The following is a 70,537-nucleotide window of genomic DNA, read 5'->3' as shown; positions in this document are numbered from 1 at the left end:
ACAGGGACATCCTGATCTCCCGAATTGTCTTCTCCACGGCAAGGCCTAGATCTGCTGGCGACCATCCCTCCTGCCCAGGTGCGCTCTGTGCTGAGCTGCAGGCCGTCGATGCTGCACAAGCTGCACTGCCAGCTGGAGTGCTGGGCCCTGAAGTGCCCGGGGTGGCTGCAAGAATCCAAACGCGTTGGTCAGGCTCCACAATGTGGCTGGGGGACACAGAGCTCGAGTGCTGCCTTGGATCAAACATCACGGGAAGCAGCCAGGAAAACCAGGCAGAGAATCTTTTGGCCTCCTAGGTGCCTCTTCCCGGTAGGCTTGACAACTTCTGGCCGACAATGAGAGAGCCTTATGGAAAACTACTTCAAAGGGTCACTTTTCTAAACCTTTTGCAAAAGCCAGGCTACAAGTCTTTTCCTACCTCGTGGGTCGTAGGCTGGGGGCTGCTGCTCCCTGGGGAGCTGCCGGAAGCTGCAGGGCTGGATGCCGAGTACGCCGCGCTCGGCCGGAGGCAGCTGCTCCCCGTAGAGCTCCTGCAAGTGGCTGCGGGGCCCCTCCCGGCCGAGCGGCAGCGGCCGCTCCCCGTGGAGCCCGAGGAAATGGCAGGGCGGGATGCCGAGCACTTCCCGATCGGCGGGCGGCGGCCGCTCCCCGTAGAGCTCCTGGAAGCGGCTCGGCCCCTCCCGCCGGGCCGGCCCCGGCCGCTCCCTGTGCAGCAGGTGGAAGCTGCAGGGCGGGCGCCGGGCGAGCAGCGGCCGCTCCCCGGGGGGCTGCTGCAGGCAGCCGGGCCGGGGGCTGCGCAGCTCCCGCCCGTCCGGCAGCGTCCGCTCCCTGTGCAGCAGCAGGAAGCCGCTGGGCGGGCGCCCGGCCGGCAGCGGCGGCCGCTCCCTGGGCAGCGGCCTGAAGCGAGCGCGCCCGTGCCGCCCGTCCGGCAGCGGCCGCGCCCCGGGCAGCTGCTGGGAGCCGCAGGGCGGGCGCCGGCGGCCCTCCCGCCCCGCCGCCGGCCGCTGCCTGTTGGCCGCGCTCCGGCGCTTGATGCGCAGCAGGAGGTTGGGGCGGTCGCGGCGAAAGTAGGGGTTGCTGTAGTGGAGCCAGGCCCCGGCATCGCCTGGCGCAGCCGAGCCGAGCCAGCCCGGCACCTTGTGGAAGCCGTAGCGGTAGAGCTGCCGCACGAAGCTGCGGAACTGCGTGGCCCGGAAGGTGTGCGGCAGCGGGGCCCGCCCATCGCCACCGCCCCTCTGGGCGTCGCCCGAGCTGAGCAGCTCTCGCTCCAAGAGGGAGCGGTCGATGAGCAGCCCCGTGGCCCGGCTGTCCCAGCGCACGGAGCGGACGCGGGGACTGTTGGCCAGGCGCCAGAGCTTGGCGGGGAAGGTGCTGGCGCGGAGCCCGGCGGGCAGCGGCAGCTCCGCCATGGCGTCGATCGCCGACTGTGGCCGCAACGCCCGCAGCGCAACGGCCGCGGCTGCGCCGGCGGCGCGCGGCCTGAGGGGGGCGCTGCGCTCGGGCCCGCGCGCGCCCAGCGCGGCCCCGGCGCGGGCCGGACTTGGCGGGGACGAGCGCGGCAGAGCCGGGGCTGCGGGCACAGCGCGGGCGGGGCGGCTCCGGGGCCGGCCGGGCTCGGCTCCGCAAACCCTCTCTTTCTCCGGCTGCAGTCATCCTGCTGCCTTTGCTTTGCAATGCAACCCCAAAGCACCAAGGCAAGGAAGATAAAATTGCCGCTTCCCAGGCCCTCTTGATGCCCGGGGTTATTCCTGCCCAGGTCCAAGACTTCTCATTTCCCTTCCTTCAACTCCATCAGATTCCCCTCAGGCCAATTCTTTAGGCTGGCGAAGTCCCTCTGGATGGCAGGAGCATTTGGGCTGTCAGCTGCTCCTGCCACTTTTGTGTTCTCTGCAGACTTGCTGAGGGTAAACTGCTCCTCCAGGCGGGCCATGAATGAAGACATTAAAGAGCATCTGCCCCAGCATCAGCCCCTGGGGGTCAGAGCACCCGGGACTTGCCTCCAGCTCTACTTTGTGCCACTGATGACAGCCCTCATCCATTTTCCAGCCTTCCTCGCTGGGCATTTTGGCAGTTTGTGTTTAAGGCTGCTGTAGGAGGCTGTCTCAAAGGCTTGGGTGAAGCTGGGGTAGACATCATCCATTGCTCCACCCATATCCATCAGCCTGGCTGTCCTGTCACGGGCATCGGGTAGGTTAACCATTACTCCCAATCAACTTCTCCATTTCTCTGGAATGGTTTCCAGGATTAGTTACTCCAGGGATGGAGGCAAGGCTGACTGACCTGTATTTTCCTGTCCTTCTTCCATCCTTGGAAGAAATCAGTCTATTAGAGCAATTCTGGCTGTTTCTAGCTAGGCAATTCCAGCACAAATAACCAGTAAGAAAAATCAAGCTCTGAATAGAGTCTATTAAATTCTTCTTCAAATGTCTTCTTCATAGAATATAATTATACCTATTTTTCCAAAGACACGTAACTTAGATTTTCTTTCAGAATTAGACTGAGATGATAGGAATTGAGAGCTTCCAGAATTTTGATATTTTTGTTGTCTCCAACTGTTTGGAAAACTGTTTGAACACGGTGAAGACATAGTGCTTTTGAAAATGCCATTCTGAATTTTGTATGCTTGTCTTCCATATAAAAGTCTGTACAAGAAAGTTAGGAAACCTGTAACAACATTTCCTTGCTTTCAAAATGAGGAAATGCCAGAGTTTGTTTGATCTTTGGTTTTTTATCTTGAGTTTCTGATTCCCATATTTTTATATGCATGTGTATCTTTTTTTACTATCATGGTGACATAGTCTGTTTTCCTGCAGATCCCAAAATCATCAGTGCTCAGAACAGCACTGATGGTGGACAACTAATCAATATTCTTTTTCACCTCTTTTATTTCATATTAAACTCAGACACCATTGATCTCTTGGGAATCCAGGACAATGCAGGGAAGATTCAGCTATCAAGCCCTGTGAATTCTCTCTTCTCTCCTTTTCCATTCCCCTTGTCCTTCATCTCTTGCCTGACCTCAGGGCCCTTTCCCCTCCTGTCAGCCCCTCTGTTTGCTGCACTGCAGTGAAGCTCTCAGCTGTGGGTTCCCCAGCGTGGCAGCTCCAGGCTGGGAGCAGCAGAAGCCAACTGTGGCTGAGAGCTCAGACACGCCCTGGGCCAGCTCGGCTTTCAGCTGCCAGGGCAGCACGGAGGGAAAGGGGGCAAGAGAGAGCTGAGGACGCTGCCAGAGCAGCCCTTGGGCAGTGCAGGGTGAGAGTGGCTTAAACTGCAGCTGAGCCCCACTGCGGGGGCACAGGAGGCTGCTCTGCCACGGCCGGGGCTGTGCCATCCATCCAGGCGGGAAGGCAGTGCCAGTGGGCTCTGATGGGGGAGAGCAGGCTCCACCCATACCAAAACTTGGTCAGTCCTGCTAAAACCTCCCTTTGTCCTTCTGTCTGAACATTGAGAGTGGTTTGCAAAACAGAATGGAGGTGACACGAGACAATCAATTGTAACCTGTAAACAAATTTCCACGGGTTTTTTGTTTGTGTGGGGGTTTTTGGTTTGCTGTGGTGTTTGAGTTGGGTTTGGAGGTTTTTGCATGTGTGTGAGGCTCATATGTGTCCTAAAGTTCTTGTGCATTCATGAGGCTGTGGAGTGGCCTCCACAGCGATCTCCTTGGCCATGCACAAGCCCAGAGAGCAGCACTGGCACCTCAGGCCAAGCACAAAGGAGCACAGGATGATCTGCAGGGTGCTCTGTAACTGGTATGGCACTTGGAGCTGTTGTCCAGTGTGTAAGAACGACCTCCCCTCTTCTTCAGATTTTCCTGAAAATGCCCAGTGTGGTTGTTTTGTATGATGCAGCTCTCTTAAGCCCCTATCACACTGTATCTGCAGGAGCATTCACACAGATGTTTTCTCTGTGGGAGCTCAGCACATCACTTCTGATGTCCAGAGCTACCGAGAGAACCCTTGGGGGGCTCAAGAGTCTTGGAATGTTGCCAAAAGCACTTGGTGGCTTTATTTTGATCCATCTAGAGATGTGCCACCGATGTATGAGGAGATGGAACCTGTGAGAATCACTCGGGTGTAAATGGTGAAGGGAAGATATCATTATAGGGTGAATCACAAATTTTGGGTTTTTAGTACAGGGAGTTGTAGACACAAGATGGAGGAATCAGGGTGTGCCACCAAGCTCTTCTTTCTTCTTCCTGTCTTCCATCTTCTGGAGTGGTGTTGACATTTGGAGATTGGTCTGTGGTGAGGGTGTACTTGGTGACGAGGGTGATAGGTATTGGGGATAAAAGGTAAATATGATATACGTAGTTTTTGTTATAAAAGATGTGACCGCCTTGGGGGTGGGCAGAGTGCCTTTGGCTGCCGTGCTGGTCAGATCCTTCGGGCAGAGAAGGGACTTTGTAGAGAAGAAATAATAAACAATTCTAAAGACCGAAAAAACCTAGCGTCCAGACTCATCTTTTGAAGCCCAGCGTGCAAGAACCATCCTGAGCGTGTGTGGGGGCAGAGACAGACAGCCAGACCCCATACTTAAAGTTCAGATAAGCAATTAATATATCAGTGACTCTTACAGACAGGGAAAAGATGATTGTCAGCATGCAAAGAATGGCTTGTGTGGCCACACAGCAGGCCCTGCAGTTTCAAAAGAGAATTTCATTACATTTGGTGAGTTTTAAAGAAGCAAACGGAAAACAAAGATCTTTAAATGTTTGCAAGTATCATAGATAATTATGCAAGTGCTAATGTGAGAATCTACAGAGTGTCCTGTTAATGATACATGTAGTTGTGCAGGTTTTTCATTTGTTCATGGGTATGTTTGTGAAAATAAACACACGTAAAGGAATTGTTCTAACACTTTGCAGGAATATTTCAATGGGATGTATATTCATGCTCTAAGATCTGTGTGCTGTGGCAAGAACACTGATGCCTATATAGCATGGTTTCCTTTTACAAAACACTTTTTCCCACTCATTTCCAACTTGATCCCTGCCCTGCTTGGGTCAGCAAAGCAGTGCCATTCTGTCTCCACCTGGGATTTATCTGTCCCTTTCTTCTTCCTGTTCCAAAATCACCCTTAATCCCTGCCTCCCACAGCTCTGCCAAATGATAAAGAAGTGCAGCACCAGTTCATGGTCTCCACACCTGGGCATTATTTGCTGCCCTTCTGCAGAACCCAGTGGAGATGTGTGGGCTGTGCAACCACTGGAGGATTTCTGTATTTTCACATCTCCATAATCATCATGCATTTAATGCTGCTTCTGCTCCTGAAGTCTCTCTATGTCCATTTACCTACTGCTATTGCTCAGGGTACCCGGTGCTTTTCAGCTGGAGCAGAATTGTTTTAGCAAACATCTGTGTGAATGCTCCTGCAGATACAGTGTGATAGGGGCTTAAGAGAGCTGCATCATACAAAACAACCACAGTGGGCATTTTCAGGAGAATCTGAAGAAGAGGGGATGTCGTTCTTACACACTGGACAACAGCTCCAAGTGCCATACCAGTTACAGAGCACCCTGCAGATCATCCTGTGCTCCTTTGTGCTCGGCCTGAGGTGCCAGTGCTGCTCTCTGGGCTTGTGCATGGCCAAGGAGATCGCCGTGGAGGCCACTCCACAGCCTCATGAATGCACAAGAACTTTAGGACACATATGAGCCTCACACACATGCAAAAACCTCCAAACCCAACTCAAACACCACAGCAAACCAAAAACCCCCACACAAACAAAAAACCCGTGGAAATTTGTTTACAGGTTACAATTGATTGTCTCGTGTCACCTCCATTCTGTTTTGCAAACCACTCTCAATGTTCAGACAGAAGGACAAAGGGAGGTTTTAGCAGGACTGACCAAGTTTTGGTATGGGTGGAGCCTGCTCTCCCCCATCAGAGCCCACTGGCACTGCCTTCCCGCCTGGATGGATGGCACAGCCCCGGCCGTGGCAGAGCAGCCTCCTGTGCCCCCGCAGTGGGGCTCAGCTGCAGTTTAAGCCACTCTCACCCTGCACTGCCCAAGGGCTGCTCTGGCAGCGTCCTCAGCTCTCTCTTGCCCCCTTTCCCTCCGTGCTGCCCTGGCAGCTGAAAGCCGAGCTGGCCCAGGGCGTGTCTGAGCTCTCAGTCACAGTTGGCTTCTGCTGCTCCCAGCCTGGAGCTGCCACGCTGGGGAACCCACAGCTGAGAGCTTCACTGCAGTGCAGCAAACAGAGGGGCTGACAGGAGGGGAAAGGGCCCTGAGGTCAGGCAAGAGATGAAGGACAAGGGGAATGGAAAAGGAGAGAAGAGAGAATTCACAGGGCTTGATAGCTGAATCTTCCCTGCATTGTCCTGGATTCCCAAGAGATCAATGGTGTCTGAGTTTAATATGAAATAAAAGAGGTGAAAAAGAATATTGATTAGTTGTCCACCATCAGTGCTGTTCTGAGCACTGATGATTTTGGGATCTGCAGGAAAACAGACTATGTCACCATGATAGTAAAAAAAGATACACATGCATATAAAAATATGGGAATCAGAAACTCAAGATAAAAAACCAAAGATCAAACAAACTCTGGCATTTCCTCATTTTGAAAGCAAGGAAATGTTGTTACAGGTTTCCTAACTTTCTTGTACAGACTTTTATATGGAAGACAAGCATACAAAATTCAGAATGGCATTTTCAAAAGCACTATGTCTTCACCGTGTTCAAACAGTTTTCCAAACAGTTGGAGACAACAAAAATATCAAAATTCTGGAAGCTCTCAATTCCTATCATCTCAGTCTAATTCTGAAAGAAAATCTAAGTTACGTGTCTTTGGAAAAATAGGTATAATTATATTCTATGAAGAAGACATTTGAAGAAGAATTTAATAGACTCTATTCAGAGCTTGATTTTTCTTACTGGTTATTTGTGCTGGAATTGCCTAGCTAGAAACAGCCAGAATTGCTCTAATAGACTGATTTCTTCCAAGGATGGAAGAAGGACAAGAAAATACAGGTCAGTCAGCCTTGCCTCCATCCCTGGAGTAACTAATCCTGGAAACCATTCCAGAGAAATGGAGAAGTTGATTGGGAGTAATGGTTAACCTACCCGATGCCCGTGACAGGACAGCCAGGCTGATGGATATGGGTGGAGCAATGGATGATGTCTACCCCAGCTTCACCCAAGCCTTTGAGACAGCCTCCTACAGCAGCCTTAAACACAAACTGCCAAAATGCCCAGCGAGGAAGGCTGGAAAATGGATGAGGGCTGTCATCAGTGGCACAAAGTAGAGCTGGAGGCAAGTCCCGGGTGCTCTGACCCCCAGGGGCTGATGCTGGGGCAGATGCTCTTTAATGTCTTCATTCATGGCCCGCCTGGAGGAGCAGTTTACCCTCAGCAAGTCTGCAGAGAACACAAAAGTGGCAGGAGCAGCTGACAGCCCAAATGCTCCTGCCATCCAGAGGGACTTCGCCAGCCTAAAGAATTGGCCTGAGGGGAATCTGATGGAGTTGAAGGAAGGGAAATGAGAAGTCTTGGACCTGGGCAGGAATAACCCCGGGCATCAAGAGGGCCTGGGAAGCGGCAATTTTATCTTCCTTGCCTTGGTGCTTTGGGGTTGCATTGCAAAGCAAAGGCAGCAGGATGACTGCAGCCGGAGAAAGAGAGGGTTTGCGGAGCCGAGCCCGGCCGGCCCCGGAGCCGCCCCGCCCGCGCTGTGCCCGCAGCCCCGGCTCTGCCGCGCTCGTCCCCGCCAAGTCCGGCCCGCGCCGGGGCCGCGCTGGGCGCGCGCGGGCCCGAGCGCAGCGCCCCCCTCAGGCCGCGCGCCGCCGGCGCAGCCGCGGCCGTTGCGCTGCGGGCGTTGCGGCCACAGTCGGCGATCGACGCCATGGCGGAGCTGCCGCTGCCCGCCGGGCTCCGCGCCAGCACCTTCCCCGCCAAGCTCTGGCGCCTGGCCAACAGTCCCCGCGTCCGCTCCGTGCGCTGGGACAGCCGGGCCACGGGGCTGCTCATCGACCGCTCCCTCTTGGAGCGAGAGCTGCTCAGCTCGGGCGACGCCCAGAGGGGCGGTGGCGATGGGCGGGCCCCGCTGCCGCACACCTTCCGGGCCACGCAGTTCCGCAGCTTCGTGCGGCAGCTCTACCGCTACGGCTTCCACAAGGTGCCGGGCTGGCTCGGCTCGGCTGCGCCAGGCGATGCCGGGGCCTGGCTCCACTACAGCAACCCCTACTTTCGCCGCGACCGCCCCAACCTCCTGCTGCGCATCAAGCGCCGGAGCGCGGCCAACAGGCAGCGGCCGGCGGCGGGGCGGGAGGGCCGCCGGCGCCCGCCCTGCGGCTCCCAGCAGCTGCCCGGGGCGCGGCCGCTGCCGGACGGGCGGCACGGGCGCGCTCGCTTCAGGCCGCTGCCCAGGGAGCGGCCGCCGCTGCCGGCCGGGCGCCCGCCCAGCGGCTTCCTGCTGCTGCACAGGGAGCGGACGCTGCCGGACGGGCGGGAGCTGCGCAGCCCCCGGCCCGGCTGCCTGCAGCAGCCCCCCGGGGAGCGGCCGCTGCTCGCCCGGCGCCCGCCCTGCAGCTTCCACCTGCTGCACAGGGAGCGGCCGGGGCCGGCCCGGCGGGAGGGGCCGAGCCGCTTCCAGGAGCTCTACGGGGAGCGGCCGCCGCCCGCCGATCGGGAAGTGCTCGGCATCCCGCCCTGCCATTTCCTCGGGCTCCACGGGGAGCGGCCGCTGCCGCTCGGCCGGGAGGGGCCCCGCAGCCACTTGCAGGAGCTCTACGGGGAGCAGCTGCCTCCGGCCGAGCGCGGCGTACTCGGCATCCAGCCCTGCAGCTTCCGGCAGCTCCCCAGGGAGCAGCAGCCCCCAGCCTACGACCCACGAGGTAGGAAAAGACTTGTAGCCTGGCTTTTGCAAAAGGTTTAGAAAAGTGACCCTTTGAAGTAGTTTTCCATAAGGCTCTCTCATTGTCGGCCAGAAGTTGTCAAGCCTACCGGGAAGAGGCACCTAGGAGGCCAAAAGATTCTCTGCCTGGTTTTCCTGGCTGCTTCCCGTGATGTTTGATCCAAGGCAGCACTCGAGCTCTGTGTCCCCCAGCCACATTGTGGAGCCTGACCAACGCGTTTGGATTCTTGCAGCCACCCCGGGCACTTCAGGGCCCAGCACTCCAGCTGGCAGTGCAGCTTGTGCAGCATCGACGGCCTGCAGCTCAGCACAGAGCGCACCTGGGCAGGAGGGATGGTCGCCAGCAGATCTAGGCCTTGCCGTGGAGAAGACAATTCGGGAGATCAGGATGTCCCTGTCTGAAAGATCTCCCTCTGCTCAGGTAATTGCATTGGATGGGGATAAAAGGGGCTGGACTGAGAGCTTTCGAACGTGGTTACATGGCGGAGAAGCAAAGGCTTCTTTAATTGAACTTATTTCATCATGATTTAGTTATTTAATTCTTCTTGCGAAAGAAAGATTTCTGAGAGAGGGAATGAAGAAGAAATGAAAAAGAGGTTTTTCTTGCTGGGAAAGAGGAGAAGAGTGTTTGGAGAATTGCCACTGAAGGCCAAGTGTCCCGTGCAGGGAGGGACATGCCAGAGGTTCCTCTGTTCCAGCAGCAGGTGTGGGCTGTGCCTCTTTTGGGTGGGAAGGCCAAGGCCAAGCAAGGGCAGGACTGCAGCTGTAGCTGTGTCTGTGTGAGCCCTGCCGTGCCTGTATGTGCTCCCAGAGCCGTGGCTGGGGCTGGGCTGGAGCTGCAGCTCTCTGTCCTTTTGCAGATTATTATACGTGTTGGCCAAAGAATGTCTCTCTTTCTGTTCATGTGCTGACCCATTGCCTGCAGTACATTTATGATTATGAAGCATGGCAAACTCAAGGTGGGGAGAGGGATTTTTTTGGATTTACCAATGCCTTCTTTTCAAGTGGCATCACTTTTGTCTTCTGTCAAGTCAGACTTAGCAGTTTTCAGAAGCATTTTATTCCGTAATAATAGGAAAACGTTGCAGGTTCGGAACCATCTTTAGAATCTTTAGGGGTCCTGTTGGCCGTGCTGACGCAGAAGAGATGAATGTTCTGGAACTGGTCATAGTGAGAATATCTTTGTGTCCAAAGGTAATTTGCAGGTGCTTCGTTGTGGACATTTACTTCCTCGTTGGAATAGAAACACTACTTGGTTGTCTGGCTTTTCCTGTCTTTTGGGTTGTTATTTTTTCCCGCTGTCCCAGTGTCCAGATTTTTGCCCCTGATCACAAATGTGATCCTGGGAATGCCCTGGGTGCATAAATGTTTACCTGGATCATACCGATGGGGCAGCAGCAGAGGGCTCCAAAAAGCACCACCTCGTGCTGGGTTGTGTGAGCGCTTGGCTGGGGGTGGTGAGACGCCCAGGCAGAAATGTGTGCTTTGTGTGGGGGTTTGCGGCACCCAGCCCTGGGCAGGGCTGGCAGCGAGCTCTGTCCTTGCTGGCAGCAGGGAGAGCCCCTGGCTTTCTGCTGGCTGATTTCTCCCAGCTCTGGCATGAGCCAGGGTCAGAGCGTGAGGGCACGTCCCCTCACTTGGTGTCTCCTGGTTTGCTGTGCTCATGTTTTGTCTCAAAAGTTATTTTGTAAGAGCTTCAGTTTAACCTTGGCCACCTGAATCCTGAGTTTAAAAGGCTCCTCATGTGAGCCGTATGGGCAGTGTTTCCTCCTCCGTGCTCCATGTCCTTTGGGAGTGGAGAAGGAGAGTTATCGTATCCCTGATGTGTTTCCAGGAAAATAGTGAGTGGTCTTTGGGTTCCTTTCTTTCTGTTTTTCTGCTCAGGACAATGTCAGTGTTGCCCCCGATTCCTCAGGAGGGGAGCCTGTGGACAGAGCTGCAGCAGAGGAAGCTGCATCTGGCACCGAGAGCTGCAGGAACGGTTCCCAGGAGCCCGAGGAGCCTGGTAAGGACAGAGCCCTCACTGGTTTAGAGAGGTGTGAGATGGCTGCTCTGAGCAGGCTTGGTGCTTCCTGCTGCCTTGAGTTCAAATCCTGCACTGGCACAAGCTGCCTTAGTCCTGCCCTCCACGCTTCTCCAGAGGCTCTGGCACTGAGTCCTGTGCCGTGGCAAGAGAGCAGGGAATAAAGCTGACCTTGGGGGAGTTGTGTCACCAAGTTGGGTGTCCCAGCCTTGTGCTGAAATCGGTGGATAAATTTGCTGCAGGCTGACAGGGGAGGCTAGGCTGAGCGACTCTTGAAGGAACAGGGGAAAAGAAGAGCAAAAAGTCAGGCTAGAAGTCCAGATCACTGACTCAATGTAGTACCAGTCTGCTGGTATTGGTGCTGACCCACCAGAAAAACAAGGAGCAGAACATCAGAGGCCAGCCAAGTGAAACATCACAGTCAGTCCAGTATCAGAATGGAAAGCTGGAATGAGCCCTGATTAGGGAGACCTAAGAGGAGAGAGGGAGCGCTTTGGATCCATTCCTTAGCCAAGCTGGTGCAGCCTGCAGGCCTCGTAGGGAGCTCTGTCCCTCGCAGCCCTTCCTGCCAGAGCCGATGGTCGAGTTGGAGCAGCTGCTGCTCGCTGCAGGGGGCAGTTGGTAGATGGCCCTGGTAATGGAGCTGGTTCATGACTCAGCTCCCAGCAGCCCTCAGCTTCAGGCATTTCAGTGAGGACTGAGGTCTGTCGGTCAGCACAGAGAAAGAACAAGGCTGGGCTTCTTTGTGGCTCTTGGGGCTGTGTGTGTTTCAAGCTCTCGTGGGTGCCCTTTGCACTGCGAGTGCTGAGACTTAATATATTGAGATCCTTCAGTGTTTTGAAACACGCTTTTGAACACTTGGAATGGTCCCTGTTCTTTTAAGGGCAGGCTTCAAATTGCCAAGTGAGAGTCTGCCTTTCAGGCCATCTTTGACAGTCCCTGGTAGAAGGGCAATTGCTGTCCAGGGGAAAGGTGCACAAGGGCCAATATTGACTGAGCGTTCCCTTGGCTTCCCAGATGCCATCTGACCAACATCTCCAGGAGGGCTGCCCTGCCTGGCAGGAGGAGACAGAGGAGAGCCCGTGACCATCGGGCAGGTAGAATTCCTCTGTTTGTAAATATGTTTATAGATTCCTATGGTTTTATTTATCAAAGGGTATAGTTCTATTTATAGATTAGAGTGTTCTTTTTATATAAGCATATATTGATAGATCTGTAGAGTTAAATGGGGATATATATTCAGTTAGAGAAGTGATAGATTTTATTATAAATTTACACTTACAGATTTTCAGAGTTTAATTTTTTTTTGTGTAGAGTCCAAAAAAAATATATAGATGAAGTTATATTTATAAATGCGTACAGTTGCATAGTAAGAGGAATATGAGTGTTTAGATGTATAGATTGATGGATAGATTGCTGTTTGCGTAGGCCTAGGCTGCATTTTTAGCTCTTTGCCCCCTCGGCTGCCTTTCTCACCTCTTGCTTTTCCCCCTGTGCCCCCTGTGTCCCCTCTCCCTGTGCTGGGTCCGAGCTGGCGGCCAGCCAGCCGGAGCAGCACTTCCAGCCCCGGCTGTCCCTGGAGCGGTGGGAGCTGCCGCTGGCCCCAGGCACTGTCCCCTGAGGAGCTGCTGAAGGACGGTGAGCCAGAGGGGGCTGAGGGGGCTGAGGGGGCGGTGGCGCTGAAGGGACGGGGAGCCTGAGCTGCTGCTGGGGCTGGGGGCTGTGGGGCAGCCGAGGCCAATGGTGGCACTGAGGTGACAGGGAAGTGGCACAGGTTGAGGGGCTGGCAGGTCTAAGGGGGATGGGATGGGATGGGTCAGAAAGGGACTGAGGGGATGAGAGGACAGTGAGGGCCTGAAGAAACTGAAGGGGGCTGGGGGTTCAGTGAGAGCATGGCGGGGCTGAAGGGATGGATGGAGCCAGCAGGGAGCACAGAGGGCTCCAGGACTGCAGCTCTGCCAGGCCTCGGAACCAATTGCAAAGCCTCCACTTTTGCCCCAGCTGCAAGGAAGACCTCGAGGACAGCCGGAGACTGATGGGAGCCAGCAGGGAGAATCTGAAGGGCAGCAGCAGGAGCAGGGAACGGGGACCTGCTGCTGCCAGCCTGGAGAGAGATCGGGTGAGGCCACAGGCCCGGGCAGGCAGGGTGGGGCTGAGGGCGGCGTGGGCTGTGGCAGGAGCAGGAGCGGGCCCTGCCCGTGCTGGGGCCGCTCAGCGCAGCTGCCCCGGCCGGCACAGGGGCTGTCCTTGGCCAAGGCAGCTGTGCCGGCAGGGCCCGGCAGCTGTGCCGCCTGTGCCGGGCTGCCGGGGCTGCGGGACGGTCCCGCCGCGGCTGCGCTCACCACAGCCTGGCCCGCTCGCCTGCTTTTTCTTTCCAGCCCTCCTGGGGAGGCTCTGAGATTTCCTCTCCCCTGATGGAAGTGCAGCTGCTGCCAAGGGAAACGTCCCCGTACTCACTCAGTGTTCCCTTTGCTTGCCAGATGTGCAATCTGCTGTCCCTGTCCAGGAGAGCTGCTCTGCACGGGAGGAGTAGACCGAGAGAGAGAGGCTTTGAAGATGGGGCAGCTGGGATCCTTCTCCTTCATCTGCTGTTTGAAGATATACAGACTTGCATGCAGTCATTGATATTTACATCGATATTTTCATATGTAGCTTGCTATTTGTATTGGTATATTTCTATACGTATGTTGTTATATTTATTAATGTACTCTGTATATATGTACGTATAGATATATACATACAGGTTTGCAGTTACATGTTTGTGTAATTATGTATCTAGTTTTTTATGTATGTTGTAATATCTGTGTTCAGTTATTTTTCCGTATGCGTTCAGCTTTGTAGGTGTTTATATTTTTTTTGATGTAGTTTTCAGTATATGTCTTTTTAAATTAGTGTATTGGTATTTCTATTAGTAGATACGCCTATTTTTATATTTTTTATGTATATTGACCTATTTCTATTAAATGTTACGCATGTCTCCAGATGTATAGCTGTATATTTTTATGGATGCAGTTGGATTGCTGTTTAGATTGCTACAGCAATATTTGTATATTTTTAGATAGTTGTATATTTTTAGATAATATCTATTTTTATATATATTGTATATAAACTTTAATATTTAATCTATTTACATCTGTATATTTTTATAGTTATATATGTATTTTTAATATGTGCATATATGTATGTATTTAATTATTTTTAAAGATGTATAGAGGGTATAGTTGCTTAACTCTATCTAGTGAATTCTTAGTTTAAGGCTATTTTGAGATAGAATGCTTCTTTTTGTATTTCTATAAGGGGTCTACGTTTGGTAGTAATATGTAATAAATTAAGTTGTTAAACGCCTAATTGATCTTTGTGTATAGTGAGTTGTGTATAGTAGAGGCTAGCAATAAATCAAGTTTGGTTAAGTGAACTTGGTATTTGTATATTTTTACATAGACTGGTTGTAATAATCTAATAAATTGCTGGTTTTACCTTAAATTGAGATCTGTTGAGTTCTGTATTGTCAGCATGGGTGTAGCAGTTTGTAATAAATGACATTTTTCAACTGAAATTGATTCTGGTGGATTTGTGGATCAGCAGTGCAGCTGTGGCAATCTGCAGGAAATGCCATTTGTCAGCTGCGATGGCTGTTGTGTGATTTGTGCTACCCAAAGCCATGAGGAGATGGAAATGCTGGAGGATTTTGGCCATGGAAATCTCCGGCCATGGCCAGCACATGCCCCACCTGCACTCAGGCTGGGCAAGGGAAGGGCAGATTTGGGCTGGCAGCAGAGCCACGCCTTGGCTCAGAACTCGCTGCAGAGGCCTGCTGAGAAAACTCCGGGACTCCACTGAGAGCAGAACTCCAAGCAGGAGCAACCCTGTCAGGAGCAATCATTCACAAGGAAAAAAAGAGAGAAAATGTGGCCGAGCAGATGTGGGGATACTCTGTGAGTCTGATGAAATGCTCTGAATCACCACTGCCTCGTCACGTCTTCCGCAAAAATATTTTGTTAAAAACTGAACACCTCCCATGAAATACAGATTGCACTTTCCCCTTCACTTCCCTTGCTGTGTGACTGGAGACACTCTCTCCTTATCACTGAGAATTTTTGCCCTTCCGCACCTCCCATTAAATCAAGATGATTTACTACCTCTTGGCACCATAAATGCAAACAGCCCTGCCCTCGTGGCAGTGTTTGCAAAGCCTTCCCTCCTCCTGTCCCCACGTCTCACGGAACCCTCCCCTGCTGTTGTCCAAACTGTGCCTGAGGTGAGTGAGGGCTCCAGGAGCTCAGGAGGGTGCCAGAGCACCGCCCGTGGGAAGGTTTTGCAAGGCTTCCTAAGCACCAGTAAACTCTGGGTTTGCCAATCTTCCCCTGGAATACTGTCCTGCTCAAGAATGATCTTGGAGGGCACTGTGCCTCCAGCTCGCTCAAGTAAAGTTTGTTTTCTTCAAGGCTTGAATAGAGGAAAATGAAAATTGTCATTTTTAGAGTGAAATTTGGGGGTTGGTGCAGCTGGGTTTGCTCCATTATTCCCTGTGGAAATTAGGGAAAAGCTTTACATTCCCAGTAGAAGCTGACTACCGGCCCACACTGACCTGAATGGGGCCCAGGTGGGCTTGCTGCACGCTGGTCCAAGGGAAAAGCTGGAACAAAGTCCCCTTTTACTGCAGATGGAGTCTGCACTGTTGTCTCCAGGGCTGTCTGTGGTAAGACACAGCAATCCAGCCAGAAATTGTGGATATGAGAGTTCCAACAGCAACCTGCTCCTGTAGGGTGAGGGACGAGGCCAGTCCAAAAGCCTGGAAGGTGCTCTGGGTTCTGGAGAAGGCCGGGCTGTCCTTGTGCAGGGATGGCTTTCAAAGGGGACCTCACACCTCGTGCTGCTGTCCAAGGGCAGCTGGTGGCCTTCCACAAAATGCTTCTTTGGTCCAGCTCTTGGAAAAGTTCTAGCCGGCAACAATTCCTGCTGCTCACACCAGCCCTTTCCAAGCAGGAGGAATTTGTGTAAGGAGCCTGACAGCTTACTGGCAGGAGATAAAAATACCCAGCTGAGTGTTATCAACTGTCTGTCAGAAGCCACTTCCTCAGCTCCTCATCTCCTCCAGTTGTCTCAGACATGGAGGAAGCAGCAGGAAATCTCTGATCCTGGAAGGGAAAGCAGAAGGAGGAGAGGCAGTGACCAGTCCCTGGGGTCTTGGGAGCAGGGAGAGCCATCTAAAATAGGATCTCTGCTGGGCTGTGGAGATAAGAGTGACCAACCAGCAATGCTGTGTGTGAAACTGGAGCCCTCTGTGAAGGTGAGCATGGAAATCTGACCTTGCAAAACAGAGAAAAAGGTGTCCTTGGGTATTTGCCAAAGCTTGGAGGGGCTCTGAGCCACCTGGTCTAGTGGAAGGTGTCCCTGCCCATGGCAGAGGGGTTGATCTAGAGGGTCTTTAAGGCCCCTTCCAACCCAAGCCCCTCTGTGAGTCTGAATTACAAACCCACAATGACAAAGAGAGCACAGCAAACCTGGCCCCCCACTGTTATTGGAGGGTGCTGCAGTCACTCATGTCACCTGGAGACTGGTTTGTATCTGGAGAAATTTGGATGGTCCCACAGAATTTCGGTGTGACTTTCTCAGTTCAGGGCCCCAAAAAGATGCCAGAACAGATGATTTGCAAGCACAGAATTGGTTAAGCTGCCCGTGAACCTGATGGGAGAAGTGTATTCATGTTATTGCTGCGTTTACCCTGTACAGGTGATGCTTGGTTTCCATTTTGAATATGCAATGTTCTTGCACAATGCTTGTATTTGCAGAAATACTGGCTTTAAATCCTAATTCCATCTTCACACAAGGATGTGTAATCCATCAGAAATGTTTAACATGGAGCCATGTTAGCTTTGGGCTCTATGGTATGGGTTGTTTAAAGTGTTTGATGAGTAATGGTAGATGTAACAAATACCCCTCTTGGTAATTTGGGTCTGTCCTTTATCAACCCTGTTGCATAGACATCACTCATTTACAGCAGAGACTAAATGAAATTCTTTAATAGTGATGAGAATTGTGCAATTCAGGCTGATCAAAGGGGAAGTTTTCTGTTATTGTGAAAAAACATCAAGATACCTTGTTTGCTGTACATCCTGGAGGGGCTTTGCAGTTAAGAGTGAAAAGGAAAAAGACATTTCTCTTAAGAAGTGTCTTGAAAGAGCTTTTTGTATTACCAGAAGCAGCTACACTGATACTGACCTCCACAATTATAAATGCACAACAACCACTTACGTGACTTCATCTGGCCATGATTTTTAGCTGCAATTCCAGAATCTCATCAAACATGTTGCTATGCTTTTAAACAAGGAAGGAGAGCACAAATACCAACATTTCTCACCAGCCTTCTGGGTTGGAAAGACCATTTAATTTATGCTCCCTTAGCTGTCAGCCTAAACTCCTAAACTCTGCTGTGCAAACCTTAGGTCTATGTTGGACCTTATAAACTTCTTGAGCACCAACTAAGTTGCAAACCTGCTACAAAACCCTTCAGGCACCACACTGATTTATGGTGGCAGGACTTCACTGTTCCAGCACAGAATTTACTTCACTTGCTCCTGCAATTCATTTCCAGTGTGGAAATGAAATCAATGCCTCGCTATCTGGATGTGATAGGATTTTCCTCCTGTCCTGATAGACAACAGGGAAAAAGATTTGTTTTTATTATACCATTACATCTAAATCCTTGGTTTGAGAGCAAAAGGAAAATGTTACTTTAGGAAGTAATTTCTGCAGGGACTCTTTGGCATGAGGACAAACTGTGGTGTGCTGGCAAGAGCAGCACTGTCCCTGTGGGCACAAGCCCCCTGAAGGATGAACAGGCTGTTGTCACAGGGGCCACACCTGCAGGATGAAAATCCACCGTGCCCTTAACTCAATGCAAACTAAGCACAAGTGACACAGCTCCTCATCCTCAGCAAGGACTTGCCTCTGCAGAGATCTTACTGACAGACTCAGCTCTTGTTTGCAAGTGCTGTGACACTGTCACACCAGTCAACCATCCCTCCCTCTCTTGTCCTTCTCTGTGTCCGGCTGCTGAGCTGCTGCTGAGAAAGAAGAGGCAGAGTCCTTCAGGCCAACGGGGACTTTCCAATGGGCAGAAACTTTCTCCTTTCTTTTGCTTTCAGTGACAGCAGAGGGGTTTGTCCTCAGTCTCTGTGTCAGCAGGGAAATTGTGCCTGCCCATCACACCTAGGACATGAACAACCTGGATTTTTAATGGTGTGAAACCCAGAGTGACCTGACCTTCTGCAGGAACATGGAGAGAAGAGTCAAAAGGGATTCCTGGAATGTTGCAATAAGCAGATACTGGTAATAAACATATATAGATACAAAGGCATACAAACTCATCCAAGCATATGGAACTTATGTAAACCTAGTTTAAAAAGATGCATTTTATTGCAATAAACAGTGGGGATTGCAGAGCACAGGAAAAAAGTTTCTGGTGGGAGGAACACTGGTTTTAAAGGTAGGACCAGCTCATGAGGTTTGATTTTTTTCCTCTTTCAGAGTACAAGGAAGTCATGGTGTTCCAGAGCAGAATCTGGGGCCAAAGGTTTGAGAAGAGGGTGTGATAAGATCACCAGAGTATTTTATCAGAGTATTTAGGAAGAAGCCCTGCAGAGCTTCTCTTTGGCTTTGACTGAAAGTAGAAGTCCTGTTTTTACCAATAATTTTGATCTCTTGGTGTTCTGGAGGAAGAAAAGGAGAACAACAAACCACCTGAAGTCTGAATTGAGGTGAGGTGTACCACAGAGGGCCAAGAGCTCACCAAGGCAAGAGACCCTCCTGTAACTTAAACTGGTCTTTCAATAACAGCAATAATTTCTCAGTATATGTTGATTTCAGCAGGCACCAGCAGAGTAAGTCAGATTCTCTCTTCTTGTTCTGGCCTTTCACATATCACTGAGGAAAGGTGAGGCTGTGACATTCTCTGTTCAATCTTTAATTCTTCAGAAGTTAAAACTGAATTCTAGTCAGGTTCATTAACACTGTAATTTACATACTCCTACAATCTTGTAGCCTTTTATATTTGCCTGGAGATTTGAGCTCGTTCCTTGACAAGAAGGAAAGACTACATATGGGACTAATCCTTTTTTTCTAAGGACTCTATCCTCTCCCTCTCTCCCTTTCTCTTTCCTTTTCCTCTTTTTTTTACCTTTCCCTTCCCCTTTCCCTTTCTCTCTTCACTCCTATGGTCTCTTTTTTTCACAGAGAGAGGTTTTTATAACCCATGCCCTTCAAAGGGATTCACCACCCCTTCATTAGCTCTGCCAGATGCTGTTTGAAGGTGTTCTCTCCGTTCTCTGAGAGGCATCTCTGCACCATCCTGCCCCTGCAGACGCTCTTGCTCGGTGGCAGAGGCTGTCACAGCACCGCCAACAACAACTGTGCAGCCAGAGCTGCAGAATTTGTCATTGCGGGCCTGAAAGTGCCAGCCCTGGATGGAAACATCAGTAGGAGCTCACGCTCTGCCTCCCCGTGCTGACAAATCCATGGAATCCCTCCTGCTGTGCTCTGTGGCAGCACTGCCAGAGGAGGCAGAGGATGTGACAAATCCTTAGGGACACCTCGGGCTGGCTCTGGGCAGCAGGACCTTCCCTTAGCCCATGGTCAGTTCTGCAGACAGGTATGGCCACGCTCCTCAAAACACTCCTTGCTTTTTGGGGGAAATCCCTTCAGCTTTAGTCATTTAAGGCTCTGGAAGGGGCCAAAATCTCAACACTCTTCTTCTGATAAAGCAGACGATGGGCAGTTCTTCAGCCCATGGAACTAAAACTAAATTCTTTTGGCCTAAGTAGCCCCCAAGCACATCTTTTGTGAGGGAATTACTTTCCCACGCATGGGGCACTTTCCCTCTTTTGCTGCTAAGAAAATCCCAGTGTTTGATGCAAACAGCCCCAGGATGTTTTCATGAATAGCTCAGGAAACAGCTCACAATCAACCTCTTGAGGAAAGCAAGGTGTGTTTTCTAATGTAACCAATTAGTTTGAGTTTTGAATGTTTTGCATTTGCAACTGAGGCCCCGTAAGCAATTCTAATTGTTGTCAGTAGGTGAGGTACTTCTGAACAAAGAAATAAGTTTTACCTGGCATTTCCTAATGGATAATGGTCATAAAAAAGAATGGATGTTTGGAGAGTGTGTTATTATAATGTGGTATGTTCAAGGTGTTACACACACACAGAGTGTACAACCTCTCTCCTTTATTCTTTTGTTTTATAAATAACTAATTCTGAGAATTTTAAAGTTTTATTTGGCTTAAAAGGTCAAAGAGTCAGTAGTAAACACCTGTCTGGCCTCCTGGACCTCGGTTCTGGCCATCCAGGGCCATAGGGTGCCACTTCAAAAGGTATTTTTCAGTCAAGAGTAGCAGACATAGGCTCCAAGGCACCAACCTGCCCTCTTTGGTATCATCACCAATAGAAATTAGTTCCTTCCAGTTCCCAAATGTCAAAACTTATGCATTTTTGCATGCAAACTATGATGACTTTTGCTGATGTTTGTAACATTTCACCATTAAGGTTTCTGAAGTTTTACCAAAGAGAGATGCAAATGTCACAGCAAGCATAGCAAGGGTGAAGGTTGAATCACCCTGAAAAAACCTTCTCTTGCTGAAGTATCCATAGAATCACAGCTTGATCCAGAGTGCACAGTACCACCTTACCCTGTCCATGAGCCATCCTGGAAATGCAGAGCATGCCAGCCCCAGGTCTGGTCCTAGTGCCCGAACACCAGAGGTTTATGTCCAAAAAGGAGACAAACAAGTCCTTTTTGGCTGTATTCTAATAAAGAGAGAGATCATGGGGCATTTTCCTGGGATCTCTCATATTTCTGGAGGATGCAGCCTCCTTTTTATCCTCAATTCCCGGCCCCATTTCCCTTCTCTCTTTCCCCATTGGCTGAGGTACTTGAGAGGTGCAGACTCCCCGACACACCTGACACCAAAGATTTCCCTCTAATGTATAACCCTCCCTTTTATTTTTTAATTCTTATGGTATTTAGGGGTTTTTCTTCCCCATTGTTTCTTTCATCTTTCAATGTCTAATTTCGTTTATTAGCAAACCTAAAGTTGATTTGTAAAAGCAAATCTCTTTTTCCATTCATCATTCAGTGGAATCCCTCCCATTGTTTATTTTATCTCCCAGTGCTAGTTTCATCTACCAGCAGAACCACAGCTTGTTTGTAAAGACAAATCTGCTATTCCTCTCACTAGCTATCCCCTAACTTGCCTTTCTGGGCAAACACAGAGGTTTCAGTTGCCACCTTTCAGAGACAGGAGCCTGCCAGACCAGGTTGAGCATTCAGCAATGTCTACTTGAGTTAACCTAAGTTTTCAGTCCAGAAGCACAAGCTTATGAAGTGTGATTCCTCATTTGATTTCCTATATTCAATTTCCTATTTCCTATTTCCTATTTTCAATTATTCAGATCTACTCAAGATCTGTTCTCAAGATCTGTTGAGGACATGGAATGGTTTGGAAAGCAAACTAAGAAACAAGGTGCAAAAAAAAATTTTACAGGGCCAGGCAGAAAATGCTAAGGGGGGAAAAGGGCAGTTGTGTTTTTATTGCACTGCTAGTAGCTAGAACTTGTAATTGCTGTGGGGTACTTAATAGTTTTTTCAGGTTGACAAATTGAGTCAAAAGTTTATTACCTCATTCCTGAAGCTGCAGACTTGAAATTCTTCAAGTTCTTACATCCCCAGGGAGTCCTGTATGCAAAATAATTGAAAACACATTCTGTATCAGAAAAGAAAAATCGACTTAAGCATCCTTGTAAGCATTGGAAATATTCATGAATTCTCAAACTACTAGGTTAATTCTTGAGACATTTTTTATCTTTTGCTCCTGTGCTTATTGTTGTCTCATTTAATATTCTGTTACTACTTGTAACCTACATTCATCCTATCTCACTGCAGTGCGATAGTAAAGCAAATAATTACCTAAGGGATGAAAAGAGTCTATTCCTCTCTATCTTGCATAAGGATGAAAGCAGAACATTTCAGGGACTACAACAACTTGTTTCTCTTAGTAGTACCCCCCCCACAAAAAAAAAAAAAAAACCAAAAAAAAAAAAAAAACCAAACAAAAAGCAACAAGGTTTAAACACTCCACAAATTCTAGTTCAAGTAAGAAGCTCACAAAGGGCACTAAGCCACGGGGACACGTGAACACCATCACCTCATCTCACAAAAATGAACCTGCTTTTCACCACCAGCCAGTTCAGGGACCCAAACTCCTTCCCCAGCCCCAGGTGAAAGCAGTGTCAAGGCACAGGAACCAGGAAATGTCCCAGGACGCAGAGATAGTGCTGCCAACAGCGCTGGCTCAAACACACTGAAGTTAGGTGTTGAGGATTTGTTGCAGATCGGAGAGTTTTTGCAGGACAATGGCCGTATTCAGCCGATGCACAATCCAGCCTGCTTGGGATAATGGACAATGGACACGTTCACAAACAATAATGGACATATTCAGAAAATGGGGTCGGTATATCCTTGAAAAAGATACAAGAAGAAAGAGTCATCTGGACTCAGCAAGTTTGTCAGTGAGCTTGGAAAGTAAGAAAAAAGAGAATTCATGGGTGGGACAGAAAACCACAGCCACACGCATGAAAAGTTAGATAATCCAGTCAGCATCCAATTTTAGACTCGTGAACAGCTAGGGTTAACCAATCATGGATTAGCTAGAGACGTGTGGACAGTAGAGAATTATTACAAATACAGTCTTTTTAGAGATAATAAATTTGTTTTTACATGATCATATTGGTTGTGGTGTGATGTCCCTGAACCTCCACATCCCGCATTTTCCCCCCCACATTTCCAGGGGAGATCGCGCGCAACCCTTAGAGGGACTCGAGGACGGCAATTTGGCTGCTGTGCAGAGGATCAGAGCCAGCCTTCGAGGAGTGGAGAAGCCGGTCAAAAGTATCCTCACTGCCCCGGTGAGAGGAAAAGGTTACTGGAGCTCCAGTCGTAGATGTCCCGAATCTCGCCCTGATCAAGGTGAGCGGCCGGGGAGGAGATGGGGTCTGAACATGAAAGGGAAGGAGTTCACAAACTCCTCCAACATATCCTCTCTAAGAGAGAATATAAGTAGGATGCTTCCAATTTGAAGGGACTATTACACTGGGCTTGGGACCATAATCTCATAGCAGGAGCACAGGCTGCTTTTGAGGTTTCGACATGGGAAGCTGTGGGGTGAGGGTTGTGGGACTGCATTGCATCCGGGGGGGCATGAGGCAAAAGAGGCATCCAAGTATGCAACTTTGTGGAAAACTATCATGGAGGTTTTACAGGCCTTAAAGGCAGAGAGGAAAGCTGCTGCTGTAGCTTGTGCTGCCCTTGCCTCTGAGTCAGAAAAGCCTCAGGCATTTCCAGCAACTTCAGTTCAGCCACTGTTTTCTACAGCCTTAGATATTCCCTCGCGCAGCCCACAAGCCCTCGGCTCAGCATCCAGCATTACACCAACTGCTCCTCCAGCTCCTCGTGAGAAAGAGGAAGCTGCTGCCTCTTCAGAGGTGTTGGTCTGCAGACCAAAGGATACTTGTACTCGCAGTGCAAAAACCTCTTCGGGTCTGCAGAACAAAAGACTGTTCTACTCAGAGTGAAAAAACTGCTGATAACTGTAACTTAGAGACTAAACATGCTGTAAAGGATAAGGAAGGAGATGTTGTTATGAAAATACTTCCGTTGAAGGGGATTTAAGATCTTTAGTGGACAATTTGCAAAAATTGGTAATTCAACAAAAGGATTCATTTGTCCCCAAAAGAGTCTATTCTTTTGAAAAAATGGATCTGCCAATGATTGTGGGTTCGGGCAGACAATCAGGAAAGCGGTTGCCACCCTCTCATTTTGTCTCCAAGCCAGCATCCAAGCTGGTTAAACGAAATCCTCCCTCTCATGCTGTAAAGAATGTGGAATTAGAATTGGAATGCGACTGTGAAAGAGAAGCAGCGCAGAAAGGCAAGTGGCAGGGGGTTATTACAGAAGCCATTGTAGAAGGGACTTTTCTCACAAATGACATACAGGCTTTTCCTGTAGTAACTAATGCTGCAGGTAGAGTCTTCCAATTCTTTTGACTGGAAGATTTTAGAGAGGGTAACAGCTGCAATCTCACATTTTGGTTTAAAATCCCAGCTTGCACAGTCACTTTTGCAGTATGTTTTTACCTCTAACACATTTATTCCAGCTGATGTGCATACCCTAATCAGGCTTATAATGCCACCCCACCAGCAGGTGATGTTCCACAAAAGCCGGGAGGAAAAGTGTGCCCAGGAAGCAGCACAACCTCGGGCACAGGGTGATCCTCTGTATGGTTTACCAGCACAACAGGTACTTGGCAAAGGGCCCTGGGCTACTGCCACTGCCCAGGCTAGGAGCATTGATGAAGTTTTACAGATGAGCCAACAACTAGCCTATAATGCCATTCTTGCACTTCCAGATGGGTTACACACTTAGTCTTTTACACAAATTCGCCAAGGAGGGAGTGAGGACTTGGATAAATTTGTGGACAGATGGCATGAGGCTATTTATGATCATCCCGATTTGGATTCAGACACAAAGGTACGATTGTTTTATATGCTGGCTTTTGACAATGCTAATGATAAAACTTGGCAGATTTTGGGTACATTAAAAAAAGGGAGCTGATGTTACAGAAATGCTGGAACTGATGGCTAGGACTACAGAAAGGCAAAAGGCGTCCTATGTAGCTGTTGCAGTACCGGGTGCAGTAAAGCCACTGATTTCAAAACTGCAAAAGAAAGCAGAGGGAAAGAATGTTAAGTGCTTTGGGTGTGGCAAAATCGGACATGTTCGGAGTCAGTGTCGCTTTGCAGTTATGAAAAAATTTTGTTCTCTCTGCAAAAAAGATAAACACAATACTAAGGATTGTTGGTTCCAGGGAAACTACCTTGGAAAAGCATTATCTCCTCGTGTGCAGAAACAAATACGGAGAGCTGCCTGGATAGCTCAGCCTCCCACCGTGGAGGAGGAGGGGGACTTCGCTCACTCAAATCGTCAACAGCCGAAAGTGCCAGAATGGACTTGGACACCGCAGTAGACGTCACCGTCACGGACTCTGCTGTGCACCTGATAGACGCCAATGTAAAAGGACCCTTGCGGGGTGGGCTTAGTGCTTTTCTGTTAGGGAGATCATCTGCCAGTAAAAAGGAATTGCATATAATCCCTGGGGTATTGATGCAGACTATCAAGGGGTTGTTAAATTATGGTTAGAACATATTCCCTCCTGTATCTATTCCCAAAGGTTCACAGATTGCCCAGCTTGTTCCTTTTAAGTCTTGTGTCCCCTGTACAGGAGAAAAGGGGCAGGGAACAGGAAGCTTTGGAAGCCGGAACAGGAAGCAGGTTGCTGTTGGAACTCTCATATCCAGAGTTTCTGGCTGGATTGCCGTGTCTTACCACAGACAGCCCTGGAGACAACAGTGCAGACTCCATCTGCAGTAAAAGGGGACTTTGTTCCAGCTTTTCCCTTGGACCAGCGTGCAGCAAGCCCACCTGGGCCCCATTCAGGTCAGTGTGGGCCGGTAGTCAGCTTCTACTGGGAATGTAAAGCTTTTCCCTAATTTCCACAGGGAATAATGGAGCAAACCCAGCTGCACCATCCCCCAAATTTCACTCTAAAAATGACAATTTTCATTTTCCTCTATTCAAGCCTTGAAGAAAACAAACTTTGAGTGAGCTGGAGGCACAGTGCCCTCCAAGATCATTCTTGAGCAGGACAGTATTCCAGGGGAAGATTGGCAAACCCAGAGTTTACTGGTGCTTAGGAAGCCTTGCAAAACCTTCCCACGGGCGGTGCTCTGGCACCCTCCTGAGCTCCTGGAGCCCTCACTCACCTCAGGCACAGTTTGGACAACAGCAGGGGAGGGTTCCGTGAGACGTGGGGACAGGAGGAGGGAAGGCTTTGCAAACACTGCCACGAGGGCAGGGCTGTTTTCATTTATGGTGCCAAGAGGTAGTAAATCATCTTGATTTAATGGGAGGTGCGGAAGGGCAAAAATTCTCAGTGATAAGGAGAGAGTGTCTCCAGTCACACAGCAAGGGAAGGGGAAAGTGCAATCTGTATTCCATGGGAGGTGTTCAGTTTTTAACAAAATATTTTTGCGGAAGACGTGACGAGGCAGTGGTGATTCAGAGCATTTCATCAGACTCACAGAGTATCCCCACATCTGCTCGGCCACATTTTCTCTCTTTTTTTCCTTGTGAATGATTGCTCCTGACAGGGTTGCTCCTGCTTGGAGTTCTGCTCTCAGTGGAGTCCCGGAGTTTTCTCAGCAGGCCTCTGCAGCGAGTTCTGAGCCAAGGCGTGGCTCTGCTGCCAGCCCAAATCTGCCCTTCCCTTGCCCAGCCTGAGTGCAGGTGGGGCATGTGCTGGCCATGGCCGGAGATTTCCATGGCCAAAATCCTCCAGCATTTCCATCTGCTCATGGCTTTGGGTAGCACAAATCACACAACAGCCGTCGCAGCTGACAAATGGCATTTCCTGCAGATTGCCACAGCCGCACTGCTGATCCTCAAATCCACCAGAATCAATTTTAGCTGAAAAATGTCATTTATTACAAACTGCTACACCCATGCTGACAATACAGAACTCAACAGATCTCAATTTAAGGTAAACCCAGCAATTTATTAGATTATTACAACCAGTCTATGTAAAAATATACAAATACCAAGTTCACTTAACCAAACTTGATTTATTGCTAGCCTCTACTATACACAACTCACTATACACAAAGATCAATTAGGCGTTTAACAACTTAATTTATTACATATTACTACAAACGTAGACCCCTTATAGAAATACAAAAAGAAGCATTCTATCTCAAAATAGCCTTAAACTAAGAATTCACTAGATAGAGTTAAGCAACTATACCCTCTATACATCTTTAAAAATAATTAAATACATACATATATGCACATATTAAAAATACATATATAACTATAAAAATATACAGATGTAAATAGATTAAATATTAAAGTTTATATACAATATATATAAAAATAGATATTATCTAAAAATATACAACTATCTAAAAATATACAAATATTGCTGTAGCAATCTAAACAGCAATCCAACTGCATCCATAAAAATATACAGCTATACATCTGGAGACATGCGTAACATTTAATAGAAATAGGTCAATATACATAAAAAATATAAAAATAGGCGTATCTACTAATAGAAATACCAATACACTAATTTAAAAAGACATATACTGAAAACTACATCAAAAAAAATATAAACACCTACAAAACTGAACGCATACGGAAAAATAACTGAACACAGATATTACAACGTACATAAAAAACTAGATACATAATTACACAAACACGTAACTGCAAACCTGTATGTATATATCTATACGTACATATATACATATACGTACATATATACAGAGTACATTAATAAATATAACAACATACGTATAGAAATATACCATACAAATAGCAAGCTACATATGAAAATATCGATGTAAATATCAATGACTGCATGCAAGTCTGTATATCTTCAAACAGCAGATGAAGGAGAAGGATCCCAGCTGCCTCATCTTCAAAGCCTCTCTCCCTCGGTCTACTCCTCCCGTGCAGAGCAGCTCTCCTGGACAGGGACAGCAGATGGGACATCTGGCAAGCAAAGGGAACACTGAGTGAGTACGGGGACGTTTCCCTTGGCAGCAGCTGCACTTCCCTCAGGGAAGAGGAAATCTCAGAGCCTCCCCAGGAGGGCTGGAAAGAAAAAGCAGGCGAGCGGGCCAGGCTGTGGTGAGCGCAGCCGCGGCGGGACCGTCCCGCAGCCCCGGCAGCCCGGCACAGGCGGCACAGCTGCCGGGCCCTGCTGGCACAGCTGCCTTGCCCAAGGACAGCCCCTGTGCCGGCCGGGGCAGCTGCGCTGAGCGGCCCCAGCACGGGCAGGGCCCGCTCCTGCTCCTGCCACAGCCCACGCCGCCCTCAGCCCCACCCTGCCTGCCCGGGCCTGTGGCCTCACCCGATCTCTCTCCAGGCTGGCAGCAGCAGGTCCCCGTTCCCTGCTCCTGCTGCTGCCCTTCAGATTCTCCCTGCTGGCTCCCATCAGTCTCCGGCTGTCTTCGAGGTCTTCCTTGCAGCTGGGGCAAAAGTGGAGGCTTTGCAATTGGTTCCGAGGCCTGGCAGAGCTGCAGTCCTGGAGCCCTCTGTGCTCCCTGCTGGCTCCATCAATCCCCTCAGCCCCGCCCTGCTCTCACTGAACCCCCAGCCCCCTTCAGTTTCTTCAGGCCCTCACTGTCCTCTCATCCCCTCAGTCCCTTTCTGACCCATCCCATCCCATCCCCCTTAGACCTGCCAGCCCCTCAACCTGTGCCACTTCCCTGTCACCTCATTGCCACCATTGGCCTCAGCTGCCCCACAGCCACCAGCCCCAGCAGCAGCTCAGGCTCCCCGTCCCTTCAGCGCCACCGCCCCCTCAGCCCCCTCAGCCCCCTCTGGCTCACCGTCCTTCAGCAGCTCCTCAGGGGACAGTGCCTGGGGCCAGCGGCAGCTCCCACCGCTCCAGGGACAGCCGGGGCTGGAAGTGCTGCTCCGGCTGGCTGGCCGCCAGCTCGGACCCAGCACAGGGAGAGGGGACACAGGGGGCACAGGGGGAAAAGCAAGAGGTGAGAAAGGCAGCCGAGGGGGCAAAGAGCTAAAAATGCAGCCTAGGCCTACACAAACAGCAATCTATCCATCAATCTATACATCTAAACACTCATATTCCTCTTACTATGCAACTGTACGCATTTATAAATATAACTTCATCTATATATTTTTTCTGGACTCTACACAAAAAAAAAATTAAACTCTGAAAATCTGTAAGTGTAAATTTATAATAAAATCTATCACTTCGCTAACTGAATACATATCCCCATTTAACTCTACAGATCTATCAATATATGCTTATATAAAAAGAACACTCTAATCTGTAAATAGAACTATACCCTTTGATAAATAAAACCATAGGAATCTATAAACATATTTACAAACAGAGGAATTCTACCTGCCCGATGGTCACGGGCTCTCCTCTGTCTCCTCCTGCCAGGCAGGGCAGCCCTCCTGGAGATGTTGGTCAGATGGCATCTGGGAAGCCAAGGGAACGCTCAGTCAATATTGGCCCTTGTGCACCTTTCCCCTGGACAGCAATTGCCCTTCTACCAGGGACTGTCAAAGATGGCCTGAAAGGCAGACTCTCACTTGGCAATTTGAAGCCTGCCCTTAAAAGAACAGGGACCATTCCAAGTGTTCAAAAGCGTGTTTCAAAACACTGAAGGATCTCAATAAAGTCTCAGCACTCGCAGTGCAAAGGGCACCCACGAGAGCTTGAAACACACACAGCCCCAGGAGCCACAAAGAAGCCCAGCCTTGTTCTTTCTCTGTGCTGACAGACAGACCTCAGTCCTCACTGAAATGCCTGAAGCTGAGGGCTGCTGGGAGCTGAGTCATGAACCAGCTCCATTACCAGGGCCATCTACCAACTGCCCCCTGCAGCGAGCAGCAGCTGCTCCAACTCGACCATCGGCTCTGGCAGGAAGGGCTGCGAGGGACAGAGCTCCCTACGAGGCCTGCAGGCTGCACCAGCTTGGCTAAGGAATGGATCCAAAGCGCTCCCTCTCTCCTCTTAGGTCTCCCTAATCAGGGCTCATTCCAGCTTTCCATTCTGATACTGGACTGACTGTGATGTTTCACTTGGCTGGCCTCTGATGTTCTGCTCCTTGTTTTTCTGGTGGGTCAGCACCAATACCAGCAGACTGGTACTACATTGAGTCAGTGATCTGGACTTCTAGCCTGACTTTTTGCTCTTCTTTTCCCCTGTTCCTTCAAGAGTCGCTCAGCCTAGCCTCCCCTGCCAGCCTGCAGCAAATTTATCCACCGATTTCAGCACAAGGCTGGGACACCCAACTTGGTGACACAACTCCCCCAAGGTCAGCTTTATTCCCTGCTCTCTTGCCACGGCACAGGACTCAGTGCCAGAGCCTCTGGAGAAGCGTGGAGGGCAGGACTAAGGCAGCTTGTGCCAGTGCAGGATTTGAACTCAAGGCAGCAGGAAGCACCAAGCCTGCTCAGAGCAGCCATCTCACACCTCTCTAAACCAGTGAGGGCTCTGTCCTTACCAGGCTCCTCGGGCTCCTGGGAACCGTTCCTGCAGCTCTCGGTGCCAGATGAAGCTTCCTCTGCTGCAGCTCTGTCCACAGGCTCCCCTCCTGAGGAATCGGGGGCAACACTGACATTGTCCTGAGCAGAAAAACAGAAAGAAAGGAACCCAAAGATCACTCACTATTTTCCTGGAAACACATCAGGGATACGATAACTCTCCTTCTCCACTCCCAAAGCACATGGAGCACAGAGGAGGAAACACTGCCCACCCGGTTCACATGAGGAGCCTTTTAAACTCAGGATTCAGGTGGCCAAGGTTAAACTGAAGCTCTTACAAAATGACCTCTGAGACAAAACATGCGCACAGCAAACCAGAAGACACCAAGTGAGGGGACGTGCCCTCACGCTCTGACCCTGGTTCATGCCAGAGCTGGGAGAAATCAGCCAGCAGAAAGCCAGGGGCTCTCCCTGCTGCCAGCAAGGACAGAGCTCGCTGCCAGCCCTGCCCAGGGCTGGGTGCTGCAAACCCCCACACAAAGCACACATTTCTGCCTGGGCGTCTCACCACCCCCAGCCAAGCGCTCACACAACCCAGCACGAGGTGGTGCTTTTTGGAGCCCTCTGCTGCTGCCCCATGGGTACGATCCAGGCAAACATTTATGCACCCAGGGCATTCCCAGGATCGCATTTGTGATCAGGGGCAAAAATCTGGACACTGGGACAGCGGGAAAAAATAACAACCCAAAAGACAGGAAAAGCCAGACAACCAAGTAGTGTTTCTATTCCAACGAGGAAGTAAATGTCCACAATGAAGCACCTGCAAATTACCTTTGGACACAAAGATATTCTCACTATGACCAGTTCCAGAACATTCATCTCTTCTGCGACCAACAGGACCCCTAAAGATTCTAAAGATGGTTCCGAGCCTGCAACGTTTTCCTATTATTACGGAATAAAATGCTTCTGAAAACTGCTAAGTCTGACTTGACAGAAGACAAAAGTGATGCCACTTGAAAAGAAGGCATTGGTAAATCCAAAAAAATCCCTCTCCCCACCTTGAGTTTGCCATGCTTCATAATCATAAATGTACTGCAGGCAATGGGTCAGCACATGAACAGAAAGAGAGACATTCTTTGGCCAACACGTATAATAATCTGCAAAAGGACAGAGAGCTGCAGCTCCAGCCCAGCCCCAGCCACGGCTCTGGGAGCCCATACACGCATGGCAGGGCTCACACAGACACAGCTACAGCTGCAGTCCTGCCCTTGCTTGGCCTTGGCCTTCCCACCCAAAAGAGGCACAGCCCACACCTGCTGCTGGAACAGAGGAACCTCTGGCATGTCCCTCCCTGCACGGGACACTTGGCCTTCAGTGGCAATTCTCCAAACACTCTTCTCCTCTTTCCCAGCAAGAAAAACCTCTTTTTCATTTCTTCTTCATTCCCTCTCTCAGAAATCTTTCTTTCGCAAGAAGAATTAAATAACTAAATCATGATGAAATAAGTTCAATTAAAGAAGCCTTTGCTTCTCCGCCATGTAACCACGTTCGAAAGCTCTCAGTCCAGCCCCTTTTTCCCCATCCAATGCAATTACCTGAGCAGAGGGAGATCTTTCAGACAGGGACATCCTGATCTCCCGAATTGTCTTCTCCACGGCAAGGCCTAGATCTGCTGGCGACCATCCCTCCTGCCCAGGTGCGCTCTGTGCTGAGCTGCAGGCCGTCGATGCTGCACAAGCTGCACTGCCAGCTGGAGTGCTGGGCCCTGAAGTGCCCGGGGTGGCTGCAAGAATCCAAACGCGTTGGTCAGGCTCCACAATGTGGCTGGGGGACACAGAGCTCGAGTGCTGCCTTGGATCAAACATCACGGGAAGCAGCCAGGAAAACCAGGCAGAGAATCTTTTGGCCTCCTAGGTGCCCCTTCCCGGTAGGCTTGACAACTTCTGGCTGACAATGAGAGAGCCTTATGGAAAACTACTTCAAAGGGTCACTTTTCTAAACCTTTTGCAAAAGCCAGGCTACAAGTCTTTTCCTACCTCGTGGGTCGTAGGCTGGGGGCTGCTGCTCCCTGGGGAGCTGCCGGAAGCTGCAGGGCTGGATGCCGAGTACGCCGTGCTCGGCCGGAGGCAGCTGCTCCCCGTAGAGCTCCTGCAAGTGGCTGCGGGGCCCCTCCCGGCCGAGCGGCAGCGGCCGCTCCCCGTGGAGCCCGAGGAAATGGCAGGGCGGGATGCCGAGCACCTCCCGCTCGGCGGGCGGCGGCCGCTCCCCGTAGAGCTCCTGGAAGCGGCTCGGCCCCTCCCGCCGGGCCGGCCCCGGCCGCTCCCTGTGCAGCAGGTGGAAGCTGCAGGGCGGGCGCCGGACGAGCAGCGGCCGCTCCCCGGGGGGCTGCTGCAGGCGGCCGGGCCGGGGGCTGCGCAGCTCCCGCCCGTCCGGCAGCGTCCGCTCCCTGTGCAGCAGCAGGAAGCCGCTGGGCGGGCGCCCGGCCGGCAGCGGCGGCCGCTCCCTGGGCAGCGGCCTGAAGCGAGCGCGCCCGTGCCGCCCGTCCGGCAGCGGCCGCGCCCCGGGCAGCTGCTGGGAGCCGCAGGGCGGGCGCCGGCGGCCCTCCCGCCCCGCCGCCGGCCGCTGCCTGTTGGCCGCGCTCCGGCGCTTGATGCGCAGCAGGAGGTTGGGGCGGTCGCGGCGAAAGCAGGGGTTGCTGTAGTGAAGCCAGGCCCCGGCATCGCCCGGCGCAGCCGAGCCGAGCCAGCCCGGCACCTTGTGGAAGCCGTAGCGGTAGAGCTGCCGCACGAAGCTGCGGAACTGCGTGGCCCGGAAGGTGTGCGGCAGCGGGGCCCGCCCATCGCCACCGCCCCTCTGGGCGTCGCCCGAGCTGAGCAGCTCCCGCTCCAAGAGGGAGCGGTCGATGAGCAGCCCCGTGGCCCGGCTGTCCCAGCGCACGGAGCGGACGCGGGGACTGTTGGCCAGGCGCCAGAGCTTGGCGGGGAAGGTGCTGGCACGGAGCCCGGCGGGCAGCGGCAGCTCCGCCATGGCGTCGATCGCCGACTGTGGCCGCAACGCCCGCAGCGCAACGGCCGCGGCTGCGCCGGCGGCGCGCGGCCTGAGGGGGGCGCTGCGCTCGGGCCCCCGCGCGCCCAGCGCGGCCCCGGCGCGGGCCGGACTTGGCGGGGACGAGCGCGGCAGAGCCGGGGCTGCGGGCACAGCGCGGGCGGGGCGGCTCCGGGGCCGGCCGGGCTCGGCTCCGCAAACCCTCTCTTTCTCCGGCTGCAGTCATCCTGCTGCCTTTGCTTTGCAATGCAACCCCAAAGCACCAAGGCAAGGAAGATAAAATTGCCGCTTCCCAGCCCCTCTTGATGCCCGGGGTTATTCCTGCCCAGGTCCAAGACTTCTCATTTCCCTTCCTTCAACTCCATCAGATTCCCCTCAGGCCAATTCTTTAGCCTGGCGAAGTGCCTCTGGATGGCAGGAGCATTTGGGCTGTCAGCTGCTCCTGCCACTTTTGTGTTCTCTGCAGACTTGCTGAGGGTAAACTGCTCCTCCAGGCGGGCCATGAATGAAGACATTAAAGAGCATCTGCCCCAGCATCAGCCCCTGGGGGTCAGAGCACCCAGGACTTGCCTCCAGCTCTACTTTGTGCCACTGATGACAGCCCTCATCCATTTTCCAGCCTTCCTCGCTGGGCATTTTGGCAGTTTGTGTTTAAGGCTGCTGTAGGAGGCTGTCTCAAAGGCTTGGGTGAAGCTGGGGTAGACATCATCCATTGCTCCACCCATATCCATCAGTCTGGCTGTCCTGTCACGGGCATCGGGTAGGTTAACCATTACTCCCAATCAACTTCTCCATTTCTCTGGAATGGTTTCCAGGATTAGTTACTCCAGGGATGGAGGCAAGGCTGACTGACCTGTATTTTCCTGTCCTTCTTCCATCCTTGGAAGAAATCAGTCTATTAGAGCAATTCTGGCTGTTTCTAGCTAGGCAATTCCAGCACAAATAACCAGTAAGAAAAATCAAGCTCTGAATAGAGTCTATTAAATTCTTCTTCAAATGTCTTCTTCATAGAATATAATTATACCTATTTTTCCAAAGACACGTAACTTAGATTTTCTTTCTGGATTAGACTGAGATGATAGGAATTGAGAGCTTCCAGAATTTTGATATTTTTGTTGTCTCCAACTGTTTGGAAAACTGTTTGAACACGGTGAAGACGTAGTGCTTTTGAAAATGCCATTCTGAATTTTGTATGCTTGTCTTCCATATAAAAGTCTGTACAAGAATGTTAGGAAACCTGTAACAACATTTCCTTGCTTTCAAAATGAGGAAATGCCAGAGTTTGTTTGATCTTTGGTTTTTTATCTTGAGTTTCTGATTCCCATATTTTTATATGCATGTGTATCTTTTTTTACTATCATGGTGACATAGTCCGTTTTCCTGCAGATCCCAAAATCATCAGTGCTCAGAACAGCCGGTGGACAACTAATCAATATTCTTTATCACCTCTTTTATTTCATATTAAACTCAGACACCATTGATCTCTTGGGAATCCAGGACAATGCAGGGAAGATTCAGCTATCAAGCCCTGTGAATTCTCTCTTCTCTCCTTTTCCATTCCCCTTGTCCTTCATCTCTTGCCTGACCTCAGGGCCCTTTCCCCTCCTGTCAGCCCCTCTGTTTGCTGCACTGCAGTGAAGCTCTCAGCTGTGGGTTCCCCAGCGTGGCAGCTCCAGGCTGGGAGCAGCAGAAGCCAACTGTGGCTGAGAGCTCAGACACGCCCTGGGCCAGCTCGGCTTTCAGCTGCCAGGGCAGCACGGAGGGAAAGGGGGCAAGAGAGAGCTGAGGACGCTGCCAGAGCAGCCCTTGGGCAGTGCAGGGTGAGAGTGGCTTAAACTGCAGCTGAGCCCCACTGCGGGGGCACAGGAGGCTGCTCTGCCACGGCCGGGGCTGTGCCATCCATCCAGGCAGGAAGGCAGTGCCAGTGGGCTCTGATGGGGGAGAGCAGGCTCCACCCATACCAAAACTTGGTCAGTCCTGCTAAAACTTCCCTTTGTCCTTCTGTCTGAACATTGAGAGTGGTTTGCAAAACAGAATGGAGGTGACACGAGACAATCAATTGTAACCTGTAAACAAATTTCCACGGGTTTTTTGTTTGCGTGGGGGTTTTTGGTTTGCTGTGGTGTTTGAGTTGGGTTTGGAGTTTTTTGCATGTGTGTGAGGCTCATATGTGTCCTAAAGTTCTTGTGCATTCATGAGGCTGTGGAGTGGCCTCCACGGGGATCTCCTTGGCCATGCACAAGCCCAGAGAGCAGCACTGGCACCTCAGGCCGAGCACAAAGGAGCACAGGATGATCTGTATTTTCACATCTCCATAATCATCATGCATTTAATGCTGTTCTGCTCCTGAAGTCTCTCTATGTCCATTTACCTACTGCTATTGCTCAGGGTACCTGGTGCTTTTCAGCTGGAGCAGAATTGTTTTAGCAAACATCTGTGTGAATGCTCCTGCAGATACAGTGTGATAGGGGCTTAAGAGAGCTGCATCATACAAAACAACCACAGTGGGCATTTTCAGGAGAATCTGAAGAAGAGGGGATGTCGTTCTTACACACTGGACAACAGCTCCAAGTGCCATACCAGTTACAGAGCACCCTGCAGATCATCCTGTGCTCCTTTGTGCTTGGCCTGAGGTGCCAGTGCTGCTCTCTGGGCTTGTGCATGGCCAAGGAGATCGCCGTGGAGGCCACTCCACAGCCTCATGAATGCACAAGAACTTTAGGACACATATGAGCCTCACACACATGCAAAAACCTCCAAACCCAACTCAAACACCACAGCAAACCAAAAACCCCCACGCAAACAAAAAACCCGTGGAAATTTGTTTACAGGTTACAATTGATTGTCTCGTGTCACCTCCATTCTGTTTTGCAAACCACTCTCAATGTTCAGACAGAAGGACAAAGGGAGGTTTTAGCAGGACTGACCAAGTTTTGGTATGGGTGGAGCCTGCTCTCCCCCATCAGAGCCCACTGGCACTGCCTTCCTGCCTGGATGGATGGCACAGCCCCGGCCGTGGCAGAGCAGCCTCCTGTGCCCCCGCAGTGGGGCTCAGCTGCAGTTTAAGCCACTCTCACCCTGCACTGCCCAAGGGCTGCTCTGGCAGCGTCCTCAGCTCTCTCTTGCCCCCTTTCCCTCCGTGCTGCCCTGGCAGCTGAAAGCCGAGCTGGCCCAGGGCGTGTCTGAGCTCTCAGCCACAGTTGGCTTCTGCTGCTCCCAGCCTGGAGCTGCCACGCTGGGGAACCCACAGCTGAGAGCTTCACTGCAGTGCAGCAAACAGAGGGGCTGACAGGAGGGGAAAGGGCCCTGAGGTCAGGCAAGAGATGAAGGACAAGGGGAATGGAAAAGGAGAGAAGAGAGAATTCACAGGGCTTGATAGCTGAATCTTCCCTGCATTGTCCTGGATTCCCAAGAGATCAATGGTGTCTGAGTTTAATATGAAATAAAAGAGGTGATAAAGAATATTGATTAGTTGTCCACCGGCTGTTCTGAGCACTGATGATTTTGGGATCTGCAGGAAAACGGACTATGTCACCATGATAGTAAAAAAAGATACACATGCATATAAAAATATGGGAATCAGAAACTCAAGATAAAAAACCAAAGATCAAACAAACTCTGGCATTTCCTCATTTTGAAAGCAAGGAAATGTTGTTACAGGTTTCCTAACATTCTTGTACAGACTTTTATATGGAAGACAAGCATACAAAATTCAGAATGGCATTTTCAAAAGCACTACGTCTTCACCGTGTTCAAACAGTTTTCCAAACAGTTGGAGACAACAAAAATATCAAAATTCTGGAAGCTCTCAATTCCTATCATCTCAGTCTAATCCAGAAAGAAAATCTAAGTTACGTGTCTTTGGAAAAATAGGTATAATTATATTCTATGAAGAAGACATTTGAAGAAGAATTTAATAGACTCTATTCAGAGCTTGATTTTTCTTACTGGTTATTTGTGCTGGAATTGCCTAGCTAGAAACAGCCAGAATTGCTCTAATAGACTGATTTCTTCCAAGGATGGAAGAAGGACAGGAAAATACAGGTCAGTCAGCCTTGCCTCCATCCCTGGAGTAACTAATCCTGGAAACCATTCCAGAGAAATGGAGAAGTTGATTGGGAGTAATGGTTAACCTACCCGATGCCCGTGACAGGACAGCCAGACTGATGGATATGGGTGGAGCAATGGATGATGTCTACCCCAGCTTCACCCAAGCCTTTGAGACAGCCTCCTACAGCAGCCTTAAACACAAACTGCCAAAATGCCCAGCGAGGAAGGCTGGAAAATGGATGAGGGCTGTCATCAGTGGCACAAAGTAGAGCTGGAGGCAAGTCCTGGGTGCTCTGACCCCCAGGGGCTGATGCTGGGGCAGATGCTCTTTAATGTCTTCATTCATGGCCCGCCTGGAGGAGCAGTTTACCCTCAGCAAGTCTGCAGAGAACACAAAAGTGGCAGGAGCAGCTGACAGCCCAAATGCTCCTGCCATCCAGAGGCACTTCGCCAGGCTAAAGAATTGGCCTGAGGGGAATCTGATGGAGTTGAAGGAAGGGAAATGAGAAGTCTTGGACCTGGGCAGGAATAACCCCGGGCATCAAGAGGGGCTGGGAAGCGGCAATTTTATCTTCCTTGCCTTGGTGCTTAGGGGTTGCATTGCAAAGCAAAGGCAGCAGGATGACTGCAGCCGGAGAAAGAGAGGGTTTGCGGAGCCGAGCCCGGCCGGCCCCGGAGCCGCCCCGCCCGCGCTGTGCCCGCAGCCCCGGCTCTGCCGCGCTCGTCCCCGCCAAGTCCGGCCCGCGCCGGGGCCGCGCTGGGCGCGCGGGGGCCCGAGCGCAGCGCCCCCCTCAGGCCGCGCGCCGCCGGCGCAGCCGCGGCCGTTGCGCTGCGGGCGTTGCGGCCACAGTCGGCGATCGACGCCATGGCGGAGCTGCCGCTGCCCGCCGGGCTCCGTGCCAGCACCTTCCCCGCCAAGCTCTGGCGCCTGGCCAACAGTCCCCGCGTCCGCTCCGTGCGCTGGGACAGCCGGGCCACGGGGCTGCTCATCGACCGCTCCCTCTTGGAGCGGGAGCTGCTCAGCTCGGGCGACGCCCAGAGGGGCGGTGGCGATGGGCGGGCCCCGCTGCCGCACACCTTCCGGGCCACGCAGTTCCGCAGCTTCGTGCGGCAGCTCTACCGCTACGGCTTCCACAAGGTGCCGGGCTGGCTCGGCTCGGCTGCCCCGGGCGATGCCGGGGCCTGGCTTCACTACAGCAACCCCTGCTTTCGCCGCGACCGCCCCAACCTCCTGCTGCGCATCAAGCGCCGGAGCGCGGCCAACAGGCAGCGGCCGGCGGCGGGGCGGGAGGGCCGCCGGCGCCCGCCCTGCGGCTCCCAGCAGCTGCCCGGGGCGCGGCCGCTGCCGGACGGGCGGCACGGGCGCGCTCGCTTCAGGCCGCTGCCCAGGGAGCGGCCGCCGCTGCCGGCCGGGCGCCCGCCCAGCGGCTTCCTGCTGCTGCACAGGGAGCGGACGCTGCCGGACGGGCGGGAGCTGCGCAGCCCCCGGCCCGGCCGCCTGCAGCAGCCCCCCGGGGAGCGGCCGCTGCTCGTCCGGCGCCCGCCCTGCAGCTTCCACCTGCTGCACAGGGAGCGGCCGGGGCCGGCCCGGCGGGAGGGGCCGAGCCGCTTCCAGGAGCTCTACGGGGAGCGGCCGCCGCCCGCCGAGCGGGAGGTGCTCGGCATCCCGCCCTGCCATTTCCTCGGGCTCCACGGGGAGCGGCCGCTGCCGCTCGGCCGGGAGGGGCCCCGCAGCCACTTGCAGGAGCTCTACGGGGAGCAGCTGCCTCCGGCCGAGCACGGCGTACTCGGCATCCAGCCCTGCAGCTTCCGGCAGCTCCCCAGGGAGCAGCAGCCCCCAGCCTACGACCCACGAGGTAGGAAAAGACTTGTAGCCTGGCTTTTGCAAAAGGTTTAGAAAAGTGACCCTTTGAAGTAGTTTTCCATAAGGCTCTCTCATTGTCGGCCAGAAGTTGTCAAGCCTACCGGGAAGGGGCACCTAGGAGGCCAAAAGATTCTCTGCCTGGTTTTCCTGGCTGCTTCCCGTGATGTTTGATCCAAGGCAGCACTCGAGCTCTGTGTCCCCCAGCCACATTGTGGAGCCTGACCAACGCGTTTGGATTCTTGCAGCCACCCCGGGCACTTCAGGGCCCAGCACTCCAGCTGGCAGTGCAGCTTGTGCAGCATCGACGGCCTGCAGCTCAGCACAGAGCGCACCTGGGCAGGAGGGATGGTCGCCAGCAGATCTAGGCCTTGCCGTGGAGAAGACAATTCGGGAGATCAGGATGTCCCTGTCTGAAAGATCTCCCTCTGCTCAGGTAATTGCATTGGATGGGGATAAAAGGGGCTGGACTGAGAGCTTTCGAACGTGGTTACATGGCGGAGAAGCAAAGGCTTCTTTAATTGAACTTATTTCATCATGATTTAGTTATTTAATTCTTCTTGCGAAAGAAAGATTTCTGAGAGAGGGAATGAAGAAGAAATGAAAAAGAGGTTTTTCTTGCTGGGAAAGAGGAGAAGAGTGTTTGGAGAATTGCCACTGAAGGCCAAGTGTCCCGTGCAGGGAGGGACATGCCAGAGGTTCCTCTGTTCCAGCAGCAGGTGTGGGCTGTGCCTCTTTTGGGTGGGAAGGCCAAGGCCAAGCAAGGGCAGGACTGCAGCTGTAGCTGTGTCTGTGTGAGCCCTGCCATGCGTGTATGTGCTCCCAGAGCCGTGGCTGGGGCTGGGCTGGAGCTGCAGCTCTCTGTCCTTTTGCAGATTATTATACGTGTTGGCCAAAGAATGTCTCTCTTTCTGTTCATGTGCTGACCCATTGCCTGCAGTACATTTATGATTATGAAGCATGGCAAACTCAAGGTGGGGAGAGGGATTTTTTTGGATTTACCAATGCCTTCTTTTCAAGTGGCATCACTTTTGTCTTCTGTCAAGTCAGACTTAGCAGTTTTCAGAAGCATTTTATTCCGTAATAATAGGAAAACGTTGCAGGCTCGGAACCATCTTTAGAATCTTTAGGGGTCCTGTTGGTCGCAGAAGAGATGAATGTTCTGGAACTGGTCATAGTGAGAATATCTTTGTGTCCAAAGGTAATTTGCAGGTGCTTCATTGTGGACATTTACTTCCTCGTTGGAATAGAAACACTACTTGGTTGTCTGGCTTTTCCTGTCTTTTGGGTTGTTATTTTTTCCCGCTGTCCCAGTGTCCAGATTTTTGCCCCTGATCACAAATGCGATCCTGGGAATGCCCTGGGTGCATAAATGTTTGCCTGGATCGTACCCATGGGGCAGCAGCAGAGGGCTCCAAAAAGCACCACCTCGTGCTGGGTTGTGTGAGCGCTTGGCTGGGGGTGGTGAGACGCCCAGGCAGAAATGTGTGCTTTGTGTGGGGGTTTGCAGCACCCAGCCCTGGGCAGGGCTGGCAGCGAGCTCTGTCCTTGCTGGCAGCAGGGAGAGCCCCTGGCTTTCTGCTGGCTGATTTCTCCCAGCTCTGGCATGAACCAGGGTCAGAGCGTGAGGGCACGTCCCCTCACTTGGTGTCTTCTGGTTTGCTGTGCGCATGTTTTGTCTCAGAGGTCATTTTGTAAGAGCTTCAGTTTAACCTTGGCCACCTGAATCCTGAGTTTAAAAGGCTCCTCATGTGAACCGGGTGGGCAGTGTTTCCTCCTCTGTGCTCCATGTGCTTTGGGAGTGGAGAAGGAGAGTTATCGTATCCCTGATGTGTTTCCAGGAAAATAGTGAGTGATCTTTGGGTTCCTTTCTTTCTGTTTTTCTGCTCAGGACAATGTCAGTGTTGCCCCCGATTCCTCAGGAGGGGAGCCTGTGGACAGAGCTGCAGCAGAGGAAGCTTCATCTGGCACCGAGAGCTGCAGGAACGGTTCCCAGGAGCCCGAGGAGCCTGGTAAGGACAGAGCCCTCACTGGTTTAGAGAGGTGTGAGATGGCTGCTCTGAGCAGGCTTGGTGCTTCCTGGTGCCTTGAGTTCAAATCCTGCACTGGCACAAGCTGCCTTAGTCCTGCCCTCCACGCTTCTCCAGAGGCTCTGGCACTGAGTCCTGTGCCGTGGCAAGAGAGCAGGGAATAAAGCTGACCTTGGGGGAGTTGTGTCACCAAGTTGGGTGTCCCAGCCTTGTGCTGAAATCGGTGGATAAATTTGCTGCAGGCTGACAGGGGAGGCTAGGCTGAGCGACTCTTGAAGGAACAGGGGAAAAGAAGAGCAAAAAGTCAGGCTAGAAGTCCAGATCACTGACTCAATGTAGTACCAGTCTGCTGGTATTGGTGCTGACCCACCAGAAAAACAAGGAGCAGAACATCAGAGGCCAGCCAAGTGAAACATCACAGTCAGTCCAGTATCAGAATGGAAAGCTGGAATGAGCCCTGATTAGGGAGACCTAAGAGGAGAGAGGGAGCGCTTTGGATCCATTCCTTAGCCAAGCTGGTGCAGCCTGCAGGCCTCGTAGGGAGCTCTGTCCCTCGCAGCCCTTCCTGCCAGAGCCGATGGTCGAGTTGGAGCAGCTGCTGCTCGCTGCAGGGGGCAGTTGGTAGATGGCCCTGGTAATGGAGCTGGTTCATGACTCAGCTCCCAGCAGCCCTCAGCTTCAGGCATTTCAGTGAGGACTGAGGTCTGTCTGTCAGCACAGAGAAAGAACAAGGCTGGGCTTCTTTGTGGCTCCTGGGGCTGTGTGTGTTTCAAGCTCTCGTGGGTGCCCTTTGCACTGCGAGTGCTGAGACTTTATTGAGATCCTTCAGTGTTTTGAAACACGCTTTTGAACACTTGGAATGGTCCCTGTTCTTTTAAGGGCAGGCTTCAAATTGCCAAGTAAGAGTCTGCCTTTCAGGCCATCTTTGACAGTCCCTGGTAGAAGGGCAATTGCTGTCCAGGGGAAAGGTGCACAAGGGCCAATATTGACTGAGCGTTCCCTTGGCTTCCCAGATGCCATCTGACCAACATCTCCAGGAGGGCTGCCCTGCGTGGCAGGAGGAGACAGAGGAGAGCCCGTGACCATCGGGCAGGTAGAATTCCTCTGCTTGTAAATATGTTTATAGATTCCTATGGTTTTATTTATCAAAGGGTATAGTTCTATTTATAGATTAGAGTGTTCTTTTTATATAAGCATATATTGATAGATCTGTAGAGTTAAATGGGGATATATATTCAGTTAGAGAAGTGATAGATTTTATTATAAATTTACACTTACAGATTTTCAGAGTTTAATTTTTTTTTTTGTGTAGAGTCCAGAAAAAATATATAGATGAAGTTATATTTATAAATGCGTACAGTTGCATAGTAAGAGGAATATGAGTGTTTAGATGTATAGATTGATGGATAGATTGCTGTTTGTGTAGGCCTAGGCTGCATTTTTAGCTCTTTGCCCCCTCGGCTGCCTTTCTCACCTCTTGCTTTTCCCCCTGTGCCCCCTGTGTCCCCTCTCCCTGTGCTGGGTCCGAGCTGGCGGCCAGCCAGCCGGAGCAGCACTTCCAGCCCCGGCTGTCCCTGGAGCGGTGGGAGCTGCCGCTGGCCCCAGGCACTGTCCCCTGAGGAGCTGCTGAAGGACGGTGAGCCAGAGGGGGCTGAGGGGGCTGAGGGGGCGGTGGCGCTGAAGGGACGGGGAGCCTGAGCTGCTGCTGGGGCTGAGGGCTGTGGGGCAGCCGAGGCCAATGGTGGCACTGAGGTGACAGGGAAGTGGCACAGGTTGAGGGGCTGGCAGGTCTAAGGGGGATGGGATGGGATGGGTCAGAAAGGGACTGAGGGGATGAGAGGACAGTGAGGGCCTGAAGAAACTGAAGGGGGCTGGGGGTTCAGTGAGAGCATGGCGGGGCTGAGGGGATGGATGGAGCCAGCAGGGAGCACAGAGGGCTCCAGGACTGCAGCTCTGCCAGGCCTCGGAACCAATTGCAAAGCCTCCACTTTTGCCCCAGCTGCAAGGAAGACCTCGAGGACAGCCGGAGACTGATGGGAGCCAGCAGGGAGAATCTGAAGGGCAGCAGCAGGAGCAGGGAACGGGGACCTGCTGCTGCCAGCCTGGAGAGAGATCGGGTGAGGCCACAGGCCCGGGCAGGCAGGGTGGGGCTGAGGGCGGCGTGGGCTGTGGCAGGAGCAGGAGCGGGCCCTGCCCGTGCTGGGGCCGCTCAGCGCAGCTGCCCCGGCCGGCACAGGGGCTGTCCTTGGCCAAGGCAGCTGTGCCGGCAGGGCCCGGCAGCTGTGCCGCCTGTGCCGGGCTGCCGGGGCTGCGGGACGGTCCCGCCGCGGCTGCGCTCACCACAGCCTGGCCCGCTCGCCTGCTTTTTCTTTCCAGCCCTCCTGGGGAGGCTCTGAGATTTCCTCTTCCCTGAGGGAAGTGCAGCTGCTGCCAAGGGAAACGTCCCCGTACTCACTCAGTGTTCCCTTTGCTTGCCAGATGTCCCATCTGCTGTCCCTGTCCAGGAGAGCTGCTCTGCACGGGAGGAGTAGACCGAGGGAGAGAGGCTTTGAAGATGAGGCAGCTGGGATCCTTCTCCTTCATCTGCTGTTTGAAGATATACAGACTTGCATGCAGTCATTGATATTTACATCGATATTTTCATATGTAGCTTGCTATTTGTATGGTATATTTCTATACGTATGTTGTTATATTTATTAATGTACTCTGTATATATGTACGTATATGTATATATGTACGTATAGATATATACATACAGGTTTGCAGTTACGTGTTTGTGTAATTATGTATCTAGTTTTTTATGTATGTTGTAATATCTGTGTTCAGTTATTTTTCCGTATGCGTTCAGTTTTGTAGGTGTTTATATTTTTTTTGATGTAGTTTTCAGTATATGTCTTTTTAAATTAGTGTATTGGTATTTCTATTAGTAGATACGCCTATTTTTATATTTTTTATGTATATTGACCTATTTCTATTAAATGTTACGCATGTCTCCAGATGTATAGCTGTATATTTTTATGGATGCAGTTGGATTGCTGTTTAGATTGCTACAGCAATATTTGTATATTTTTAGATAGTTGTATATTTTTAGATAATATCTATTTTTATATATATTGTATATAAACTTTAATATTTAATCTATTTACATCTGTATATTTTTATAGTTATATATGTATTTTTAATATGTGCATATATGTATGTATTTAATTATTTTTAAAGATGTATAGAGGGTATAGTTGCTTAACTCTATCTAGTGAATTCTTAGTTTAAGGCTATTTTGAGATAGAATGCTTCTTTTTGTATTTCTATAAGGGGTCTACGTTTGTAGTAATATGTAATAAATTAAGTTGTTAAACGCCTAATTGATCTTTGTGTATAGTGAGTTGTGTATAGTAGAGGCTAGCAATAAATCAAGTTTGGTTAAGTGAACTTGGTATTTGTATATTTTTACATAGACTGGTTGTAATAATCTAATAAATTGCTGGGTTTACCTTAAATTGAGATCTGTTGAGTTCTGTATTGTCAGCATGGGTGTAGCAGTTTGTAATAAATGACATTTTTCAGCTAAAATTGATTCTGGTGGATTTGAGGATCAGCAGTGCGGCTGTGGCAATCTGCAGGAAATGCCATTTGTCAGCTGCGATGGCTGTTGTGTGATTTGTGCTACCCAAAGCCATGAGCAGATGGAAATGCTGGAGGATTTTGGCCATGGAAATCTCCGGCCATGGCCAGCACATGCCCCACCTGCACTCAGGCTGGGCAAGGGAAGGGCAGATTTGGGCTGGCAGCAGAGCCACGCCTTGGCTCAGAACTCGCTGCAGAGGCCTGCTGAGAAAACTCCGGGACTCCACTGAGAGCAGAACTCCAAGCAGGAGCAACCCTGTCAGGAGCAATCATTCACAAGGAAAAAAAGAGAGAAAATGTGGCCGAGCAGATGTGGGGATACTCTGTGAGTCTGATGAAATGCTCTGAATCACCACTGCCTCGTCACGTCTTCCGCAAAAATATTTTGTTAAAAACTGAACACCTCCCATGGAATACAGATTGCACTTTCCCCTTCCCTTGCTGTGTGACTGGAGACACTCTCTCCTTATCACTGAGAATTTTTGCCCTTCCGCACCTCCCATTCAATCAAAGATGATGTACTACCTCTTGGCACCATAAATGAAAACAGCCCTGCCCTCGTGGCAGTGTTTGCAAAGCCTTCCCTCCTCCTGTCCCCACGTCTCACGGAACCCTCCCCTGCTGTTGTCCAAACTGTGCCTGAGGTGAGTGAGGGCTCCAGGAGCTCAGGAGGGTGCCAGAGCACCGCCCGTGGGAAGGTTTTGCAAGGCTTCCTAAGCACCAGTAAACTCTGGGTTTGCCAATCTTCCCCTGGAATACTGTCCTGCTCAAGAATGATCTTGGAGGGCACTGTGCCTCCAGCTCACTCAAAGTTTGTTTTCTTCAAGGCTTGAATAGAGGAAAATGAAAATTGTCATTTTTAGAGTGAAATTTGGGGGATGGTGCAGCTGGGTTTGCTCCATTATTCCCTGTGGAAATTAGGGAAAAGCTTTACATTCCCAGTAGAAGCTGACTACCGGCCCACACTGACCTGAATGGGGCCTAGGTGGGCTTGCTGCATGCTGGTCCAAGGGAAAAGCTGGAACAAAGTCCCCTTTTACTGCAGATGGAGTCTGCACTGTTGTCTCCAGGGCTGTCTGTGGTAAGACACGGCAATCCAGCCAGAAACTCTGGATATGAGAGTTCCAACAGCAACCTGCTTCCTGTTCCGGCTTCCAAAGCTTCCTGTTCCCTGCCCCTTTTCTCCTGTACAGGGGACACAAGACTTAAAAGGAACAAGCTGAGCAATCTGTGAACCTTTGGGAATAGATACAGGAGGGAATATGTTCTAACCATAATTTAACAACCCCTTGATAGTCTGCATCAATACCCCAGGGATTATATGCAATTCCTTTTTACTGGCAGATGATCTCCCTAACAGAAAAGCACTAAGCCCACCCCGCAAGGGTCCTTTGACATTGGCGTCTATCAGGTGCACAGCAGAGTCCGTGACGGTGACGTCTACTGCGGTGCCCAAGTCCATTCTGGCACTTCCGGCTGTTGACGATTTGAGTGAGCGAAGTCCCCCTCCTCCTCCACGGTGGGAGGCTGAGCTATCCAGGCAGCTCTCCGTATTTGTTTCTGCACATGAGGAGATAATGCTTTTCCAAGGTAGTTTCCCTGGAACCAACAATCCTTAGTATTGTGTTTATCTTTTTTGCAGAGAGAACAAAATTTTTTCATAACTGCAAAGCGACACTGACTCCGAACATGTCCGATTTTGCCCCACCCAAAGCACTTAACGTTCTTTCCCTCTGCTTTCTTTTGCAGTTTTGAAATCAGTGGTTCTACTGCACCCTGTACTGCAACAGCTACATAGGACGCCTTTTGCCTTTCTGTATTCCTAGCCGTCAGTTCCAGCATTTCTGTAACATCAGTTCCCTTTTTTTAATGTACCCAAAATCTGCCAAGTTTTATCATTAGCATTGTCAAAAGCCAGCATATTAAACAATCGTACCTTTGTGTCTGAATCCAAATCGGGATGATCATAAATAGCCTCATGCCATCTGCCCACAAATTTATCCAAGTCCTCACTCCCTCCTTGGTGAATTTGTGTAAAAGACTAAGTGTGTAACCCATCTGGAAGTGCAAGAATGGCATTATAGGCTAGTTGTTGGCTCATCTGTAAAACTTCATCAATGCTCCTAGCCTGGGCAGTGGCAGTAGCCCAGGGCCCTTTTCCAAGTACCTGTTGTGCTGGTAAACCATACAGAGGATCACCTTGTGCCCGAGGCTGTGCTGCTTCCTGGGCACACTTCTCCTCCCGGCTTTTGTGGAACATCACCTGCTGGTGGGGTGGCATTATAAGCCTGATTAGGGTATGCACATCAGCTGGAATAAATGTGTTAGAGGTAAAAACATACTGCAAAAGTGACTGTGCAAGCTGGGATTTTAAACCAAAATGTGAGATTGCAGCTGTTACCCTCTCTAAAATCTTCCAATCAAAAGAATTGGAAGACTCTACCTGCAGCATTAGTTACTACAGGAAAAGCCTGTATGTCATTTGTGAGAAAAGTCCCTTCTACAATGGCTTCTGTAATAACCCCCTGCCACTTGCCTTTCTGTGCTGCTTCTCTTTCACAGTCGCATTCCAATTCTAATTCCACATTCTTTACAGCATGAGAGGGAGGATTTCGTTTAACCAGCTTGGATGCTGGCTCAGAGACAAAATGAGAGGGTGGCAACCGCTTTCCTGATTGTCTGCCCGAACCCACAATCATTTGCAGATCCATTTTTTCAAAAGAATAGTCTCTTTTGGGGACAAATGAATCCTTTTGTTGAATTACCAATTTTTGCAAATTGTCCACTAAAGATCTTAAATCCCCTTCAACGGAAGTATTTTCATAACAACATCTCCTTCCTTATCCTTTACAGCATGTTTAGTCTCTAAGTTACAGTTATCAGCAGTTTTTTCACTCTGAGTAGAACAGTCTTTTGTTCTGCAGACCCGAAGAGGTTTTTGCACTGCGAGTACAAGTATCCTTTGGTCTGCAGACCAACACCTCTGAAGAGGCAGCAGCTTCCTCTTTCTCACGAGGAGCTGGAGGAGCAGTTGGTGTAATGCTGGATGCTGAGCCGAGGGGTTGTGGGCTGCGCGAGGGAATATCTAAGGCTGTAGAAAACAGCGGCTGAACTGAAGTTGCTGGAAATGCCTGAGGCTTTTCTGACTCAGAGGCAAGGGCAGCACAAGCTACAGCAGCAGCTTTCCTCTCTGCCTTTAAGGCCTGTAAAACCTCCATGATAGTTTTCCACAAAGTTGCATACTTGGATGCCTCTTTTGCCTCATGCCCCCCCGGATGCAATGCAGTCCCACAACCCTCACCCCACAGCTTCCCAAGTCGAAACCTCAAAAGCAGCCTGTGCTCCTGCTATGAGATTATGGTCCCAAGCCCAGTGTAATAGTCCCTTCAAATTGGAAGCATCCTACTTATATTCTCTCTTAGAGAGGATATGTTGGAGGAGTTTGTGAACACCTTCCCTTTCATGTTCAGACCCCATCTCCTCCCTGGCCGCTCACCTTGATCAGGGCGAGATTCAGGACATCTACGACTGGAGCTCCAGTAACCTTTTCCTCTCACCGGGGCAGTGAGGATACTTTTGACCGGCTCCTCGAAGGCTGGCTCTGATCCTCTGCACAGCAGCCAAATTGCCGTCCTCGAGTCCCTCTCAGGGTTGCACGCAATCTCCCCTGGAAATGTGGGGGGGAAAAAGCGGGATGTGGAGGTTCAGGGACATCACACCACAACCAATATGATCATGTGAAACCAAATTTATTATCTCTAAAAAGACTCTATTTGTAATAATTCTCTACACGTCTCTAGCTAATCCATGATTGGTTAACCCTAGCTGTTCACGAGTCTAAAATTGGATGCTGATTGGATTATCTAACTTTTCATGCGTGTGGCTGTGGTTTTCTGTCCCACCCATGAACTGTCTTTTTCCTCACTTTCCCAAGCTCACTGACAAACTTGCTGAGTCCATTTGACTTTTCTTCTTGTATCTTTTTCAAGGATATACCGCCCCTGTTTTCTGAATATGTCCATTATTTTTTGTGAACATGTCCATTGTCCATTATCCCAAGCAGGCTGGATTGTGCATCGGCTGAATACGGCCATTGTCCTGCAAAAACTCTCCGATCTGCAACAAATCCTCAACACCTAACTTCAGTGTGTTTGAGCCAGCGCTGTTGGCAGCACTATCTCTGCGTCCTGGGACATTTCCTGGTTCCTGTGCCTTGACACTGCTTTCACCTGGGGCTGGGGAAGGAGTTTGGGTCCCTGAACTGGCTGGTGGTGAAAAGCAGGTTCATTTTTGTGAGATGAGGTGATGGTGTTCACGTGTCCCCGTGGCTTAGTGCCCTTTGTGAGCTTCTTACTTGAACTAGAATTTGTGGAGTGTTTAAACCTTGTTGCTTTTTGTTTGGTTTTTTTTTTTTTGGGGGGGGGTGTTACTACTAAGAGAAACAAGTTGTTGTAGTCCCTGAAATGTTCCGCTTTCATCCTTATGCAAGATAGTGAGGAATAGACTCTTTTCATCCCTTAGGTAATTATTTGCTTTACTATCGCACTGCAGTGAGATAGGATTAATGTAGGTTACAAGTAGTAACAGAACATAAAATAAGACAACGATAAGCACAGGAGCAAAAGATAAAAAATGTCTCAATTTTTCAACCTGAAAAAACTATTAAGTACCCCACAGCAACTACAAGTTCTAGCTACTAGCAGTGCAATAAAAACACAACTGCCCTTTTCCCCCCTTAGCATTTTCTGCCTGGCCCTGTAAAATTTTTTTTTGCACCTTGTTTCTTAGTTTGCTTTCCAAACCATTCCATGTCCTCAACAGATCTTGAGAACAGATCTTGAGTAGATCTGAATAATTGAAAATAGGAAATAGGAAATAGGAAATTGAATATAGGAAATCAAATGAGGAATCACACTTCATAAGCTTGGGCTTCTGGACTGAAAACTTAGGTTAACTCAAGTAGACATTGCTGAATGCTCAACCTGGTCTGGCAGGCTCCTGTCTCTGAAAGGTGGCAACTGAAACCTCTGTGTTTGCCCAGAAAGGCAAGTTAGGGGATAGCTAGTGAGAGGAATAGCAGATTTGTCTTTACAAACAAGCTGTGGTTCTGCTGGTAGATGAAACTAGCACTGGGAGATAAAAGAAACAATGGGAGGGATTCCACTGAATGATGAATGGAAAAAGAGATTTGCTTTTACAAATCAACTTTAGGTTTGCTGATAAACGAAATTAGACATTGAAAGATGAAAGAAACAATGGGGAAGAAAAACCCCTAAATACCATAAGAATTAAAAAATAAAAGGGAGGGTTATACATTAGAGGGAAATCTTTGGTGTCAGGTGTGTCGGGGAGTCTGTACCTCTCAAGTACCTCAGCCAATGGGGAAAGAGAGAAGGGAAATGGGGCCGGGAATTGAGGATAAAAAGGAGGCTGCATCCTCCAGAAATATGAGAGATCCCAGGAAAATGCCCCATGGTCTCTCTCTTTATTAGAATACAGCCAAAAAGGACTTGTTTGTCTCCTTTTTGGACATAAACCTCTGGTGTTCGGGCACTAGGACCAGACCAGGGGCTGGCATGCTCTGCATTTCCAGGATGGCTCATGGACAGGGTAAGGTGGTACTGTGCACTCCGGATCAAGCTGTGATTCTATGGATACTTCAGCAAGAGAAGGTTTTTTCAGGGTGATTCAACCTTCACCCTTGCTATGCTTGCTGTGACATTTGCATCTCTCTTTGGTAAAACTTCAGAAACCTTAATGGTGAAATGTTACAAACATCAGCAAAAGTCATCATAGTTTGCATGCAAAAATGCATAAGTTTTGACATTTGGGAACTGGAAGGAACTAATTTCTATTGGTGATGATACCAAAGAGGCAAGGTTGGTGCCTTGTAGCCTATGTCTGCTACTCTTGACTGAAAAATACCTTTTGAAGTGGCACCCTATGGCCCTGGATGGCCAGAACAGAGGTCCAGGAGGCCAGACAGGTGTTTACTACTGACTCTTTGACCTTTTAAGCCAAATAAAACTTTAAAATTCTCAGAATTAGTTATTTATAAAACAAAAGAATAAAGGAGAGAGGTTGTACACTCTGTGTGTGTGTAACACCTTGAACATACCACATTATAATAACACACTCTCCAAACATCCATTCTTTTTTATGACCATTATCCATTAGGAAATGCCAGGTAAAACTTATTTCTTTGTTCAGAAGTACCTCACCTACTGACAACAATTAGAATTGCTTACGGGGCCTCAGTTGCAAATGCAAAACATTCAAAACTCAAACTAATTGGTTACATTAGAAAACACACCTTGCTTTCCTCAAGAGGTTGATTGTGAGCTGTTTCCTGAGCTATTCATGAAAACATCCTGGGGCTGTTTGCATCAAACACTGGGATTTTCTTAGCAGCAAAAGAGGGAAAGTGCCCCATGTGTGGGAAAGTAATTCCCTCACAAAAGATGTGCTTGGGGGCTACTTAGGCCAAAAGAATTTAGTTTTAGTTCCATGGGCTGAAGAACTGCCCATCGTCTGCTTTATCAGAAGAAGAGTGTTGAGTCTTTGGCCCCTTCCAGAGCCTTAAATGACTAAAGCTGAAGGGATTTCCCCCAAAAAGCAAGGAGTGTTTTGAGGAGCGTGGCCATACCTGTCTGCAGAACTGACCATGGGCTAAGGGAAGGTCCTGCTGCCCAGAGCCAGCCCGAGGTGTCCCTAAGGATTTGTCACATCCTCTGCCTCCTCTGGCAGTGCTGCCACAGAGCACAGCAGGAGGGATTCCAGGGATTTGTCAGCACGGGGAGGCAGAGCGTGAGCTCCTACTGATGTTTCCATCCAGGGCTGGCACTTTCAGGCCCGCAATGACAAATTCTGCAGCTCTGGCTGCACAGTTGTTGTTGGCGGTGCTGTGACAGCCTCTGCCACCAAGCAAGAGCGTCTGCAGGGGCAGGATGGTGCAGAGATGCCTCTCAGAGAACGGAGAGAACACCTTCAAACAGCATCTGGCAGAGCTAATGAAGGGCTGGTGAATCCCTTTGAAGGGCATGAGTTATGAAAACCTCTCTCTGTGAAAATAAGAGACCATAGGAGTGAAGAGAGAAAGGGAAAGGGGAAGGGAAAGGTAAAAAAAAGAGGAAAAGGAAAGAGAAAGGGAGAGAGGGAGAGGATAGAGTCCTTAGAAAAAAAGGATTAGTCCCATATGTAGTCTTTCCTTCTTGTCAAGGAACGAGCTCAAATCTCCAGGCAAATATAAAAGGCTACAAGATTGTAGGAGTATGTAAATTACAGTGTTAATGAACCTGACTAGAATTCAGTTTTGACTTCTGAAGAATTAAAGATTGAACAGAGAATGTCACAGCCTCACCTTTCCTCAGTGATATGTGAAAGGCCAGAAGAAGAAGAGAGAATCTGACTTACTCTGCTGGTGCCTGCTGAAATCAACATATACTGAGAAATTATTGCTGTTATTGAAAGACCAGTTTAAGTTACAGGAGGGTCTCTTGCCTTGGTGAGCTCTTGGCCCTCTGTGGTACACCTCACCTCAATGCAGACTTCAGGTGGTTTGTTGTTCTCCTTTTCTTCCTCCAGAACACCAAGAGATCAAAATTATTGGTAAAAACAGGACTTCTACTTTCAGTCAAAGCCAAAGAGAAGCTCTGCAGGGCTTCTTCCTAAATACTCTGATAAAATACTCTGGTGATCTTATCACACACACCCTCTTCTCAAAACTTTGGCCCCAGATTCTGCTCTGGAACACCATGACTTCCTTGTACTCTGAAAGAGGAAAAAAATCAAACCTCATGAGCTGGTCCTACCTTTAAAACCAGTGTTCCTCCCACCAGAAACTTTTTTCCTGTGCTCTGCAATCCCCACTGTTTATTGCAATAAAATGCATCTTTTTAAACTAGGTTTACATAAGTTCCATATGCTTGGATGAGTTTGTATGCCTTTTTATCTATATATGTTTATTACCAGTATCTGCTTATTGCAACATTCCAGGAATCCCTTTTGACTCTTCTCTCCATGTTCCTGCAGAAGGTCAGGTCACTCTGGGTTTCACACCATTAAAAATCCAGGTTGTTCATGTCCTAGGTGTGATGGGCAGCCACAATTTCCCTGCTGACACAGAGACTGAGGACAAACCCCTCTGCTGTCACTGAAAGCAAAAGAAAGGAGGAAGTTTCTGCCCATTGGAAAGTCCCCGTTGGCCTGAAGGACTCTGCCTCTTCTTTCTCAGCAGCAGCTCAGCAGCCGGACACAGAGAAGGACAAGAGAGGGAGGGATGGTTGACTGGTGTGACAGTGTCACAGCACTTGCAAACAAGAGCTGAGTCTGTCAGTAAGATCTCTGCAGAGGCAAGTCCTTGCTGAGGATGAGGAGCTGTGTCACTTGTGCTTAGTTTGCATTGAGTTAAGGGCACGGTGGGTTTTCATCCTGCAGGTGTGGCCCCTGTGACAACAGCCTGTTCATCCTTCAGGGGGCTTGTGCCCTCAGGGACAGTGCTGCTCTTGCCAGCACACCACAGTTTGTCCTCATGCCAAAGAGTCCCTGCAGAAATTACTTCCTAAAGTAACATTTTCCTTTTGCTCTCAAACCAAGGATTTAGATGTAATGGTATAATAGAAACAAATCTTTTTCCCTGTTGTCTATCAGGACAGGAGGAAAATCCTATCACATCCAGATAGCGAGGCATTGATTTCACTTTCAGTGTGGAAATGACTTGCAGGAGCAAGTGAAGTAAATTCTGTGCTGGAACAGTGAAGTCCTGCCACCATAAATCAGTGTGGTGCCTGAAGGGTTTTTTAGCAGGTTTGCAACTTAGTTGGTGCTCAAGAAGTTTATAAGGTCCAACATAGACCTAAGGTTTGCAGAGCAGAGTTTAGGAGTTTAGGCTGACAGCTGAGAGAGCATAAATTAAATGGTCTTTCCAACGCAGAAGGCTGGTGAGAAATGTTGGTGTTTGTGCTCTCCTTCCTTGTTTAAAAGGATAGCAACATGTTTGATGAGATTCTGGAATTGCAGCTAAAAATCATGGCCAGATGAAGTCACGTAAGTGGTTGTTGTGCATTTATAATTGTGGAGGTCAGTATCAGTGTAGCTGCTTCTGGTAATACAAAAAGCTCTTTCAAGACACTTCTTAAGAGAAATGTCTTTTTCCTTTTCACTCTTAACTGCAAAGCCCCTCCAGGATGTACAGCAAACAAGGTATCTTGATGTTTTTTCACAATAACAGAAAACTTCCCCTTTGATCAGGCTGAATTGCACAATTCTCATCACTATTAAAGAATTTCATTTAGTCTCTGCTGTAAATGAGTGATGTCTATGCAACAGGGTTGATAAAGGACAGACCCAAATTAACAAGAGGGGTTTTTGTTACAGCTACCATTACTCATCAAACACTTTAATCAACCCATACCATAGAGCCCAAAGCTAACATGGCTCCATGTTAAACATTTCTAATGGATCACACATCCTTGTGTGAAGATGGAATTAGGATTTAAAGCCAGTATTTCTGCAAATACAAGCATTGTGCAAGAACATTGCATATTCAAAATGGAAACCAAGTATCACCGGTACAAGGTAAATGCTGCAATAACATGAATACCCTTCTCCCATCAGGTTCACGGGCAGCTTAACCAATTCTGTGCTTGCAAATCATCTGTTCTGGCATCTTTTTGGGGCCCTGAACTGAGAAAGTCACACCGAAATTCTGTGGGACCATCCAAATTTCTCCAGATACAAACCAGTCTCCAGGTGACATGAGTGACTGCAGCACCCTCCAATAACAGTGGGGGGCCAGATTTGCTGTGCTCTCTTTGTCATTGTGGGTTTGTAATTCAGACTCACAGGGGGGCTTGGGTTGGAAGGGGCCTTAAAGACCCTCTAGATCAACCCCTCTGCCATGGGCAGGGACACCTTCCACTAGACCAGGTGGCTCAGAGCCCCTCCAAGCTTTGGCAAATACCCAAGGACACCTTTTTCTCTGTTTTGCAAGGTCAGATTTCCATGCTCACCTTCACAGAGGGCTCCAGTTTCACACACAGCATTGCTGGTTGGTCACTCTTATCTCCACAGCCCAGCAGAGATCCTATTTTAGATGGCTCTCCCTGCTCCCAAGGCCCCAGGGACTGGTCACTGCCTCTCCTCCTTCTGCTTTCCCTTCCAGGATCAGAGATTTCCTGCTGCTTCCTCCACGTCTGAGACAACTGGAGGAGATGAGGAGCTGAGGAAGTGGCTTCTGACAGAGAGTTGATAACACTCAGCTGGGTATTTTTATCTCCTGCCACTAAGCTGTCAGGCTGCTTACACAAATTCCTCCTGCTTGGAAAGGGCTGGTGTGAGCAGCAGGAATTGTTGCCGGCTAGAACTTTTCCAAGAGCTGGACCAAAGAAGCATTTTGTGGAAGGCCACCAGCTGCCCTCGGTCAGCAGCACAAGGTGTGAGGTCCCCTTTGAAAGCCATCCCTGCACAAGGACAGCCCGGCCTTCTCCAGAACCCAGAGCACCTTCCAGGCTTTTGGACTGGCCTCGTCCCTCACCCTGCAGAAGCAGGTTGCTGTTGGAACTCTCATATCCACAGTTTCTGGCTGGATAGCTGTGTCTTACCACAGACAGCCCTGGAGACAACAGTGCAGACTCCATCTGCAGTAAAAGGGGACTTTGTTCCAGCTTTTCCCTTGGACCAGCATGCAGCAAGCCCACCTGGGCCCCATTCAGGTCAGTGTGGGCCGGTAGTCAGCTTCTACTGGGAATGTAAAGCTTTTCCCTAATTTCCACAGGGAATAATGGAGCAAACCCAGCTGCACCAACCCCCAAATTTCACTCTAAAAATGACAATTTTCATTTTCCTCTATTCAAGCCTTGAAGAAAACAAACTTTACTTGAGTGAGCTGGAGGCACAGTGCCCTCCAAGATCATTCTTGAGCAGGACAGTATTCCAGGGGAAGATTGGCAAACCCAGAGTTTACTGGTGCTTAGGAAGCCTTGCAAAACCTTCCCACGGGCGGTGCTCTGGCACCCTCCTGAGCTCCTGGAGCCCTCACTCACCTCAGGCAGAGTTTGGACAACAGCAGGGGAGGGTTCCGTGAGACGTGGGGACAGGAGGAGGGAAGGCTTTGCAAACGCTGCCACGAGGGCAGGGCTGTTTTCATTTATGGTGCCAAGAGGTAGTACATCATCTTTGATTGAATGGGAGGTGCGGAAGGGCAAAAATTCTCAGTGATAAGGAGAGAGTGTCTCCAGTCACACAGCAAGGGAAGTGAAGGGGAAAGTGCAATCTGTATTCCATGGGAGGTGTTCAGTTTTTAACAAAATATTTTTGCGGAAGACGTGCCGAGGCAGTGGTGATTCAGAGCATTTCATCAGACTCACAGAGTATCCCCACATCTGCTCGGCCACATTTTCTCTCTTTTTTTCCTTGTGAATGATTGCTCCTGACAGGGTTGCTCCTGCTTGGAGTTCTGCTCTCAGTGGAGTCCCGGAGTTTTCTCAGCAGGCCTCTGCAGCGAGTTCTGAGCCAAGGCGTGGCTCTGCTGCCAGCCCAAATCTGCCCTTCCCTTGCCCAGCCTGAGTGCAGGTGGGGCATGTGCTGGCCATGGCCGGAGATTTCCATGGCCAAAATCCTCCAGCATTTCCATCTGCTCATGGCTTTGGGTAGCACAAATCACACAACAGCCATCGCAGCTGACAAATGGCATTTCCTGCAGATTGCCACAGCCGCACTGCTGATCCTCAAATCCACCAGAATCAATTTTAGCTGAAAAATGTCATTTATTACAAACTGCTACACCCATGCTGACAATACAGAACTCAACAGATCTCAATTTAAGGTAAACCCAGCAATTTATTAGATTATTACAACCAGTCTATGTAAAAATATACAAATACCAAGTTCACTTAACCAAACTTGATTTATTGCTAGCCTCTACTATACACAACTCACTATACACAAAGATCAATTAGGCGTTTAACAGCTTAATTTATTACATATTACTACAAACGTAGACCCCTTATAGAAATACAAAAAGAAGCATTCTATCTCAAAATAGCCTTAAACTAAGAATTCACTAGATAGAGTTAAGCAACTATACCCTCTATACATCTTTAAAAATAATTAAATACATACATATATGCACATATTAAAAATACATATATAACTATAAAAATATACAGATGTAAATAGATTAAATATTAAAGTTTATATACAATATATATAAAAATAGATATTATCTAAAAATATACAACTATCTAAAAATATACAAATATTGCTGTAGCAATCTAAACAGCAATCCAACTGCATCCATAAAAATATACAGCTATACATCTGGAGACATGCGTAACATTTAATAGAAATAGGTCAATATACATAAAAAATATAAAAATAGGCATATCTACTAATAGAAATACCAATACACTAATTTAAAAAGACATATACTGAAAACTACATCAATAAATATAAACACCTACAAAGCTGAACGCATACGGAAAAATAACTGAACACAGATATTACAACATACATAAAAAACTAGATACATAATTACACAAACACGTAACTGCAAACCTGTATGTATATATCTATACGTACATATATACAGAGTACATTAATAAATATAACAACATACGTATAGAAATATACCAATACAAATAGCAAGCTACATATGAAAATATCGATGTAAATATCAATGACTGCATGCAAGTCTGTATATCTTCAAACAGCAGATGAAGGAGAAGGATCCCAGCTGCCTCATCTTCAAAGCCTCTCTCCCTCGGTCTCCTCCTCCCGTGCAGAGCAGCTCTCCTGGACAGGGACAGCAGATGGGACATCTGGCAAGCAAAGGGAACACTGAGTGAGTACGGGGACGTTTCCCTTGGCAGCAGCTGCACTTCCCTCAGGGAAGAGGAAATCTCAGAGCCTCCCCAGGAGGGTTAGAAAGAAAAAGCAGGCGAGCGGGCCAGGCTGTGGTGAGCACAGCCGCGGCGGGACCGTCCCGCAGCCCCGGCAGCCCGGCACAGGCGGCACAGCTGCCGGGCCCTGCCGGCACAGCTGCCTTGGCCAAGGACAGCCCCTGTGCCGGCCGGGGCAGCTGCGCTGAGCGGCCCCAGCACGGGCAGGGCCCGCTCCTGCTCCTGCCACAGCCCACGCCGCCCTCACCCTCACCCTGCCTGCCCGGGCCTGTGGTCTCACCCGAGCTCTCTCCAGGCTGGCAGCAGCAGGTCCCCGTTCCCTGCTCCTGCTGCTGCCCTTCAGATTCTCCCTGCTGGCTCCCATCAGTCTCCGGCTGTCCTCGAGGTCTTCCTTGCAGCTGGGGCAAAAGTGGAGGCTTTGCAATTGGTTCCGAGGCCTGGCAGAGCTGCAGTCCTGGAGCCCTCTGTGCTCCCTGCTGGCTCCATCCATCCCTTCAGCCCCGCCATGCTCTCACTGAACCCCCAGCCCCCTTCAGTTTCTTCAGGCCCTCACAGTCCTCTCATCCCCTCAGTCCCTTTCTGACCCATCCCATCCCATCCCCCTTAGACCTGCCAGCCCCTCAACCTGTGCCACTTCCCTGTCACCTCAGTGCCACCATTGGCCTCGGCTGCCCCACAGCCCCCAGCCCCAGCAGCAGCTCAGGCTCCCCGTCCCTTCAGCGCCACCGCCCCCTCAGCCCCCTCAGCCCCCTCTGTCTCACCGTCCTTCAGCAGCTCCTCAGGGGACAGTGCCTGGGGCCAGCGGCAGCTCCCACTGCTCCAGGGACAGCCGGGGCTGGAAGTGCTGCTCTGGCCGGCCCGGCCGCCAGCTCGGACCCAGCACAGGGAGAGGGGACACAGGGGGCACAGGGGGAAAAGCAAGAGGTGAGAAAGGCAGCCGAGGGGGCAAAGAGCTAAAAATGCAGCCTAGGCCTACACAAACAGCAATCTATCCATCAATCTATACATTTAAACACTCATATTCCTCTTACTATGCAACTGTACGCATTTATAAATATAACTTCATCTATATATTTTTTCTGGACTCTACACAAAAAAAAATTAAACTCTGAAAATCTGTAAGTGTAAATTTATAATAAAATCTATCACTTCTCTAACTGAATATATATCCCCATTTCACTCTACAGATCTATCAATATATGCTTATATAAAAAGAACACTCTAATCTGTAAATAGAACTATACCCTTTGATAAATAAAACCATAGCAATCTATAAACATATTTACAAACAGAGGAATTCTACCTGCCCGATGGTCACGGGCTCTCCTCTGTCTCCTCCTGCCAGGCAGGGCAGCCCTCCTGGAGATGTTGGTCAGATGGCATCTGGGAAGCCAAGGGAACGCTCAGTCAATATTGGCCCTTGTGCACCTTTCCCCTGGACAGCAATTGCCCTTCTACCAGGGACTGTCAAAGATGGCCTGAAAGGCAGACTCTCACTTGGCAATTTGAAGCCTGCCCTTAAAAGAACAGGGACCATTCCAAGTGTTCAAAAGTGTGTTTCAAAACACTGAAGGATCTCAATAAAGTCTCAGCACTCGCAGTGCAAAGGGCACCCACGAGAGCTTGAAACACACACAGCCCCAAGAGCCACAAAGAAGCCCAGCCTTGTTCTTTCTCTGTGCTGACCGACAGACCTCAGTCCTCACTGAAATGCCTGAAGCTGAGGGCTGCTGGGAGCTGAGTCATGAACCAGCTCCATTACCAGGGCCATCTACCAACTGCCCCCTGCAGCGAGCAGCAGCTGCTCCAACTCGACCATCGGCTCTGGCAGGAAGGGCTGCGAGGGACAGAGCTCCCTACGAGGCCTGCAGGCTGCACCAGCTTGGCTAAGGAATGGATCCAAAGCGCTCCCTCTCTCCTCTTAGGTCTCCCTAATCAGGGCTCATTCCAGCTTTCCATTCTGATACTGACTGACTGTGATGTTTCACTTGGCTGGCCTCTGATGTTCTGCTCCTTGTTTTTCTGGTGGGTGAGCACCAATACCAGCAGACTGGTACTACATTGAGTCAGTGATCTGGACTTCTAGCCTGACTTTTTGCTCTTCTTTTCCCCTGTTCCTTCAAGAGTCGCTCAGCCTGGCCTCCCCTGTCAGCCTGCAGCAAATTTATCCACCGATTTCAGCACAAGGCTGGGACACCCAACTTGGTGACACAACTCCCCCAAGGTCAGCTTTATTCCCTGCTCTCTTGCCACGGCACAGGACTCAGTGCCAGAGCCTCTGGAGAAGCGTTGAGGGCAGGGCTAAGGCAGCTTGTGCCAGTGCAGGATTTGAACTCAAGGCACCAGGAAGCACCAAGCCTGCTCAGAGCAGCCATCTCACACCTCTCTAAACCAGTGAGGGCTCTGTCCTTACCAGGCTCCTCGGGCTCCTGGGAACCGTTCCTGCAGCTCTCGGTGCCAGATGAAGCTTCCTCTGCTGCAGCTCTGTCCACAGGCTCCCCTCCTGAGGAATCGGGGGCAACACTCACATTGTCCTGAGCAGAAAAACAGAAAGAAAGGAACCCAAAGATCACTCACTATTTTCCTGGAAACACATCAGGAATACGATAACTCTCCTTCTCCACTCCCAAAGGACATGGAGCACGGAGGAGGGAACACTGCTCATACGGTTCACATGAGGAGCCTTTTAAACTCAGGATTCAGGTGGCCAAGGTGAAACTGAGGCTCTTACAAAATAACTTTTGAGATAAAACATGAGCACAGCAAACCAGGAGACACCAAGTGAGGGGACGTGCCCTCACGCTCTGACCCTGGCTCATGCCAGAGCTGGGAGAAATCAGCCAGCAGAAAGCCAGGGGCTCTCCCTGCTGCCAGCAAGGACAGAGCTCGCTGCCAGCCCTGCCCAGGGCTGGGTGCTGCAAACCCCCACACAAAGCACACATTTCTGCCTGGGCGTCTCACCACCCCCAGCCAAGCGCTCACACAACCCAGCACGAGGTGGTGCTTTTTGGAGCCCTCTGCTGCTGCCCCATGGGTACGATCCAGGCAAACATTTATGCACCCAGGGCATTCCCAGGATCACATTTGTGATCAGGGGCAAAAATCTGGACACTGGGACAGCGGGAAAAAATAACAACCCAAAAGACAGGAAAAGCCAGACAACCAAGTAGTGTTTCTATTCCAACGAGGAAGTAAATGTCCACAATGAAGCACCTGCAAATTACCTTTGGACACAAAGATATTCTCACTATGACCAGTTCCAGAACATTCATCTCTTCTGCGTCAGCACGGCCAACAGGACCCCTAAAGATTCTAAAGATGGTTCCGAGCCTGCAACGTTTTCCTATTATTACGGAATAAAATGCTTCTGAAAACTGCTAAGTCTGACTTGACAGAAGACAAAAGTGATGCCACTTGAGAAGGCGGCATTGGTAAATCCAAAAAAATCCCTCTCCCCACCTTGAGTCTGCACTGCTTCATAATCATAAATGTACTGCAGGCAATGGGTCAGCACATGAACAGAAAGAGAGACATTCTTTGGCCAACACGTATAATAATCTGCAAAAGGACAGAGAGCTGCAGCTCCAGCCCAGCCACGGCTCTGGGAGCACATACACGCATGGCAGGGCTCACACAGCAGCAGCTACAGCTGCAGTCCTGCCCTTGCTTGGCCTTGGCCTTCCCACCCAAAAGAGGCATAGCCCACACCTGCTGCTGGAACAGAGGCACCTCTGGCATGCCCCTCCCTACAAGGGACACTTGGCCTTCAGTGGCAATTCTCCAAACACTCTTCTCTTCTTTCTCAGCAAGAAAAAACCTCTTTTTCATTTCTTCTTCATTCCCTCTCTCAGAAATCTTTCTTTCGCAAGAAGAATTAAATAACTAAATCATGATGAAATAAGTTCAATTAAAGAAGCCTTTGCTTCTCTGCCATGTAACAACGTTTGAAAGCTCTCAGTCCAGCCCCTTTTATCCCCATCCAATGCAATTACCTGAGCAGAGGGAGATCCTTCAGACAGGGACATCCTGATCTCCCGAATCATCTTCTCCACGGCAAGGCCTAGATCTGCTGGCGACCATCCCTCCTGCCCAGGTGCGCTCTGTGCTGAGCTGCAGGCCGTCGATGCTGCACAAGCTGCACTGCCAGCTGGAGCGCTGGGCCCTGAAGTGCCCGGGGTGGCTGCAAGAATCCAAACGCGTTGGTCAGGCTCCACAATGTGGCTGGGGGACACAGAGCTCGAGTGCTGCCTTGGATCAAACATCACGGGAAGCAGCCAGGAAAACCAGGCAGAGAATCTTTTGGCCTCCTAGGTGCCCCTTCCCGGTAGGCTTGACAACTTCTGGCCGACAATGAGAGAGCCTTACGGAAAACTACTTCAAAGGGTCACTTTTCCTAACCTGTGGCAAAAGCGAGGCTACAAGTCTTTTCCTACCTCGTGGGTCGTAGGCTGGGGGCTGCTGCTCCCTGGGGAGCTGCCGGAAGCTGCAGGGCTGGATGCCGAGTATGCCGTGCTCGGCCGGAGGCAGCTGCTCCCCGTAGAGCTCCTGCAAGTGGCTGCGGGGCCCCTCCCGGCCGAGCGGCAGCGGCCGCTCCCCGTGGAGCCCGAGGAAATGGCAGGGCGGGATGCCGAGCACCTCCCGCTCGGCGGGCGGCGGCCGCTCCCCGTAGAGCTCCTGGAAGCGGCTCGGCCCCTCCCGCCGGGCCGGCCCCGGCCGCTCCCTGTGCAGCAGGTGGAAGCTGCAGGGCGGGCGCCGGGCGAGCAGCGGCCGCTCCCCGGGGGGCTGCTGCAGGCGGCCGGGCCGGGGGCTGCGCAGCTCCCGCCCGTCCGGCAGCGTCCGCTCCCTGTGCAGCAGCAAGAAGCCGCTGGGCGGGCGCCCGGCCGGCAGCGGCGGCCGCTCCCTGGGCAGCGGCCTGAAGCGACCGCGCCCGTGCCGCCCGTCCGGCAGCGGCCGCGCCCCGGGCAGCTGCTGGGAGCCGCAGGGCGGGCGCCGGCGGCCCTCCCGCCCCGCCGCCGGCCGCTGCCTGTTGGCCGCGCTGCGGCGCTTGATGCGCAGCAGGAGGTTGGGGCGGTCGCGGCGAAAGTAGGGGTTGCTGTAGTGGAGCCAGGCCCCGGCATCGCCCGGCGCAGCCGAGCCGAGCCAGCCCGGCACCTTGTGGAAGCCGTAGCGGTAGAGCTGCCTCACGAAGCTGCGGAACTGCGTGGCCCGGAAGGTGTGCGGCAGCAGGGCCCGCCCATCGCCACCGCCCCTCTGGGCGTCGCCCGAGCTGAGCAGCTCTCGCTCCAAGAGGGAGCGGTCGATGAGTAGCCCCGTGGCCCGGCTGTCCCAGCGCACGGAGCGGACGCGGGGACTGTTGGCCAGGCGCCAGAGCTTGGCGGGGAAGGTGCTGGCGCGGAGCCCGGCGGGCAGCGGCAGCTCCGCCATGGCGTCGATCGCCGACTGTGGCCGCAACGCCCGCAGCGCAACGGCCGCGGCTGCGCCGGCGGCGCGCGGCCTGAGGGGGGCGCTGCGCTCGGGCCCGCGCGCGCCCGGCGCGGCCCCGGCGCGGGCCGGACTTGGCGGGGACGAGCGCGGCAGAGCCGGGGCTGCGGGCACAGCGCGGGCGGGGCGGCTCCGGGGCCGGCCGGGCTCGGCTCCGCAAACCCTCTCTTTCTCCGGCTACAGTCACCCTGCTGCCTTTGCTTTGCAATGCAACCCCAAAGCACCAAGGCAAGCACAAGAATTTTCAGAAAGGTCGAAACTGAAGAATCCGTTTCGAATACTTGCTCTTTGTCCAGTGAGGGCAAAATCACTCCTTTTTCTGCGTCCCTTAAGGGACAGAAAAGATGTTAGACTGAGTAGCTTCAGTAATTTAGTTGGGGTTGCAAATAGAGTTCCCAACCTCAAAGCTGGCTGGTCAAATCGGAGAATTGTTAATGGTTAAGAGGAGAGATAATTGACATACTTTTTTCCGGCTTTTTCTGCCGCCTCGTTTTTTCTCATTGTCTCTGCCTGCCTTCAGCAGATATGGCACATTTTTGATTCTTTAAAGACAGAAGCAGCAACAGGAAGGGGCAGCAATTTTGTCATCAAAGCTAAAATCCTGCCCCTGGCACGATGTTGCTTTATGCTAGGGATTAGTTGCTACCAGTTAAAGTGAACTCATGTTGTTGTTTTCACCAAGACCTTTTGCATTTTTCTTTCCTCAGTAAAAATTTCTTCTCTTTTTTTTTGACTCGTGAGAGTTACAACGCAAAATCCCTTCTGCAAGGGATTTTGCGTTGTAAAAAAGTCTTTTCAATGTAAAAGTCTTTTCAATGTAAACTTACAAAGGTGGCCTTGCAATGACCTGTGCTTAGTGTCACTTCTTCTTTTTTATTTTAAATTCTCTCTTGAACTAGAAGCAGTTTTCATAGCAGGAAAAAAATTGACCTTTCGCCTCTTTTAGTTCTTGCCCTTTTTTAAATGTCTTTACATCATTTAACCATGAGGGCTCACATGAGTATATTTGGTGGTATGGCAGAAGTTCATCCCACACACACAGAGTGGATGTTCTCCTTACATCCAGCTTGTCTCGAGTTCCAGCCAACACCGACTCTTGCCCTCCTAGTGAGGAGCCCAGCCCTGCACTTCAGTCGCTTCCCTGTGCGTGACATGCTGACACAAGGATTGTTGGTCTCCTCACATTCTGGAGTCGTTTTTTGTACTGATTGTTTTAAAGATGCTCTGTCATCTCTGTGTGCTGGCTTTCTCAGAAAAAGTGAAACCCACTATCTAGAAAATGTCTTCACAATTCATCTTATATAGCTTAAAACAGACCCTGAATTTCAAATGATCCACCTCAGTGGGATGGGGTTTGTCTTTCTTTAAACACAGGGTAACAACCTTCACAAAAATTATCCCAGCAACTGAATTACAACACAATTTCTAATGAATAGGCAAAAAGGAGAAGACAGGAGTTCAGAAAAAAAGGGATATCTTTCTTCATGTTTCATGGCCTTTATTTCCCGTGTGTTTGTCTACGTGGTGCTTCACCAAGAAAAGCCTCATTTTGTTTTGCAGAGAAAAAACAAAACTCCACCACTTTGTGAAGTTTTAAAGCCGGTATGTTTTTGCAGCACTGGACGCATGTGGGAATCATTACTCTAAAATGACATGTGTACCTCTGGGAACTTCAGGTCCCTTCTTATCCCCCTCAAATACATATGCATACAATTTCACAATAGGTTCATTCATGTTCATTTTTACAAATTGTGTGTAACATTTGACGCTTGTTCTTCTTTATCAGAAAGAATTCCTAGGTCAGGTTGACCTGCTCTTACAGCAGTCTCTCTGTCTCTATCTCTCTCTATCTCCCCCCCTCCCCTTATCTCTGTCCTTCTCTGAAGCAGTTTCTCCAAACCCAGGCTTTTTTCGAGAACTGTCTGTCAGACTAAACAGCTATGTTTTCAAACTACAGACTTAACTCAAAGATATACATTTCACCTAAATCAAAATGGATTTCTACTCTGGAGAATTTCTACTCTGTCTCAGTTTTGAAGACCTCCTTTGTAATCTCTGTGGCTCATGAGAAACACGGGAATACTAGCTCTGTGCCCTCCTAGGGATGAGGAAACAGGTGGCTGAAAAGTGGATTGTCCATTGGAATCTTTAGTCACAGCTGTAGTATACTTAGGGTTATATTGACTTTTCCACAGTACTCTGTGGCTAAGAATCAGAAGTTACCCTTAGCTGTGTTTTAAGGATACTGAAACTTAAAAAGAAATGTGCTTATCTTGTGTCTGACAGCATGATTCTTCCCCATGACTCTTTTCTGTGTTACTGGTAGAATTTAATGTCAGTTCCAAACATAATAAGGTAAATAATGGACATTAGCTTTCAGCGTTTGAGCCAAAAATTGGTTAAAAAATTATCAACAGAAAAGGCTGTTAATTTTTAGGAAAGAAAAGTCCTTAAAACTGATGTATATGGTTTTAGATTAAGATTTTTTAAAAAAAATTACTTCTTTCCCCATTAAAAATAATTTGTTAAGATCATTACTCAATGTACAAGCCTGATAATTTTAAGTATAATTGTTCCGTATCTTTCCTTTTTCCCTATATGACACTGTAACTTTTGAATCACAGTTTTTACCACTTTGAACATGCAATTTTAGTGGTTTTCCTACTGGTGAATATTTATCAGTTCCAAGTTAAAGAACAGACATTTCTGAATGTGAAATATGTTTTCTGTATATATTTTTTTTCACTAGTCTCCTGGTATTACATGCAACAGGGGCAACATTGAAACAGTCTACACTGACTTATTTTTGAGAAGCTGTTAGAAATTATTAATATTTTCAGTACATCTTCCATACATTAGTGTGTGTTTCAGCTGAAACTCTCCTATGAGCTCTGCTGCTGGCATGTAAGATCTCCTTGCAGTGTAGGAAGACACAATTTTCACTTTCTGATTTGTACACAGCTGTGTCACTGCCTTCACCTTTTCACCTCACATGCTTGGACAAATTTTCCTCCTGTGGCAGCAGTATCCCTTAAGGTGATGTAGGTGTGGTGGGCATGCAGCACCCAAACACTTCCTGATCTTCTGGGAGCTGGTCCTGAATCCATCCTTTCCTGTTTATTTCTATACTGTACTGAATCATGACTTTAAAGGGTTAAGATTTTAGCTGAGGCTTAGAACCAATTCATATTGAAGTTAGATATACCAAGGATAGGTTAATGTTTATTAGATGCTTAAGCTAAAGCTAATTGTTATATTTGTAGAAGGAAGTGGAGCAAACGCACCATTATAGGAACACAATAAAACCAGAAGAACAATGCCCAGCACCCGGACTCTGTGTCAATCCATCATGAAGCAGGGGCCCTTGGATCGTGCCAGAGGGTCACAGAGACCTGACAAAGACATTCCTGACTTCATCCCTGGGACCACTGACGTAATTCAAGGCCACTGGCCAAACCTGAGAGAAGAATTGCGCATGAAGGACTAATAACCTCATTTTAATATAAAGCGGGGATGGGAGGTGCTGGGGTTGTGCATATGTCTTATTTTGGGAAATAAATAGAAGGCCAAAATCCTTGTATGGAATGGTCATACATTTTGGGAATGACCCTTCCCTGTGCCGCCCGCTGGCGTAATGAACACACCACTAACTTTGACTAGTAAGAGAGTGTTTGTGATTTTCAGTTTTAACCATTTAATACTTGTGGCAAGGGGTGTTCCTGCCAACGTTTTAGGTTACTTGGTCTAACCACAGCACCGTGAATAGTAAAAGCTGAAGCAATAAATGTATATTTTTCTGACCAGTTTACCTGTATTTGGACTTACATGGGTGATAAAAGTGAGAAATTCCTGCCAAACAGATTCCTGGGAAACAAGTAACAAGTCATTGAATTTAGCATATATTTCTTGAGTTCCTTGTCTACAGAATGGGAAAGAGGATCTTGTTCATTTTCTTCCTTCTTACAGGTGGGGCCTTAACCCAGTACAGGGACACCTAGACTCCAAATTTTACTTTTACATAACTAAAAATATTTGCATAGGAGATAGAATCCCTCAGTCAAAGGCAGTCTTCCTGCAATACAAGGTACAGAGTGCCCATGCTTTTGACTCCAGTGAATTCAAAACACCTGAAACCAGGACTTAGGGGCCACCTTAATCTCTGGACTTCAGAGTGTAACATGAGAGAACATAAAGTCTTTTATACAAAAAACAAAACTGCAAGGCAAAAAGCTATGGTAACTGGTCTGAAAATGCACCTCAGTTTTGGGATGAACTCGCTGTGACATGGTTCTTTGCTGAACTTCACAAGCAACTTCTGCCCCTTTCTCTGCTTCCTCACTAGGGTTCTGTTCTGTGGTGCTCCCCCCTGACTAAAATCTCTCTTTACATTCCCCAGCCTCAGCTGAATATTTCCATGAACTCTTTTGTGTGATGACTGCACAGGTCTAGTTAAACCTGAAGCTGTGGTGCCCTGGTTTGGGTCACCCTGTCTGCTGCACATCTTGCTCAGGTCTGCCAGGATTGTTATCCTCCCTCAAGTGAGCTGAGCTGCTGGAAGTGTGTCAGGGACATTTAAGAGCCCAGGCACCTCAAGTGGAAGGATTCTCATCATCTGTGCCCATTCAGGCTGTCTGTGACTCTGCCAAGGGAAAGTGGCATTTGTTGCTTGGGACCTCCAGGAGGACTAAAGGTCATGATGAAATACTCTGGTGAGGGCTGTGGCAAAGGAACAAGACTGGGATTAGGGGGAGTTTTCAGTAATAGTCACATCTTGTTCTGGCTGCTGTCACAGGTAGTTTAGTCACTGCCTAAGCTAGCTCAGAAGTGATTTTGGAATACTGCTCTTGGACTTTAAGTGGTATGGACTATTGGACTATTCCTCATCCAGATGTGTGGCTGTGAGCAGACAAATTCTGCAGGGCTCCTGGGGTTCAGGTGCCCTCCTGCATCCTTCTGCTTGCTGGGAAAACTTCTTGCTGAGCAATGGAAGATACATCTCCCTCTTCTTGTCCAGGAATATCAGCTTGGCCGTCTGCATCTTGCAGCTCATGACAAGGGAAGTACTGGGGACCTGGACATTTCATAGACTCAAAACATCATCCCATATATTTGCTGTCCTTCAGTAAAGAATGTCTTCTTATCAGAGGAACTTGAAGACATTCTAGACCTAAGCGAAAGTAAAATAGAACAAAAAAATTAAAGCATATGTTGTCAGTATTTATGTTGTTAGTATTTAGAAAATGCAAATATTTGCAAAAGGCTCAAGTTAATAAATGAAGAAACAAGTCAGGGTTTACTCTATTAAAGCTAGGAATGAAAGTCTGCCTCTTTGTGCTTCCAACTGCTTTCCAGGTGTGCATCTGCTAGGGATTTTACCTTTCTGTATACTGTACATCTCAGGCTAAAACCATATGCTGACAAACCAAACCAAACCAGACCAAACCAAACCAAACCAAACCAAATAAAAAAAACTTCACGAAAATCCCCAGCCCAAAACTAAACTAAACTAATCTAAACTAACAAAAAAACAGAAAAAAAAAAACCCCAAACACCAATCCCCCCCCCCCAACCAAACCAAATCAAAACTAGGTGGAGAATCTTGTTTCCATAATGTTTCTCCTTTGACACAAGACAGTTTAGACCTCTTTTTAAACATAAAAGAAAAACATACATTCTAGGTAGCAAGATTCAATTCTCACCTGAATAAATAAGAAAGGAGGATGTTTTAGTGTGGCAAGAATTTTACCCTTACTCCTTAGAAAAACAATTGGTTCCTTACCTTCCTAGAAACGTCACTTCTAGATATGGTATTACAGTCAGTGCTGAATCAGCCAAATAATAGCTCCTTGTCTGCTGATGAATAGTCATAATTCTCAGGGTACTTCGGTGTGTGGAGATAAACAGGTGAAAAGGAGTACAAGCCCTTTCCTCTGAACTCCTGCTGTTTATGGGAACAGGTAGGGACTTCAGGGATGTTTGTTAAAACACTGCACTCCAGCAATCAAACTCCACCCATTCAGAGGTCTGAGGCACACTCAGTACTTCCTGGCATCAGCTGAGGACTATGTGCTTCTGTAAAGCCAAAATGCAAAATTACTGTTGAGAATTTTTTGCAGATTGAGGAGTTTCTGCCAGACCATGGCCATATTCAGCCAATGCACAATCCAGCCTGCTTGGGATAATGGACAATGGACACGTTCACAAACAATAATGGACATATTCAGAAAATGGGGTCGGTATATTCTTGAAAAAGATACAAGAAGAAGAGTCAAATGGACTCAGCAAATTTGTCAGTGAGCTTGGGAAAGTGAGGAAAAAAGTTCATGGGTGGGACAGAAAACCACAGACAGATGCTTGAAAAATCAGATGATCCAATCAGCATCCTATCTTAGACGCGTGAACAGCTAGGGTTAACCAATCATGGATTAGCTAGAGACGCGTGGACAGTAGAGAATTATTACAAATATAGTCTTTTTAGGGATAATAAATTTGGCTTCACTGGATCATATTGGCTATGGTGTGATGTCCCAGAACCTCCACAACCCACACCTTCCCCCCACAAATTACCACCGTTAAGGTTAGAGCAATGACATTTGATGCCGCAGCTGGGAAGGATTGTCCCTCCTGGACAAGGGAGGGACATTGATTTCTGTGGTAACTAGGGAGGAGTTAGAGTAATTGAAAACACAAGGGAGGGAGGAGAGAACTAGGGCAGAACCATTACAACAGAGGGGGAAACAGAACAGTCCAACTTATACAACGACAACACAACAGACGTTGTTTTAGAATTAGGCAAATTTATTGCACAAATTTATTTTGATGACAGAATGTGATTTTTTTTTTTCAGACAGCACAGCAAATGACGGAAATTACAATCAAATGCATCTGGTTTAGGTAAAGTAGAATGCAAGGCTAATTTTTTCATTCTGAGATTTAGATCTTAATTGTATATGTGCTGGACAAACAATTGGATATACCATTACTAGGAGAAAGAGGTGAAAACGCTTTGAGAAAGGAGGAGCATGAGCCATCTTACCATGAAAAGCAGGGCTCTCACACAGGCCCAGCTTTCTGCCACGTGGTCAATCTGATTCTAATTCTTCATCCAGTGGAGAGCAATAACCATCCTCACTTAAGTAGTAGGAAAGGGAATGTCCTTGCTGGGGTAAATTGATGTTTTTGTAGTAAATCTTTGTCTGACAATGAAAGACGAAGGAAAAAGACAAAAATTTTGTAACACCGTTTGAAAGAGGTGGGGAAAAAAAGGATGGATGATGGAGTTGTTCTCTTCCTTTGGTCTGAAATGAACACAACAGTTCTCAAAGTTCAAACCTGAAATCACTGTCATTCTGGATAGTTTAATCCTTTAAATCTGTTTTATTTATTAGCATCAATACCTTGAACTAATAACAGTTATTACAAACCCCTGTTTAGACTAGAGCATGCTGCTTTTTGTTTTCTGACTCATAGCATGTATATGGTGTTCATTCAGTTACCTTCTCTGTTACAGTAAGATCTCTCTGTCTCTTTGGAAA

General features: G+C 49.6%; 4 long non-coding RNA genes across 5 annotated transcripts in view; 2 read left to right on the top strand and 2 right to left on the bottom strand.

Annotated features, from left to right (window-relative positions):
- LOC132322224 (uncharacterized) overlaps positions 1–150 on the bottom strand; it is a 5,327-nt gene extending 5,177 nt beyond the window's left edge. Inside the window, exon 1 of the long non-coding RNA XR_009485047.1 lies at positions 1–150. This exon is cut by the window's left edge and continues 23 nt beyond it. This is a non-coding gene — a long non-coding RNA (uncharacterized LOC132322224).
- A 10,592-nt stretch (positions 151–10,742) lies between these two features.
- On the top strand, positions 10,743–14,430 carry LOC132322249 (uncharacterized). Its single transcript, XR_009485056.1, has 4 exons — positions 10,743–10,856; positions 11,892–12,512; positions 12,876–12,993; positions 13,355–14,430. It is a non-coding gene; the product is annotated as an uncharacterized LOC132322249 (long non-coding RNA).
- Positions 14,431–26,445: 12,015 nt separating this feature from the next.
- LOC132342026 (uncharacterized) lies at positions 26,446–61,701 on the bottom strand. Of its 2 annotated transcripts, none has more exons than XR_009490370.1 (5): positions 61,514–61,701; positions 30,033–30,153; positions 28,380–29,001; positions 27,899–28,016; positions 26,446–27,537 (listed from the first exon to the last, which is right to left on the bottom strand). It is a non-coding gene; the product is annotated as an uncharacterized LOC132342026 (long non-coding RNA). The 2 variants fall into 2 exon arrangements; XR_009490369.1 differs by lacking the exon at positions 61,514–61,701 and adding an exon at positions 31,608–31,789.
- LOC132322206 (uncharacterized) lies at positions 42,088–44,568 on the top strand. Its single transcript, XR_009485043.1, has 3 exons — positions 42,088–42,634; positions 42,998–43,115; positions 43,477–44,568. It is a non-coding gene; the product is annotated as an uncharacterized LOC132322206 (long non-coding RNA).
- Positions 61,702–70,537: the final 8,836 nt, after the last annotated feature.

The sequence above is a fragment of the Haemorhous mexicanus genome, chromosome Z (genome assembly GCF_027477595.1).
Source record: "Haemorhous mexicanus isolate bHaeMex1 chromosome Z, bHaeMex1.pri, whole genome shotgun sequence".
In the NCBI taxonomy this organism is placed as follows: Eukaryota; Metazoa; Chordata; class Aves; order Passeriformes; family Fringillidae; genus Haemorhous; species Haemorhous mexicanus.
This window is presented reverse-complemented; position numbering and strand designations above follow the sequence as displayed.